Raw genomic sequence first — 72,089 nt, forward strand, 5'->3', positions numbered from 1 at the left:
TACCAACTGAGCCGTCTCGCCAGCCCATGGTCTTTCTTTTACACAGTTTGGGAACTGAATTTCAAATCTTCTTCGGATGCGCTCCTCAAGCAGTCAAGTCAGGTTTGCTTTGTCTCTTGCCGTGGCCTATACCCCCGTGACGCGTGTAGCGCTGATCTGCCTTAGACAGTTAAAGGAGTCACTTTAACTGTAGATGCCGAAGCAGAATTCCCTCGTGAGCTTGAAAACGACACTGGTGATGACTGAGAGGAGACGTCCTCTTCCCCGTGTGCAGCTCTGAAACATGCACTGAGGGAACCCTGCTGTGGCTAGCACTAGAGCAATAAAGACGCTAACCATGAGAATCACCACCCTTTACTCCATAGTTACCCATGTGCCATGGCCATCCAGCTGATGATCACAACAACATACATTTCAAACATGATTGGCTAACTATCTTCTTCATAACTTATAAAAAGGGAATCGATGTTTTCTCTCACCTTCAAAAAAAAGAAAAAGAACAAAATTCTGTTTGAAGATCCTCAGAGTCCCAGCGCTGAGTCTTTGAAGACAAAGAAATCCACTGTAGCTCATTCTGCAATGAAAGGACCATATTTAAAGAAGAGTTAACCACAACAGGGCTCGGAGGCAGGAGGAGATGAAGGTTGGAGGCAGCCAGGGAGGGACGACACCTGCCTGGCATGCTGCCCAGCTGACAGTGGAGAGATGCTAGCCTTTGGAGTGGGATGGGGGGGGTAGGGGAAGCCACCAAGGCTGAGCACCATGAGGGAAAATAGCCGAGGCCTAGACACACATCAAAATAAATTCCTTAACTTTAAGTGGTTTTCCAGGCAAAGCCTTTAACCCTTTTGCCAGTGGTGTGTGGATTTTTAGGGATAGATATGAGAAATCTGGTGGTCTGGTCAATGATTTTATATGCTCAAAAGTCCCGGGTGCAGAGCACAGCCTCACATAACCCTGCTAAAAAGGACGGGCCACGAGCTTGTCATTCAATCAACATGCAATGCTACTCTTTTTACCTCTGGCAAATTTCATCCCCCACCCCCGCCCCCAAACGGATTGGGGAAGCAAATCTGAGTTTGTAGCTCTTTGCCAAATAAAGCTTTTTCTTTTTGCAAAATCCCAGGCACAGAACACTGGTTTCTATGCACAGCAGGCAACCAGCCCTCCTCAGTGATGTCATCCCTGTTCCAACTAGCCGAGCATCTCAATTATTGTCCTGCTGGGACAGACCCTACACAAGGCTTGTCTCTCACCATAACTGGTAGAATGTGTTAGCTCTCCATTCCTGCAGAGAAAGTATCACACACACACACACACACACACACACACACTCCATTAAAAAGACAGAGGGGTTCTTCTGAATGATAAGTCAGACCTGTCAGTCAGTTGTTGCCAGGTAGCTTCCAGCCTTCAGAAAGGCTGAAGGAGCTTCAAGTTGGGTCTTGTCATAGAGCAAAGGCCGTCTCCTCTTAGCAGTAGGGATGGGAGAGAGTGATATAAAGGGACCTGTGTCACTATCTCCCGCAAAGACAAGGTCCTGATGACCCAACTTTCTTTCCACCAGGCCTCACCTCTACCATCTGTCTCCCAGTAGCAGATGAGGAACAAGCCTTTAACCCATGGTCTTTTTGAAGACGTTTAAGATCCAAACTACAAAAGAGAGGAGGGAAATATAATTCCCCTACATTTTCTTCTTCCTAGAAGGGATGGGAGAACAAAGCTCTGTAATATGAAGTTGCTTAGCAAGAAAAAAAAATTGAATGAAGCACACCTCGTTTATAGGTGGGAGATAGGAAATAAGGTTAAGATTCTGAGTAAATGTCAAAACAGTTGGGTCGGCTTTAGAATTAAATGTCACGTTCCTCAACACGAAGGTGGGCACCAGGCCCACTTAGGGGACTCTGGATAGGGAGACGTTTTGTGCAGATGGTTGTTTTGTTTTGCTTTTTGTTTTGAGTCTCTATCTTAGGGTCACTATTGCTGTGATGAAACTCCGTCGATCAAAAAGCAAGCTGGGGAGGAAAGGGTTCATTTGTCTTGCTCTTCCATAAGGTTGCCCATCGTTGAAGAAGTCAGGACAGGGACTCAAGCAGGGCAGAAACCTGGAAGCAGTGACTGATGCAGAGGCCATGGAGAGGTGTTGTTTACTGGTTTGCTTCCTATGCCTTGCTTAGCCTGAGCTCTTCTAGCTGTTAGGATCACCAGTCCAGAGATGGTGCCACCCACAATGGACTGGCTCCACCCCCATTGATAATTAATTAAGAAAATTCCCTACAGGCTCGCCTACAGCCTGATTTCATAGAGGCATTTTCTCAGCTGAGGCTCTCTCCTCTCTGACGACTCTGGTTTGTATCAACTTGACATAAAACTAACCAGGACAGCTGACAATACAAACACATCGCTTTTTTAGTAAGAACCTTCCCTTTCTCATTTATCCCCCAAATGGCGCTTTAATATTCATATCACCGTATAAAACATAAACAAAATTCAAAAGACCCACGGTCCTTACAAATTCAAACACATTAGAAGTTCGGTCTCTTTAAAACATCCGATCTCTTTAAAAATCCAAAAATCTTTTAAAGTCTTTCAACTTCTGAGGTCCCTTTTAAAAAAAAAAATCAAAATTAAGTTAAATACTTTCTTCAGGAGGGAAGATCCAGGGCGCGATCACAGCCTGAACCAGGCAAAATCCAAACTCCGACAGTGTGAATAACTCAATGTCCAATTATCTGAGATCCACTCACCATCCCTGGGCTCCTCCAAAGGACTTGGATCACCTCTCCAGCTCTGCCCTCTGCAGCACACACAGCTTGCCTTCTAGGCTCTGGCTGACTCCGTCCCACTGCTGCTGCTCATGATGGTCATCCCATGGCACTGGCATCTCCGAAACCGCCAGAGTCTCTTGCTGGAACTGGGCTGCACTGTCACCCTCTCCTGGCCTTCTGCAGGGACTCCAGCCCTGCCACACAGTGCCAAGCCTCAGCTTCTCCCCATGACTCCTTTATGCCTTCAAAACCAGTCCCATCTGGGAGACTCTTACCCTACCAAGTTCAGGGGGCAGAAGGAGGGCTCCTCTGGAAGACAGCTTCTGTGAGCTCTCAGGTAACACTTCCCAGAAGATTTCACCTCAGTGATGCTGGTCCCTTCTTCTCCAGCCGACCAGCATAGGGTACCACGGCAAAGCAAAGTTTCGCTTCATTAGTTCTAGTACCTTGTTGATCACAGATGATTCCTCAGCCCCAGCTAACCGGAACCTTAATTCAAAATAACATGTGACCCCAACAGAGTCTTTAAACCCCACAGGCAGTCATTCATCTTCTGCTTTTTCCTCAACATTCTCACCTTCTAAGCTCCTATAGCTCACCATGCAACGAACACTCAACCGCTTTCCTTGCACCAAGATCCAAAACCCTTCCACAGTCCTCCCCCAAAACAACCTGGTCAGTCTGTCACAGCGATACTCCACCATCCTGGTAGCAATTTCTGCCTTAGTCAGGGTTACTGTTGCTGCAATGAAACACCATGACCAAAAAGCAAACTGGAGAGGAAAGGGTTTATTTGACTTACACTTCCCCATCTCTGTTCATCATCAGAGTGTGGACAGGAACCCAAACAGGGCAGGAACCTGGAGGCAGGAGCTGATGCAGAGGCCGTGAGGCTCCCTGGCTTGCTTCCCATGGCTTGCTCAGCCCGTTTTCTTATTGAACCCAGGACCACCAGCCCAGGGATAGCACCACCCAAATGGGCAACCTCCCACATCAATCAGTAATTAAGAAAATGTTCTACAGGGGTGCAGCCTGATCTTATGGGGGGAATTTTCTCAACTGAGGCTCCTTCCTCTTGGGTGACTCTAGCTTGTGTTACTATCCAGTACAGTCTCACCCTGTATGTGGCCAGGCTGGCCCGGAACTGCTGGGTTTGCAAGCATGAACATTATGCCTGGTTCTGGTGCAGATTTAAGTGGTTGCCTCCTCCATTAATATGAGATTATAGAGAGGTAGAATCACCCTTCTGGGTATAGTGAGGAGACAGACATATTTGCAAGTACAAATGTGTGTGTGTGTGTGTGTGTGTGTGTGTGTGTGTGTGTGCCAGAGATCATTCTTCAATCACTCTCCACCTTGATTTTTGAGACAGTGTCTCTCTTACTTGGACCCGAGGCTCATGAATTAGGCTAGGCTGGGGTCTTGACATTTTTAGTCTGGCTAGACATTCTGCCTGCACATGTGATGTGAGCTGTGGTAACTCATTCATGCATAAGGTCTTCCAGTAAGCCACTAACATTTGCTTTCAGTGGGTGTGTTGAATCATTCTTAAGAGTCTGGTTTTTCTTTTTCTCTTTTTTAACATGGGATGTAGATTGGTTCCAACTTTATGCCCCAAGTCTGATCCTTACAGAAACTTGGTTTAAAATCTACACAAAACCACCATTCTACACAGCAATGGCGCCATTAAGCCCCAGTGAATCCACACACTTAAGGATAAGCCTGATCTCCACGGTAATCCTGGAAGACAACCGTGCTTTTACGGCGCAGTTACTGTCAGCCCTTGTTTTTAATCCAACCCCAATGGGAATGAAGAGGAGCGAGAATGGCAATTAGAAGATTTCTGGTCGCAGCACCCGGAATGTAGCTCGGCGTTCAGGTTCAACCCCCAAAACCAGGAAAAGGAAAAAATGGACTTCTGGTAGATGCTCAAGACCGGATGAAAACATTCTAAGATGGGAAGAAGTCAGCGTCAAGGTTGCTCCCTCCACCCCCAGCTGGTGATTTCACCAGATATGGAGTGGGGAGGAGGGGAGCCCGGAGTGATCTCCGGGTAGAGGCATCCTGTTGACACTATGTAGCAAGTAGTTTCAACAAAACACCCACGTGAGCATAGCTGGCTATGCAGCCTGCTCTAGGCAACGTTCTCAAAACCTGGTGAGGAAATCAATCCCTGACCGCTAGCAAGAGGCTCCTCCGACACAGGTGTAGAGTCAGTACATTTTAATCTCCCACCTAGAGTCTTTGGATGCTTCCCCATTCTTCTGAAGTAAGTTCTGGCGTAGCTTACAAGGCCGCGTGTAACGGGGATAACCGATGCCTTTTGGGTCTTGGCATCTTGGCCGTACTCTAACTTCATTGGAGCTGTACTCCACTCCTGTCCTCTAGGGGTCGCACACCCCCGCTCCACTGCCCCACCTCACCCACGAACGCCTTGTCCCATGATGATCATTCCTACAGGCCTCACGGTATGTTGAGCCCAAGTCTGTGCCCCCTCGCTTAGTATCAGTCAGTACAGATCAAGGACCTTCCATAACTGCCCGACTTCCTTCCATGCGGTCTCCAGGAAAGGCAGGGGCCTGGCCCACCCATTTCTGTGTCTGAAGTGTTTCAGCACACATCTGGAACAACATAAACGCACTACTCCAAAGCACGATTCTCATTAGAGAAGAAAAGGAAGATCACAGGCCTGTTCTGCCTACCCATTTCCTGGTAAAAATGAGGGGGGCGGGGCTAAGGACCTTGTTTCCTTAGAAATAAGACACATTTTAACAATAAATACGTGGACTCCAAAGGTCTAATTTCTGGTGTTTAAAGTCACACCCCGTAAGACCCATGATAAAGATGTCCTTTGATCTTGCAGCTTGCCTCCGAAAAGCTCTGATCTTAACCATTCTTTGACAAAGGGTCTGAATCTGTATTAAGCACTCACCGGACTGCTCGTCACTTTCTTTGCCTAGAATAACAAACCAGCAGCTGCTTGGAAAAAGGGCATTAGAGGAAATGAAAAATGATTTACAGGGACACAACAGAGCCAGTGCTTTAGTGACCTCCACAGCAATCATCTTTAAGTACTTAAAAAATCATTGCTTCCCACGACAAAAGAACTTTAAATGCCACCTTCTAAAAACCTGGAACTGTTAGACACAGGAAGAAACTGATCTTCGATCCCATTGATGTTTGTGGTGGGTGTGAGCAGTTTCCATTCAATCCTCTCCTCTACAACGCTGCAGACAATGGGGACTTGCAAAGGGCGTCTCGGATCATGTTCTCTTCAATAAGGAGTCCATACTTCAATAGATATGGACGTCAGACTCAGCTAAGCATTCTCCATATATTAGTGTGTTTTTAGTTGCTACAACAAAATACCAGAAGTTCCATGTTTGTTTGTCTGTTTTTTAGAGAAGGGAGGTTTGTTTGGCCCACAGAGTTAGTCCTAGATCAGCCTTGGTTCAGCTTCTGTTAGGAGTTCTCTTGGCTACTTCACAGGGTGACATCATGTTGGAAGATGGAGGGATAAGAGAATGAGACAAAAGTCAGGGACCAGGAGAAACATCAAGCTCACCCTTTTAGGACTTGTCAGCCTTGTAGGAAATAACTGAAGTTGCATGAGGACTACTGTAATTTCTTCCCAAAGTAGCGCCTCGATACTCTCCACACAGAAGCACTGAACGGTAGTCCTCTGGTGTGTGAACCCTTCCAGGACACCCCCAAACCACAGGACCACCACGGTCAGCTCTTTCTTCAATGCGATTTAATTTAGAAAGCTGTAGAAGTTCCTAGCAAGCGTGACCCGCAAAACAGTTATTCTCAATATTTAGCCCAATGTATTTAAAAACCAGTTTGAGTTATATTTGAGCTCTTGTGTCATCCATATATCCGATGGGACACTAAGGGATACAGACACAGACTTGACACCAGTGTGGTCTCTAGGACACGGGTGTGATAAGGGAAAAGGGATAATGACAGATTACTGAGGGAAACCTCCCACTCTGGGTTATTTAGGAGAATATAAGAGCAATCATTCACCACCTGTGGGTCCATAACTGTAGGTGACCTCATAGTAATTAGGAGCTGCAGTCATACTGTAGTCAGAAATGTGCCTAAAGAATGTTCCCAACTGTGCTATACTATTATGTGAAAATGTGCTTTAATCACAGAAAAATGAGAACCTCCCCCTCTCCCACCTCTGAGAGACCATTAAGGCCTCAGGCTAAGGTAGCTAAAAGTCTAGGATGTGAAGAGACATAGCATGGAGGAACAGGATGTTTCCGGAGCTCATAGTTAAGACTAGAGTTCAAACCTTAGGATACTCAGCCAAGGGCTTCTACCAGTGTACTCAGCTTCCTCTTTAAAACAAACCTAGGTCCCTACCATTAAAAATTAGAAGAATTCTTGTGCATGCACAGAAACACACATATATTCTCACACACTTTCACACACACACTCTCACAATACTCTCACACACACATATACACATATACACACTCATATATACAAACACTCACACTCACTTGCTCTCTCACACACACTTATACACAAATCCACACACTCTCACACTCACACACACACAAACACACTCACATGCTCTCTCACACACACTTATACACAAATCCTCACACACACTCTCACACTCACACAGACATACACACACACACACACACACACACACACTCATACAGGCACATGATCACTTCTTATCTCAACCCTGTCCCTCTTGGATTATGAACTATCTGAAACACTTTGGAGGGTCTCCTCCAAAAGCAATCAAATTAGTGAAGAATTGGACAAATTAGTAGAGAATTGGACATTTTGCACAGCTTGAGTGGGATTTCTAGTTGCTTGCTCTTACCGCTGGAACTGCATGAGACTCTTACATGGTTCGTAATAAGACTGCATTAACAGGAGATGAGGATAGTTTGGGGTTATGTGGGACAGGAATGAAGTGCTAAAGAAATCCACTGAGCTGGAGTGCTGACCCCCAGGAGAATGGTAACATTTTATGGCTCCCCATTGACTGCAGGTGCTGGCCGGCAGATGTGGATACAGGAATGAGTTCACCCAGGCAGCTCAGCAGAGGCGACTGGGAATCCAGGTGTAGAGGCTGTGGAACTCTGTGCTCTGATTCCGAGGATGACTTAACTCTCAGCAATTCTATAGCGTATCTTCAAGAAAAAGAACCGACATCCAACCCGAAGAAAGAACCCTGGGAAAATGTAGGCAGAAGTCAGGCACTTGCTAAGCTGTGTAGCATTTTTTTTTTTTAAAGTCCAGTTCTTGCAAAATTGTTAGAAGATAAAATGTAGTTGTAATTCAAGTCCAGCGTGGAGCGACCAGGAAGCGACAATGTGACCCTGTGTCAGTGGGCAGGCAAGCTGGACCAATGTGTTTTACCTCAGTGTGTACTGCATACGCTGCCTGCTCAACACTTTTATTTGAAAAATGGATAGTTTATATTTTAGGATTAAAACCCCATCAGTATTTATATGTCCAAAGCATAAACTGGGTTTATCCAGCTTCCTGGTTAAGATCTATTTCAGATGCCCATTTTCTGGGTTCCTTTCTATTCCCATTTATTATGGTTCTCCCTTCCCACCTCCCAGCTCCAAACTTTACCTTTCCATCTGCAACAGTAAATGCTTGACGCCTCTGACATTGTTACATTCTTGCTTCTAGCCGATGACACTCCGTTGCCCTTTGTTGTTCTGAAGACCTAGTGGACCATCCATCATCCTATAATACTTTCTCTCTGCCTCCAAGCAGAGAGACGCCTCCCTTCATCCACTTGTGCCTGGGATTCCTCTCCAGTCTTCAGCCATCTTGTGTCAGGGCTGCCTGTGCCAGCTCTAAGATTATTGAAATAACGGGTTAATAAAAAGCTACTTTCTCAAGACCTCACATGCTTTCTTCCTACCGTCCTAGACCTCTCCAGGGGGACAAGGACTTAGGCCAGTGCTTCTCAACCTTCCTAATGCTGTGGCCTTTCATACAGTTCCTCATGTTGTGGGGACTCTCAGCCATAAAATTATTGTTGTTGCTACTCCATAACTGTAATTTTGCTACTGTTATGAATCGTAATGCAATTATCTGTGTTTTCCAATTGTCTTAGGTGACCCCTGTGAAAGGGTTGTTCAACTACTCCCCAAGGGGCCTCTACCCCCTGTTTGAGAAATGTTGACTTAAAGGCTACCTTTGCTTAAAAGCATTGATGCTTCCCAGTCTGGCCTAAAAATGCCCAATGGGTAAGTAAAGATACAAAACCTTGACATCTGTGGATCCATTTTGCCTAGGCCACCTTTACTTTGAATCATTCTCTTCTGCGGTTACCTCAGATTTAAGTAGACCTTGTGACCCGAGTCTACCATCTACCAGTCAGGAAGCAATGCTTTTCATGTTGCAACAAGGCCCTGTCTAAACAATGCTGGTCAATGGAACCACCATTTTTCCTTAAAGATTTATTTATTTATTTTCTGTATATGAGTACAGTGTAGCTGTCTTCAGACACGCCAGAAGAGGGCGTCGGATCCATCATAGATAGTTGTGAGCCACCAAACGGTTGCTGGGAATTGAACTCAGGACCTCTGGAAGAGCAGCCAGCTTTCTTAACCATCTCTCCAGCCTGGAACCACCATTTGACTAAGACACATTATTTGTAATTGTTTGTGCCACCCTTTGTCCCTTTCCTCTATAACCTGGAAAGTGAAGTCGCATTCCTGGGGACAGAGATAAGGCTGCAGGACTCCTTTGTCTCGCTGTCATGGATGTACTGATTAAATTTCTTTGCTGTTTTTCACCACTTCCTTTTCCATTTCTCGGGAACTATTTGTTGGAATTCCCTCCCCCCTAGAGTCGGATCTCTATTGCAGGATTCCATCAATACTAGAGTCCAGCGGCTGAAGGGTTAATGCTGGGAGCAGCAGGACTCTCCATCCGGGCTGCCCCTGGCCTTACTCTCACCTGTTCTCAGGAACTCATGAGCTTTAGAATACCCACCTTCAAGTCTGTCCCATTCACACTTCCCCGTGAATTACTTGGTTCCTCCCAGTCCTTAGCTTTCTCATCTACAAGGCAGAGGTGAGAACTACCTCTCAGGGTTTGCAGCAGGAGTTTATGGTCATTTACAGTTGAGATGGTAATTACCGGTGTATGCCAGTTTTGAAGAAGATTAGTAACTATGCCGGGATTCTGAGAAAATTCCAGGGGAAGGCAGTGCTAATCTGGGCCCCTTGGGCTGACATTGTTGCTGACCAAGCCTGCCATACCTAACAGCCCAGAGTGGGGAGAACAGCCGAAGGCTTGGCTCCTTTCCCAAAGGCAGTAACTGTCCTAAGTGGCAGCAAGGTTTTTATTTAAACACTTAACTCATCTAAACCTCTCAGAGTGTGTGGAAGGCTCCGTTTTCTTTGCTTTTGTTTTTCCATACACTTCTTCTGATTGGACCAGCGAGCTTGGAGGTCGAAAGGGCTTCTGAGAATCCCATTTTCTTGGAAGCCTTTAAGAGGCCAGGCACTATTCCCTGGAAAATATGAGGTTCTTGGGGATTTTTAGAAGCTTAAACTCTTCCATCAAAGTTAAGATATCTCAAACCCAGTTCCTGGGAAGCGTCGTCAACACCTTAATTGGCCCAGTTGGCTTCCTCTGAAGGCAGTGCTTTCTAATTCAGATCCTGGCATAACTCCAAGGTCTCCTCCAACCAGTCTCCTTCTGGGATGGAAGATAAGCAGCAAGCTCTAGCCTGTGTTTCTTCAGAGTTGGAGAGAAATAAAAGAAGCCTGGCTGCGGGCGGTTGCATAAATCATGCTTATGTTGCTTTCCGGAAGTGTATTTTTCTCCAGGAAATCATCACCCTCAAGGGAAATCCCTCTTCTTCCTCCTCACCTCCATCCCCCCATACTGAGTGTGAGAGCAGATAGAAGACTCTTCTTTGGTCTGGGCTCAAAAGGTAAAGTCTGGAGGCCAGGAAGCTTCAGGGTTTGCGTCCTGATGGGCAAAAGCCTGGGCAGCAGAACTGAGGAGGAAGGAAAGATCTCTCTCTCTCTCTCTCTCTCTCTCTCTCTCTCTCTCTCTCTCTCTCTCTCTCACACACACACACACACACACACACACACACACACACACACACACACACACACTCCTCCACACACACGTGCTTACACATTCACACATATACACACAGTCACACACATGCACACACTCAAACACATACATATATACACTCACATATACACACATAAACACACACACATGTAGACACTCACACACATAAAGACACACACACGTATACTCACACAATGCACACACATATACACACTCATGAGTATACACACACTCACACATATACACACTCACACACATATACACTCACACAATGTACACACACACACATACACTCACATATACATACTCACACATATATACTCACATGTATGCACACACACATATACACACTCACATACACACACATATTCACTCACACAATGCACACACATATACACATTCACGAGTATACACATACACATATACACACACACATACTCAAACACACACTCACACACATATACACACACACACATACACACACTCACACACACACACACACACACACACACACACACACACACACACACGCCTCTTACAAAGCACAGCTGCTCCCCTCCTTGGGGCTACAAGCAGAGCAAGCATGATGAAAGAAGCCTGGCGCCCCTTTGGAGTTTTCCTTTGCTTCTCCCTCCTCTCAGCTTCTCATCTCCCATTCCTTTCACACCCCCTTCCTTTTTCAGGGCATTCAAAATTCTGAGGAAAAGTTTCTGAGGAAAAGATGGGTAAGATGTTAACAGTTAAGTTTTTCTTCAGATTCGTAGAAACATATTGTTTGGGTCTCTGTCTCAACTAACACAAAGCACAACAATTCAAAAGGAGAATTTGCAAGAGCTGGCCCCGGGGCCATGTACAAACTCAGTGCAATGTCTCAGAGAAGAGGACCCAGATCCTAACCCACACCTTCTCTCCTTACATAATGCTTCATGCTCCTGAGCCCCCATGTTGGAGTGTTAAGGCAGTAACCCCTTTGTATTCCCAACCCTGTGGGTCATGAGTAAACATGAACCTCATATCTAATTCTCGTCTCCCTATAGATGCACCCGCCAGACCTTTAACTCGGGAAAAGCTACACCTTTGAACCCCCACACATATGTCGATGTCACCACGCTCACAATGCACTAGTGACAATTCTAGAAGTACAGCCAGTACGAACTACAGGTTTAAAAGCACAGATGCTCCGAAACCATAGCTGGAATCCTTTTCCTTCACCTCATGGCCCTTCAACTGTTTGCTTGAGGTCATGGTAATGTTGTCTGAGCAGTAGGGTCGAACAGCTGAAAAGAGAAAAGAGTAATGTCAACTAACTTCTTTCGAAGGTTCTGCCCTTGAGACACACAAATGGACAGCATACATTAACAGCTTGAATGATAGATTTGGAAAACATCATCAGAAAGAGGAAAGCTCCTTTAATTTTTTTTTTCTGTGATGGGGGTATTATCCACCAGCTGAGGAGGATATGGTGGGAGATTCATCCACCAAATGAGGATTCTTCTGCTTTGCTCAGATAGAAAATGTACGGCAGTCAGGTCAAGGGACTTCTTCCGTGCTGGCAACTGTGACCCCTGGGTTCTGAGATGCTCCATGGTCAGCACTCTAGCTCTGGGCTTTAAGTGTCAGTGGCTCCGATACCCAGCACCCAGTCCTGAGGCAGGAGAATGGGGTGGCGAGTAAGACTGTACAAACGGTTGGCAGAGAAGAAGCCAGGCATGTATCGGCATGTTTATGTGCGGCTGGGCGGTAAACTCCAGAGTTCGTGCCAGGCCAGCTCTTTATCAAATGAGCCCCATCCTCGGCCTTCAAGGAAACTGTTTTAACAATGAGTAAGCCCTAGCTGAAGATCCTGGGGCATTCTGCACCGTATGATCTAGCTTACATTAAGGGGTAAAATAAGGAAGGGCCTCGTGAGAACCTGTGCATTTGTAGAATGCAAGGAAAGGGAGATGGCATTTCTTGTCCAGGATCTAAGGAGGCAGTAAGACCATTAGTAAGGTCCCAGAGAGGAGATATGTGCACAGAAAGGGCCCTAGAAAACTGAGGGGTTAACAGGAACCCTATTCCTATTGTTGTAATAAAGCATGGTCAGCAAGCAACTTATGGAAGGAAAGGTTTATTTGGCTTATGTTCCGGAGGGAAAAGGGTTCGTCATGGTGTTAAATCTCACATGGCTGTAAACGGCAAATACAGCAACTGTAACGAAGCTGAGGACTCACATCTTGTCTCACAGGCACCAGGCAGGGTGACCTGTGAATGACATGTGGCTTTGGAAACCTCATCACTGCCACCCCCCAATCCCCCCATGGCACACTTCCTCCAGCAAAGCCACGCCTCCTAAATTTATCCAGATCGTTCCACCAACTGGGAATCAGATATTTCAGACACCTGAACCTGTGAGGAACAGTCTCATTTAAGATACCACAAGGAGCAGTTGCCGGGCAGAGACAGAGTGGTAGCAGCCAGAAGGGGCGTGGCCAAGCTCTCTAAGATACTTGCAAAGACGGTCACGAACGTGGCTGAAAAGCATCCTTGGGAAAATGTTGTGTGCTTTTGGAAACTTAAGTACCTTTCACATATACATTCCCAACACATATATAATATATACATTTATATTTGACATTTTATTATACACATTCTATTATATACATATATATGTATATGGTAGCAACAATAATAGAAAACCTATAAACATCATAGAAATAATGCAACAGAATGGTAACTTAGTATAAATCCACAATATTCAATCACTAATCGCTCTTGGGCTGGTGAGATGGCTCAGTGGGTAAAGGCACTCAGCATGCAAACCGTATGACCTGAGTCTCCAGGACCCGCATGGTCGAAGGCGAGAGCCAACTCTCACAAACTATTCTTTGGCCTCGGAGTGTGCACCCTGCCATGCCCCCACCAATAAATAAGCACAATAAAAAAATGTAAGGAGTAAATTAATCACTTTTTCTTTCACTTATTCAGCGATAATGCAAATTATTTCAGAGCCTATGTATTCCTACTTGCATGCCTGTCAGACCAGTGAGAAAAAGTTCAACACTTCCTTTAGTGAGTGCCTACACATGAAGGTAATTTTGTTGCAGGGTATTTGCTCATGCTGTGAACCCTGAGATTGTGTTATTATTGAAAAAAAAATGAAAACAAAAACCCTGTTTTTAGCTGGGGCTCAGCCCTTAAAACACACTTTTAATCCCTCTGTCTGGAATACAGACACACCTTCGATCCCAAACAATGAGGGTAAAGTTAGCTTTTAGAAGGAAGCCTCATGAGTGGCAGACAAAGTGATGAATCAGAGAAAGATTTGATAGAATTGGATGGATATGCCCAATTCTCATGAGAAAAGAATGGAAAGGGAAGCTACTTAAGGGGCCATGTAGAGAGAAAAAAAGGGCAATTTACTGGGACAGTTGTACAGAGACAGGTTGTAGAAAGAGAACAAGTTAGATACAGGTGAAGACAGAATGATCTAGAGAACCAGAAGATTGGAACAGGTTGCCAAAGTTAGTAGGAGGCCAAGCAGAGCAATTCAGGAGAGGCTGAGAAAAAGAAGCCAGCTTGAATCAGTCAGTTTGGAGGGGAGTTAGAGCCAGAACAACTGAGTTGAACAAACCAGCCAGAGATCAGAAAGAACTAGGAAGGGGTGAACTTACTCAGCAGTAATTCTCAGAGGCAGAAAACATTCTAGACCTAGATGTATTGTATGAAAGCCAGAAGCTTCCAAGACTAGGCCGAGGTTAGTTGACAGTAAGCTTCCATGACCACAATAACTTCAGGAAAACAAAAGTTACATTTACATGAATTTGACTAAATTCCATTCAAAACTTAAACCTTTGACTGAAGTGAACAGTGCTTTTGTCCAAATCCTATTTCACAGGTTAATAACAAAGTATCAAAACCAGAGCTCTAACTCTGCAAGTGAGAAGGAAGAAGGTAGTGTCTCAGGTTTTGACTGTTCCCTGTGCTCACTCACCTTGGCTCTCCCTATAACTAGCTGAGTCCGGCTGAACAATTTACCACTCACAAGCTTGTCATTTCCAACTGGCAATAAGGGCACCTGTGTCATGGGGATGCACATATAGAAAAAGGAAAGAAGATGCAAAATTTAACAGCGCCACGGACACGCGAAGATGCGCCCTGCAAATGCTAACTGTGATTGTAGACTAGGTCACAGAATGCTCTAACAGTGAAATGTTTGAGAATCAGATTTTGCAACTTATCCTGGAACCTGGAACTTGCCCGTTAGATTAACTGCTCCCCACCAGTTTTCACGGTTTAGCAGAACATAAGAGCATGACCTGTTCTCAGAAGGAAGACAGGTAAAGAAAATGAAGGATGGTGTCAAAGCTGATGGCCGAGTGTGAATTAGGAAGGGCACTGTCCGTCAGGTCATTTGTGAATTGAAAATTCAAATATATTATCATCTTAAACAATAATAAAATAATTTTTAAAAAGACAAACAAAAAAACAGACAAGGCAGCTAATTTCCAGACAGGTGGATCATGGGCACAAAGTAGCTTATGTGTGGGACCATCAGCTCCATCAAGAGCTGCTCCAGTTGAATCCTCAGACACAAAGACAAGTCGTTCCCAATAAGAACAATGTGGAAAAGCTGGCCTAGGCTCACACATGTCTTAATCGCCCTCTTCAATGCCCTGACTTTCTGCAACGCACCACTCGGGGACATTTACCAAGGAGGAGAGTCTAGTCTACCTCCTTACTCAGACTAATCATTTTACTGGGACTTGAGCTTGCCCTGTGTTCTGAGGATTAGCTCACTATAGGGAAACTTCCCTGTCAGAGGCACATAAGGGTGCACAATCTTCCCTTCCTCCCAAAGGCCAGCCCTTCGGTGAAAAACCACAGGCATCGTTTCATTGTGACTTTCATACAGAAATTACAGGATACAAGCTCCTTGTTGTGTGTGTGTTGTTTGTTTGTTTTTCTTCTTTAAGTGTATATTTTGCTTGCTTTGTTTTTTGAGAGAGTCTCACTATGTAGTCAAGGCTGCCCTGGAACCTGTTACGTAACCTAGTCTGGCCTCAAGCCCTGGTTCTGCAGCCGCAGCCTCAGCCTCACGAGGGACAGGGCAATGGGCTTGTGGCAGCTCACTTCAACTCAATATCGATTTTCCTTTATAAGTTATGAAAAACTCCGTGGTAGGGTTTTAAATTATAAAGGCCCCTCACTGAAGCTAATGATAGATCGGGGGGGGGGGCTCAGAGGAGAGAGTGAATGAAAATCGCTTTAATAGGTCAGTGTGTAAAAAATAAATACAGTAAACCACAAAAGTCTGTATAGCATTTTTTTTAAACCAACGAGGAGTTTAGCCATCATGGAATTTAAAACTTTATAATTTAGAGAAATGGTTTCTGGAAAAGGGGGAACGGCTTAGACAAGTAAGCCTAGCTGGTGCCTTCTTTTGTTTTGTTTTGTTTTAATCCTTACAGGTTAATCTTAATTTCTTATTTTTCCATGTGTATGTATTAAGCGATAATTTTTAACTGTGGAAAACCTATTTCGATTGGAAAATTTTAATAGTGGCAAGAAAAGATAGTTGTGGGGCAGGGATCTGAGGGAGTGCCACATCGAGAGAGTACTTGCCTAGCCTGTCCAGGATTCTTTCTTTGATCTCCAGTATTGAAAAGAAGATAGTTTGTCTGTTTATGGTGGAGATGATTCAAAATTTCAAAGCTTTGCCAGATATGGGAAAACACCCGGAACAGAGGTAGACATTCTATAGCGTTCTAGAAACCAGCAGGCTTCCACATAGCATGGCTTCTCTGGCTGTGAAGGAGTTGAAGCTGGAGGGTTACTATACAAAGGCCACTGCCCGCTCCGAGAGCCGTTCTGGAAACTTTCCACCTATGGCTTCCTACGCCCGCCTCTTTGACTTTTCCCTGCCCTGTGTACAGAAGTTTGGCTGCGTCATCCTTGCTCCTTGCCCACGCATCACCCGCTGCTGCCCTGGAAAATAAAATGATTCGTTTTATCTTTACTCTCAAGGCATAAAGGAAGCCACACCTCCAGGTTATGAGAACATGAGTGGAGGTTCCTGCTGCAGCTTTATGGCATGTTTCCTGATAAGATAAGGAACGACCTTGACACCGAAGGTGTGCGGGTGGCAGTTTTCCCAGGACTGAATCAGAAACTTCGAGGTGGGTTTATTTTTTTTCTCTGCCACGTGAAGCTTATGGTGACTAAGCCAGGCCTGAAGACCGGCCAGGGTGGGCAGATCCTGTGGAAGAAGAAAAGAGAAAAACTCCTCAGCTACTTGGTTACCCATCCAATCAATGCTCTCAGAGGGAGGTAACAAAATGGCCCAAAGTGTGCCCCGCCCCTTATCCCCTCCCCACCCCCCCACCCCGGTCTTTATACTGCATCCTCGGATGGGGACCATTTCTTCTTTTCAGTGTTGCTCTGCCATGTTTGACCCTAGGTCTGAAAAATGAACGGAAGGGGTTCAGATCAGACGAATTCAAAGAACCAAGATGTGAGTAGAGAATGAGATCAGTTTGAATTTCATAACGGGATATACGGGGACCAGGGGACTAATTACCCTCAGTCTGAAGGAAGACTGCCCACACCCTCACTCAGCTCTCCTTGAGTCATTCCGTGAGATTCCCAGCAAGTATGTGTCATCGGTGTTTGTGGTAGAGAGTTTCATGTCAACTTGACACAAGCCGAAGTCATTGGAGAGGAAGGAATCTCAAGGAAGAAAATGCTGCCACATTAGGCTGTCAACAAGCCTGTAGGGCACTTTCTTGATTAGTGATTTAAGGGGGAGGGCCCTGCTCATTGTGCCCAGGGCCATGCCTGGGTTGGTGGCCCTAGGTTTTATAAAAGAGCAGGCTGAGCAAGCCACTAAGAAGCACTCCTCTGTGGACTGGTGTCTGCCTTGTGGCTCCCCTGTTTGAGTTCCTATCCTGACGTCCTTCACTTATGGACTATGGATGTGGAAGTGTAAGCCAAATAAATCCTTTCCTCTCCAACTTGCTTTGTTCATAGTGCTCCATCAAAGCAATAGAAACCCTAAGACATTGTTCATGCCCAGTTCCCTCACCTTCTACTCAAGTTCCTGTCCTCAGCTCAATTAAGTAAAACACCACTGAAACATACACAATGCAGTCTGCAAGCATGTCAGGGGGCTGAGGCTCTGTAACACCAGGTCCAGGTCACACTCACGATCACAGCAAAGCACCTTGAACAACATTATAAAGTGTTGCAGTCAACACAGCCATCTTAAAGTTATACCCAGCATATCATTTGGGGCATATCGCTGGGAGAAAATGGAAGGTTAGAGGAGGATTTAAGGTCTTCTCACCCTTTAAGGAATGCCAGGTGCCTTCCTGGGCCTTCAGTCCCCCTTGCTTGTGTAAGACCTGGTTGACATGGTGGTGAGCATTGTCCAGACACAGTTCCTGGCGACTTGAGGGAGAATGGAGTCAACAGGAGGTAGACTCCAGGTTTGAGAGAGAAGGGGAAAAGTCAATAAATGGAAAAGGCCTGGCTCCGAAGGCGATGGAATCTATTACTCAGAGATTAAAATGTCATAAAGAGTATACGTCAGCTCCAGACCTTGCAAAATGGTTTTTCCATCAATATCACTCCCGTCATCGAGAGAGGGAACTCTCCCCTCCCAGGGATGGGGCTGACCTACTTCCTGTCTTTTTCTTTGGACCTCAAAAGCTGCCTCTTATTCATGATACTAACGATGGCCAACACCAATGAACACTTGCCTTACATGAACTCTTTACAGCATGTCAGTCTTTCAGTGACTCTGTGAACGGGCACATTTTATCTCACCATCTTGCATAGGAGGAAACCAAGGCATTGAGATATTAGGTGCCAGGTCCTAGACTTCTGGGAAGAAGAGAATTGGGATTTGAACTCAGTTAATTTGAGGGCTGGGGCAGTAGCTCAGTGTAGAATGCTTTCCTTTCCTTGCATGCATAATGACATAAATTCAAGCTCCAGTAGAATCTCCTACCATTGAATAAATAGAAAGAAAGGGAGGGAGGGAGGGAAGGAGGGAGGGAGGGAGGGAGAGAGAAAGGAAGAAAAGAAAAGAAATGAAATGAATTTAGCTCATCAGTTCAAGAAGATGATATTTACTATTTCCCAAAACTTCCTCTGTTTAGCCCATGGGCAAGTGGAAACAGTAAAAGGTGTACTAGAAATTATATGTTTTTCCCAGTTTGATTTCATAATGAGGCTAATAAATGCCAAGATCTAAAGGCTAGAGGGTGGAATGTTAAACCAAACCATAGCTGGGGGTGGTTACATGAATTAATATGATTCACAACCAATGGCCACTTATTAACTAACCTTTGGAATACTGTGTCACAGGCTGTGGCACCACATCCTTTAGTAATCCCAACACGTGGGTGGCAGAGACAGGTGGATGTCTGTGAGTTCAAGGCCAGCTTGGTCTACATAGACCAGGTCTAAATAGTTCTAGGTCAGTTAGGACTACACAGTGAGACCCGTCTCTAAAGAGGGTACGGATAATGTTCAGAAGATATTAAGCAGATAAGGTTATAAAGTGTACATATGGTGTGATCTCCATTTCAGTATGTTTCCATACACAGAAGCATATCCCCGTACTTACGACATTTCCTATCAAGGATCATGGATCCTTCTATTCTGGTTGTCAGATTAAACACAAACATTTATGTGAAGCTCTGACTTCTTCCTCTTCCCTCTCCTCTTCTCCCCTCTGCCCCTACACTCAGATTGTACTAAGATTTGAACTCTTGGGAAGCTGTGTAAACTTTGGTCTAGCTAGCAGAGATGGGTCACTCAGGGTAGCCTTGAAAATGCTGTTCCTGATCCAAGCTCTCTGCTCCCTGGTTGACCAACAGGTAAAAAAGCTGTACCACCAAAACAGGCATAGCCGCCTCAGTTTCTATGTCCTCTCTGCCATAATGAACGGCACTTCCCAACTATGTACCAGAGTAAACCTCTCCCCATAAGTTACTGGCAAAAACCTTCAACCAACAATGTTTCCTGCCAACAAGAGGTGCAGGGGTAAAGAGGGAGCAGAAAAGGAAGGAATGACCAACCAGTAACTGGCGGAACTTGAGTCCCATGCCGTGTGTGACAGAGAGCCCACCCCTGACACTATTAATAACAGTCTGCTATCCTGGCCAACGGGAGGTTAGCATTACAGTCTTCTGAGTGGCTTCACCCAGCAGCTGGTTAGCTTTCTACTGCTGTAAGAAAATGCCTGAGTCTATCAATTTGCAAGGAAGAAAGGTTTAGTTTGGATCTTAGCTGCAGAGCTTCCCAGCAGGCTGGCCTCCTCCTATCACCGTTGGCCTGTGTAGGAGCAGATCATTACAGGACCACGTGCTGGAGGAGGCTCACCCCAGGGTGGCCAGGGAATGAGAGGAAGGGAAAGGCACGGTCTCAATATCCCCTAAAGGATACACTCCCAACCCAGTGGCTTATCTCTTCCCTTCCACCCAGCCCCTCTCTCAAAACTTTCTGTCCCCTCCCACTGGTACCACAGGCTGATAACCCAACTGTTTGCACATGAGCCTTGTTGGACATTTACAGTCCAAAAGGTGGCATCCCAAAGCAATTCACCAAAGCCTTAGCAAGACTGAACTTTGTGGAGAATAGAAATCTCTTAAAGGTTTGTTTGGTTTCTTTTTCCTTTAAAAATAACTTCAATTTCAACTTATTAACTCATCTCATAAACTACGCAGAACATGCGGCTTAGCATCTTAAACCACCTTTGAGTAGAGTTAAGTGTATTCATGTCGCCGAGTAAATATCTCAATTATCTTCAGAAACTTCTTCCGGGGGGGCAGGGGAGGGGCTGGAGAGAGGCTCAGCTGTTAAGTATACACCAACTGGCATCCCCCAACTGCCTCATTTTAGATTGTTTTAATTTTATGTATTTGAGTGTTTTACCCTATGTACATAAGCATACAACATGCATGCAGTGCTCAAGGAGGTAGAAGAGGACATTAGATTCCCTAAAATTGGAGTTACGGTTGGTCGTGAGCCACCGTGTGGGTGCTAGGAATCAAAGCCAGGTCTTCTTCGAGAGCAGCATGTGCTCCCCGCTGCTTCGCCATCTCTCTAACCTCCAGCTCCCTGATTTGAGTGATAAATAATTCAAACAGTTAGAGTTGAGGCAATACATGCCAGGCATTGACCTAGCCACTCCATAGATGTTCTCATTTAATCTTTAAATAGATACTGTTATTATCGTCACCTCTCAGATGAGAAAATGGAAGCCTATGAAATTTAGGAATCTTGCCAGATCACACAGATGCCAGGAGCTGGAGTCAGTATTCTAATCCAATGTGTCTACATGGGAGCCCAGGGCTGTCAGAAGAATCATTACGGAGGCTAGAGAGATGGCTGAGTAGTTAAGAGCATCGACTGCTCTTCCAGAGGACCTGGGTTCAATTCTCAGCACCCACATGGCAGTTCACAACTGTCTGTAACTCCAGATTCAGGGGACCTGACACACTCCCTCACAGAAGTACATGTAGGCAAAGCACCAATGCTCATAAAATAAAGATAAATCATTTTTTTTTAAATGCAATTTATGTCATATGGGAGCACTGTCAAAGAACAGGACATAGGTGACTTCTCTCTCATTTACAGATGTCAACTTCATTACTTTTAAATACGTGTAAGAAAAAGACTCATTGAGTGTTGGGGCATTTCTCCTTTAATGGTTGTGATGATTTGCATATGTTTGGCCCAGGGAGTGGCACTATTAGAAGGTGTGGCCAGTCTGTTCCTGGCTTCCTTCCGGTGAAGATGTAGAACTCAGCTGCTCCCGCACCATGCCTGCCTGGATGCTGCCATGCTCCCGCCTTGATGATAATGGACTGAACCTCTGAACCTGTAAGCCAGCCCCAATTAAATGCTGTCCTTTATAAAACTCATGTTGGTCATGGTGTCTGTTCACAGCAATCAAACCAATGACAATGGTTAAGACAATGGTTAAGTGAATAAATATTTATGTTCTCTCTTGGGTCGAGCTGCAGAGAGATATCCTATTTGTGCTCAGCAGAGACTTAAAAAGAGGAGTATCAGTGCGTCCCTTAGAGGATTTTCTAAGTATCAGCTTTAAAATACAAAAAACAAACCAACACACACACACACACACACACACACACACACACACACACACACACACACAAAGAAGATCCCACAACTGAGCTGCATCAACTTATCGCTGGAACATGTGTTGCAAGGTTCAGGCCCCTGCAATTCTACAACATCTGATGTCACATCACGGAGGGTTGGGCTGCCCTGCTTGTTTTCCTCAGCCATGGAACACTTCACTCTCAAGGCAGACAAGAAACCCCAACCTCCCACAAGCAGCCTTCGTCCACGCCAACTATACAGTTGTTCTTCTAAGAAACGAGTCAAGTCCCCATAAAAGACAGCAATAAAAAATAACATCAGTAATCCTGTGAGTCGGCTTCCCAGGGTTTGTTGAAAGTTTTTGGTCGTAAACAATCTCTGGCTTCTTTGCCTAAAAACCCTTGCAGATTGTTGATCCCATATAACAAATAAACTCACAGGGAATGTATAAGATTGGAGACCTTCCCAAGGCTTCCTCAGCCTGAAGTCTTCATGCTTAGTTTCATGGCTAGCTCCCTGAAAACCCCATGTCTCAGTGACTTCACCAGACCAACTATGAAACATTCTGCAGATGGTGGCCTTACCACTGCCTCAGGTGTTGCTGTTGGGCTGGCCAACCACCACCAGCTGTCCTGTATTGATTGCATCCAATATGGCGGGAGCCCAAGGTGATGGTCAGGTGACTGAATAGGGTTTCAGATCCCAATTAGATCTGAGTATGTAGTAGCTATGATGATTTTCTTACCTAGCTTATTGAATGTATGTTTTTCTGTTGAAAACCTGCCCCACCCCTACCCTAGCCTGTTGAGGTGTCCTGATCCTGTAACATTTTTACAAATTAGAGAGATCCTAACACCGTTGTCTACAGATGATTCCTAATCTCTCCCAAATCTATTCTTTCTCAAGTATGGAGTATTTGTGCCTTGGATCACACCATTGTGATTCTTTAATTCCTCCTAATCCTTTGCTAGACTCTTAATCCATTCTTTAGGTTCTATCAGCTCTCCACAACAAAAATTCTGTAACTCGGGGCTGGTAACACCCCTGTTACAAAACATTAGCTTTTCAAGCTTCATCTCGGACTCGAAACCAGATAGGGTCTGGGCTGAAGCCTTTCCCCACCCTATAGTCAGAGAATGACGTCCTGGCTCTGAACTCTCGCAGCACTCCCTCCAGGGTTATCCCCTTGCACTTGACACCTTTTCTCAGGTAGTTCCGGATCTGCACTAGCATATGCTGTAGACCTGGAATCTGTTTCCCTTTGGCTTTCTATCCCTGTTTGTTCTGATGGGTGAGACATGGTGGACCATTGTCATCTTGGTCCTCGCCCTGGCCCCAGGTCTGCTCAGTAAATATTGAATGGTGTGATTTTAGGTATCCAATGCCCAGCCTCTTCAGACTGGTGTAGGGGCAGTGTGCCAGAGGACTTGTGAAGTCAAAGGAGTTAGTTTCACAGTGAGTCATCCTGAGCAGACTTCTTATATCGGCATTTTTAAAGTGTAGTCAAACGTAAGATTTATGTGACTCTTTTAAGAAAATAAATTACTTCAGAAATATTCATGTGGTTACATAGCAAATGTCCTTTCTTCTTTTTCCTCCTCCTCCTCCTTCCTCCTCCTCCCTCCTCCTCCTGCTCCTCTTCCTCCTTCTTCCTTCTTCTTCTTCTTCTTTCTTCTTCTTCTTCTTCTTCTTCTTCTTCTTCTTCTTCTTCTTCTTCTTCTTCTTCTTCTCCTCCTCCTCCTCCTCCTCCTCCTTCTCCTCCTCCTCCTCCTCCTCCTCCTCCTCCTCCTCCTCCTCCTCCTCCTCTTCTTCTTCTTCCTCCTCCTCCTCTTCTCTTCTTCCTCTTCTTCTTCTTCTTCTTCCTCTTCTCCTCCTTCTCCTCCTCCTCCTCTTCCTCCTCTTCCTCCTCCCCCTCCTCATCCTTCTCCTCCTCGTCCTTCCTCCTCCTTGTCCTTCCTCCTCCTCCTCCTCCTCCTCCTCCCCTCCCCTCCCCCCCCCCTCCTCCTCCTCCCTCCTCCTCCTCCTCCTCCTATAAGGCTTGACTGAGCACACTCTACATGCCATGAAGGCACTAGGCCTGGAGAACATAAGCATAAAGCAGACAGACGAGATCCCTGCCTTTGTGGGGTTGTAGTCTAGTAGAGATGCTAGCAAACCTATTACGTACAGTCCCACACAGCGATTGTTGTGAGCCAAGCATTCCTCATTGCTCTGCTCAGCCCTACTGCTGTGGCACACAGCAGCCCCAGACAGACAATATGCAACAAGCAGACGATGATGTTTCAATAAAACTTTATTACAAAACGGGCAAGGGGAAAGACAAAGACAGTGAGGCAGTGGTTCCAGGGGAACAGGGGGATAAGGAGAGACTGGCCAAGCTGTATGATACTGCACTGTTGTGTGGTGAACGAGCCTGGTAACCTAATATAGAGACTGTGGTGGATGATATTGGAGTCTACCCTGGAAATCTGTTAAGAGAACAGTCTAATGGATTCTTGTCACCTACCCATACAATGAGAGGTTGGTTACATAGATGTGCTTTGACTGTAGTAAAGGCTGTACTGTATGTATGCTACAATACGTTTACTCCTGGCACACGGTTCCACTGTTATCTGCTGTCTTGCCACCGGCCCAAAGTAACGGTGCCAACCAGCAATGAGGAGGAAACTTCAAATCTGGGGGTTGAAATGAACTCTTCTCTCTTCATAAATTAATCACCACAGACACCCTTATAGTGATGGGAAGTTACTATCCACATGCAAGCTCAGCTTGTGGGTATACCAGTGGCCAGCAGGTGATAGTTGACTTAGTAACCACATGCAAGCTGGGAGCACCGGGGATCTGAGAGATTGACAAGGGGGCGTGGTCTGAGGTGATGTGTAGCAATGAGAGGAGCAGAGGCAGCAGCAACAGCTGTGGGAGAGAGGAGGGCATCCTCTGAGAGCAGCAGGAGGTATGTGGTGGACACAGCTTGTCTGAACGCTCCACGACTTTCCCAAGGGTATCTATACAAAGCTACTCTCCAGCCAACACTAGGATAGCGACAGCAGATGTCCAGGTAGAAAATTGCTCAGTAAATTATTATAAGAGTTCGCAGAGATACATTCCAGCAAAGGACATTAGGGGTGTCAGGGAATGTACCCGACACCCCAGGACTGGCTGAGCTGAGGCAGGAGGATCATGAGCTTACGGATAGTCTGAGCTACAATGTGACACTACCTCAGCTATTTTCAACTGTTGAGAACTTCCAGTTTTAAAAGCTGATGGCACAATACAAACCACATTTCTACCGGCTTAGAAATAGAATTCAAATGTGACGATGGTTCTGTTTGACAAAGCGAAACTAACTCCATACTGCATTTCAGAGGGACTGGCAGTTTTTAACTAAAATAGCTTTCAAATTAATTTCCCCTGTGCCTGGAGACACGGCCACTGAGACTACAAAAAGATACCCTATGTTATCTGAGAACATGAAGACCCCCAAGTCACACAAATCTCAGAATCTATCAGAAAACACACTAGTTCATTCTGAGATATTTGAGAAGAAATGAATCAGAAAAGAGTCACCCCTAAATTTACTGAAATCCGTATTTCAAATAATTTTCTAGAACTCGGTACCGATATCATTAGCCTAGGAAATCATGTCACCTGTTCCAGCAGCAACTGCATTGGATTTTATTATCGAAGTTAAATGTATCTCAAAGGACTTGGTTTTCCCTTTGCCAAAAGCAATTAGCATTGCTTTCAATGGCATCGTTTGAAGATTCATTTGCTAAAAGCACAAAGGAGCATTTGAATGAATAAGCAAGAAAACAAGCCCGAAATATTGTATGACCTATTGCATCAACACAATATTAAGTCATTTATTACACAAAATTATGACCTCAGAATACTTATTTTCCATTTAAAAATTTGTAGTGGTTTAATGTTATTACTCTTATTAGCTTTTAATGGTAAAAAGCATTACAATCTTTACGGTTTAGTAAATGCCCATTTCTCCTCTGAGTTTCAAACAAGGACAGCTCAAACGTGAAGCCCATGGCTTTGTATTAGGTCTTGCAAATTTCGTATCGAGTATGCATAGGAATTAGGCCGATTGCTCTAAGAGGGAAGGCCTAAGACGAAGAGGGAACTGGAGGAGGACCTGAGTAGCATGGCACTTGCTTAGCACCTGCAAGGCCCTAAGTTGAGATCCAGCATCTGAGGCAAGAAATTCTCACTGAAAAGATAGATCCTGTCTCCCAGACCGATGGGGTCCCTGAGTCAGTGTCCCCTGATGTCTCTCTCAGTCTGTAACAGAACTTCCTCACTGGGTGGGTTAAACACCAAACACTCACAGTTCTGAAGGCTGGAAAGGTCAAGGTCAAGGCAGATTCTGTGCCGAAAAACTACTCTCTTCCTAGCCATAGAGGGTTCTCCCTCTTTATCCTCATCTGGTAGAGGGGCCAATAGGCTCTCTGGGACCCTTCCTTCCTCCCTCCCTCCCTCTCTTCCTTCCTTCCTTCCTTCCTTCCTTCCTTCCTTCTTTCCTCCCCCCTGACTCCCTCCCTACCTTCCTTCCTTATTTTTTTAAGATTTATTTTTCTCTTTTTGAGTTACCCCAGGAGGTCAGAGGTATCTGGGGTATTAGATGTCTGATGTGGGTGCTGAACTCTGGTCCTCCCCAAGAACAGTAAGTATTCTCTCACTGAGCCACCTCTCCAACCTCTCTGGGATTTCTTCTATGGCACTGTTTCCACTCAGAAACAGTGAGCTATCATGTCCCAAAGGACTTACCTCATTCAGTGAATATTTACTGAAGACAAATTAATGAGGACTCAGTCAAATATATACTGCCAGACTAGGATAAGTGTCAGCACGTGACTTTGGTGGAGACATAAGTGTGTAGACATTGCCCCTAGATCCTACTAGAATTTCAGATTTCTGCCCTCACCCCCACCCCCCAGATAAGGATGGGACAATTATGGTAAGGGCAGAGCTTTTTACATGGGCCCCATCATCCTCCTGACTGCAGACCCCCATCACTTTGCTCTGAAGCCACTCTAGTGGCTCTAGTATGGGAGACACTCTGCTGCTTCAGGGCCTTTGCACTGGTCACAGAAGGTTTATACCAGCACTGCTGTGTTCTCTGTATTCTTTGGGGCTTTAATTCAACAATATTTTCCCAGAAAGGCCTGTCCTAGCCATCCTGTTTAAAACTGCTCCCCGACATAGACACACACACACACACACAGACTTACACTTGCTTACACAATTCACACACATTTACATGCTCAAATGCACTATCACACACATACACATGCATTTACATGCATAAACTCACACACAAATACTCATTTATGCAGTTATATATATTCACGCTTCCACACATACACTTAAATATTACACACAGACACACAAATACACTTGCACATATTCACATACTCTTATGAACATACATAGACTAATACAATAAACATGCATGCACACATTCATGCACACTTTTTTTTCTTTTTCTTTTTCTTTTTTTTTTCTTTATTAACTTGAGTATTTCTTATTTACATTTCGATTGTTTTTCCCTTTCCCGGTTTCCGGGCCAACATCCCCCTAACCCCTCCCCCTCCCCTTCTACATGGGTGTTCCCCTCCCCATCCTCCCCCCATTACCACCCCCCCCAACAATCACGTTCACTGGGGGTTCAGTCTTAGCAGGACCAAGGTCTTCCCCTTCCACTGGTGCTCTTACTAGGCTATTCATTGCTACCTATGTGGTTGGAGCCAGGGTCAGTCCATGTATAGTCTTTGGGTAGTGGCTTAGTCCCTGGAAGCTCTGGTTGGTTGGCATTGTTGTTCATATGCCCTTCAAGCTCTTCCAGTCCTTTCTCTGATTCCTTCAGCGGAGGTCCCGTTCTCAGTTCAGTGGTTTGCTGCTGGCATTCGCCTCTGTATTTGTTGTATTCTGGCTGTGTCTCTCAGGAGAGATCTACATCCGGTTCCTGTCGGCCTGCACTTCTTTGCTTCATCCATCTTGTCTAATTGGGTGGCTGTATATGTATGGGCCACATGAGGGGCAGGCTTTGAATGGGTGTTCCTTCTGCCTCTGTTTTAATCTTTGCCTCCCTATTCCCTGCCAAGGGTATTCTTGTTCCCCTTTTAAAGAAGGAGTGAAGCATTCACATTTTGATCATCCGTCTTGAGTTTCATGTGCTCTGTGCATCTTGGGTAATTCAAGCATTTGGGCTAATAGCCACTTATCAATGAGTGCATACCGTATGTGTTTTTCTGTGATTGGGTTACCTCACTCAGGAGGATATTTTCCAGTTCCCTCCATTTGCCTATGAATTTCATAAAGTCATTGTTTTTGATATCATGCACACTTTCTATGGCACTGTTTCCACTACAGCTTTACACTCATGAGTACACAGAGTAACACACACACGCACACACACACACACACACACACAGAGATACTTTTACACACTCTTATACAAATATTACATATACACACTTTTATATGTACATCCACACATACTTATACACACACAGTCTTACACACATGTGCACACATCACAGTAATACACACTTCCACAGGCTCACACACTCTTACACAAACACTACATACACATACCCCCTGACACACTTACACAATCATACACTCATTCTTTTATTTATATTCACAAACATTTGCACACACATTTACACACTCACTTACATACTCATTCACACAAATGCAAACCTTTTTTACATAGCAACGCACAAATGCAAACTTAACACATACAGTTACACACATATACTCTCACACACACGTTCTATTTCCCTGTTATATTTTCTACCATTTTACCCGTCAGCTCACAATCCATCTTGCTCTTGTTTCTTTCTATGTTATATGTCTTCCCTATTTGCTAACAGAATACCAGTCTACGTACAAAGTGGTGGTGTTTTCCTGTTTTCATCACTGGTACCCCAAGGGATTAAAACAATGCCTGGGGGAGCAGAAACATTAGGGAAATATATCCTGAATGAAGATAGGTTAACAATGCCTTAATCAAATAGATAAATAACCATAACTAACAAGAAAGGGGTTCTTTCGCTAGCATTTGCTCTTAACCTGGGGCTACAATTTGGGTTTGCTTATTGAGGTAGAGATTGTGAGGGATCTGGGAAGGGAGAAGCCATGTGTTCCCTCACCTTCTTACCTGCTCTGGTTGAGGTCCCATCACTCTGCTGGCCAGCGGATTGAGGAAACTGAAGGTGTGTATAATGTAGGCCAGGGAAGGTAGTAGGAGTGTCCTCTCCACTTTGCTGTCTGTAGCCATGGAAACATGATGAGGAGGCACAAGGTAGAAACAGCCTGGACCCCTGAGTACCTGGAAGGAAGCTTCCTCCTGTTTTTATGGGAAGAGATCTTCACTGTGGTAGAGCACTTGACTCTGGGGGGTGTATTCATTACTGCACCATGTTGATCTCAACTACGGACCCTGACTAGTATTCATTACCAATAAGCAGACATAGTGACTAAGCTTAGAGAAAGTCGGTCTCCTGAGTATTTCTTTCACAGAAAGTATTTGATACATTTAATGAGGTACTAGCACCTAGTTCATGAGTGGAAGTATATATATATGTATATATATATATGTATTTATATATAAGTATATATAAATACACAGGAACCACGGAGATTGTGAAATGAACACAGAGTACCCAGCTAGAAAGCAGAATATACAAATACATAGAGAGAATATCTTGTATACTGTATGGATGCATCACTTGTCAATTAAAAAGCCCATGGCCTATGACTTAAGCAGGAAATAAGGAGGTGGGATGTCTGGGAAGCAGAGAGAATTCTGGGATAGAGCACAGGCAACCAGCCATGTGCAGAATGTAGGTTAAAATAATTGGGTTATTTTAGTTATGATCTTAGTCAGAGTAGAATCTAGCTATATGGCCAAGATCTTTGTAAATATATTTTGAGTCTGAGTCTTAGTTCTGGGAGCTTGGGACTGCGAGGAAGAACCGGACCTAACTTCTACAGAAATACTCCATGTGACACGGTTGAGTCCTGAACTTCAGCAAAGCTACCTTTGGCCCTGAACGGGTAAATTTGCATTCCTGTGCCTGAGTTTGTTAGCTGTATATAAGAATGAGTACATTAGCTATCTCCTGATATCGCTTGATGATCAGATAAACCAAACTATGGAAAATACCAGGTCAGAGCTTGACCCAGGGTGCCTTCCTTAGGAGATGTTATTAACTGTTGTTGTTATTGGAAGTCACACTTCAGTGGACAGAACATGAATGGACACAAAGGAAGGACATAATCTCCCATGATCAGGGCTCCATATACAGCCCTTGACCCAGAGGTGACCGTCCCAGAGTGTTTCAGAGCCAAAAAACTACTTACTAGTGAATGGGAGGAATAAACAGGAAAAAGGAAGACCCTATATCCTCTGGATCCTCCAGAGAGACAGCACTGACAGCTGGTGTGCCCAGCCTACTCCTTTGACATAACTAAAATCAAAACAATGGTAATGACGATAACTCTCCCTAATATAAACTCAATGATTCTATACCAGTCTGCTTGAGACACTGTTCCTACCCGATGATGAAATGACGCAGGGGAGTGAAGTCACTCTCCCAGGACCCTGTATGTCGTGAGCAATGCGGCTGGGCTTTAGGACCTGCACTGTGACACAAAGGGCACAGAAGGGGTCTGGAGGCAAGGAAGGCCAGAAACGAATCTCAGCTGTCAAATTCGCTTATCCACTGACTTACAGGCAACAGCTTAATCTCTCAAGCCATGACTTCTGTGTCTCTGAAATTACGTGACAATTAGTATCTCTACTAATACTAATACTGCTATTAGTCTTACTAATGCTGACGAATAGCAATACTGTCCGGCGATAGACTGGGAAAATGTTCACACACGGGCTAAGCAGCTCCTCAGTAACTGTTGGCTGTTTCCTGGTAACGTTGTACGTAACCAGCCTGAACGCTCTCGGTGTCTGCAGTAGGGTGTTCGAATGATGAAATGTTTTGTGTGTCTCTTCTGGTCTCCCCTGGGATTTGTGATGGGGCTTACAACGTGATATAGTTCTGTCCCTATAACGAATGACTCATAAAGTGAAGAGGCTTCCTATAGCTCATAGCTTCAGCCCGTCATCAGAGAGACCCATTGCTGTTAGGCCCTGGATCTGGTTTCAGGTTTGCTATGGAGGTGTGTGGATAGCAGAGCAAACTATTCACCCCATGGCTGGGAAGCAAAGGAAGAAAAGGAAAAGTGGGATTAAAGAGCCGGCTCGGACTGACAAATCGCTTGCCTTGCAAACATGAAAGACCAGAATTTGATGTCAGAAACTACTTTTTAAAAAAAGTTGGACATGATGGTAAATACTTGAAATCCCAGGGCTGGGGAGCAGAAACGAGTGGTACCCTAGGGCTTGGTGGCCAACTAGCTTAGCCTACTTGTCCAGTTCTAGGCCAGGAAAGAGTCTGTCTCTAAACAAAACAAAACAAATCAAAAATAGTGGATGGCACAAGAGAAATAATACTTAATGCATATGCAGACTGACTCTCTCTCTCTCTCTCTCTCTCTCTCTCTCTCTCTCTCACTCACACACACACACACACACACACACACACACACGTGGAGGGGGAGGGAGATAAAGAGAGAGTACGAGAGAGACAGAGACTGAAGGTCCTTCAATGTCCTTTAAGGGTAAGTCCTCGAGGACCTGAAAGGGGGGACATTTACCATCCAAATGGCAGGTGTTAAGCAAAGGCAGCCTCTGCTCAGGACACACAGCAGCTGGCAGGCTCAGCCTGTGCAGGCGCTTTTTGTCAGAAGGCCCAGTTCTCCTCTCCACCCTCAGAAGCCTGCCAAGCCTTCCTCCCGGTTAGGCCACCCTGACCTCCATCTGTGGGTAAAAGAGAAGGGCGCTAGCAATTCAAGAAGCCTCTGCTGTCAGACGCCAGGGCTCCTGCTCCTCAGGACGACAGCCCTGAAGCCAAAGAAGCTAGTGAAGTGTTTCTGAATCATCTTCAACAATGAGAAACGTTCCACGGGATTGAGTGATTGGGGCAACGGAGTCCATTTTACTGTCCAGATTCCTTTGAAAACCCAAGAGCTACCAATGACCACACCATGTGGAGATGGGTCGGGGAGGTGTACCTTGTCCTGCCATTGGATTGGGTCTAAAATATTTGGCCTCACCCTGTCAAAGAGCATTATTTGGCAAAAGGAGTTTAAAGGTCACACTGGCTTTCATCTGGAAATCCTTTTCTTTTTTTAATTTTTTATTTTTTTACTTATTCATTTTACATCCTGCTCACTGCCCCTCCCCCAGCCGCCCCATCCCACAATCCTTTCATCCTCCCCCTTCCCCTTCTTCGCTGAGCAGACAAGTGCCCCCCTCCCCCCCGGCGGGGGGGGGTATCCCTTTACCCTGGTACTTCAAGTCTCTGAGAGGCTAGGCACTTCTTCTCTCACTGAGGCCAGACAAGGCAGCCCAGTCAGAAGAACATAGCCCATGTATGGGCAAAAGATTTTGGGATAGGCCCTGTTCCAGCTGTTCAGGACCCATATTAAGGTCAAGCTGCACTATTGCTACATAGGAGTGGGGGGCCTAGGTCCAGCCTGTGTATGTTCCTTGGTTGGTTGGTGGTTCAGACTCTGAGTGCCCCAAGGTTTAGTTGATTCTGTTGTTCTTCCTGTGGAGCTCCTATCCCTTAGGGCCCACAATCCTTCCTCCTACTCTTCCATAAGAGCCCCCAAGCTCCATCCGCTGTTTGGCTGTGGGTGTCTGTATAGAATAGAAGCAAGACGCAGATGGAGGGAAGGAACTAGGAGGGAGAGGGATGGAGAGGGGAATGGGGGATTCAGGATCGGGGTGGGGAAGGACAGAAGAGATGGCCAGAGGGCCATGAAATGAATGAAAATCTGTAACCGACACGGGTGAGGAGGTGGGGGGGAGATCTTCAGGATGAGCAGAGAGCTGGAATAAGGGAATCCCAGGAATCAACGGGGGTGACCTTAGCTGCGACTCACTACATTGGGGATATGGAACCTGAAAAGGCCACCTCCTGTAGCCAGGCAGGAACCCCAGTGGATCCATAGAGACACAACTCACCCACAAAACCTTCAACCCAAATTTTATCCTATCTACAAATAATGCAGGCACAGGGGAGAGAACAGAGACTGAGGGAATGACCAACGGATAAGCGGTCCAACTTGGGACCCATCCCATGGGCAAGCACCAAACCCTGAAACTACAAAGGATACCCTCTTATGCTTACAGACAGGAGCAAGATGTCCGCTGGGAGGCTCCACCCAGCAGTTGACTCAGACAGATATCTGGGAACTCTTAAACAGAGGCACCGTAGAAACGGCTCCAGAGATTTAAGTACAGGCAGGCTTTAGGAGAGAGACAGATCAGGGCTTAGAAGGGAACTGCCACTCAAAGTCACTTTCTTTACAGGTAAACCAGAGACCAATTCAGACATAGAGGGGCTCTGCTTATGAGTCTCCGTGTGGCGGGGAAACTGACTTCTTAGGGATACCATTCAGGCTTGGTCTGACGTGTAGACATCTACTTCAGGAGGTGAGTCTCTTGACTGACCCATCTGTGGCAATATAGTTGTAGATGGTTTCTCTAGCAGCCACTGCGAGTTTCACCAGACAAGAATATCAGAAGATGTAGGAGCAGTGGCACACCCCAGGGAGATAGCACCCCAGGGCAGACAGCATCATTTCCTAGATCTCTTGTGCCCTCTACAGAGACTCTCCATCTCTCTCCTCAGCGAGCTATTTCTCTTTCACTCTGCCTGTCCCTGTTTCTTCCTGGTCTCTTTCTTTCCCTCTCCCTCAATACCCTTCTTCTTCCTCCTTGCTTGTCTGGAATGTTTTTCTGATAGCTTTTTTTTTTTTTTTTTGATGTTTCCCGTCATAATTTAATAAGAAGCTCACTCTTCCTCCCTAAATGGATGGTGGGATTTAACAAAACAAACGATGCCCAGTTCATCTGAGTTTTGACTAAACGGCAAATATTTGGGACACGCACCAAAAAGCAGTTTCTCGTTTCTCCAAAACAAGTCATTGTTTTTGGTGCATCTGGCACCGTGATCCCTTCAAGCTCATGGTGGCTTTGTGTAGGCCTCAAATGTTTTCTTGTAGTTCTTCAAAATAAAATGTTCTATGGTAAACTTCATGATTCTCTCATAATTCAAAAAAAAAAAATAGGATTAAACAATATATCCCGAACATTCCAGAGAGTTTTGGGTCTCTTGTTCACTCATGACACCCATGCCTGGGTCTGTAAGGAGCTCTTTGATTCCAACTCCACCACATGTGCTCTTCCTGAACCAGAGGTCAAGGGAGGTTCCAGAGCCACCAAATGCCAACAGACACATCAGGCCTTCCAGAAAGAGAAGGTTGATTTGCATATGGTAGGAGTTAAGTCAATAAATTATAAGCTTAACTTTCACTTTTGCCTTATATTTGATATATTCTCAGAATGACTGGAAGATGGGGGGGTTTAAAGAAAGAACCCCCTTTCTGGGGCTCTTTTGGGTGCCCTTAGGGGTGAAATTTATAAGAGAAGGTGTGTAGGTGTGCACTGCCAGGTGATGTGGGATCTCACCGCTGACAAGAGCTGGTCATCTAACCTGTCACTCTCTTGCATGTTGATATTTTATGCCTGTGAAGGACACGGAGCTGTCTGAAGGAAGCTGTAGCAAGAGCCTCTGCAGGGCATCCCACATCGCTTTCCACCCTGAGTGACTCCAGCATTGATGGAAGTCCCACAAGCAACCCAAAAGAACAGACCCGCCATTCTGGAGGTCCTGAGGAAGGCTGCCTTCCGGCGCTGCCATTTCTCAGCGTGGTCCGGGCCAGGCTTTCTGCTCTGCCGGCTGGAGGACAGCCATCCTTATTGAGTGTATTTCCAAGAAAGCAGTTGACAGGCTTGCAGTGCTATTCCTGGAAATGTTCAATAGGCCATCCTCTGGCAAGGCCTGCTGCTGACGGATGGGTCTGAAGGGGTACCGCGTGCTCAGCGCTATCTAGGCCGGGCCTGTTCCCAGGTGCCTCTGAGAACCAGTTATCTCCAAGTACCACAGCCTCTGCGGAACTGCTTCCTCCCTGGCAGGGCCGCTGCCAGCCGGCTTGCTGCTAAATGAAGACAAGCGTCCTGTGACTATAAACAGTAAAACATCAGGTCCAGCTGATGTGCTTGCTGTGTGTCCCCACAGCAAGCTCCACGGGGACCCTTGACCACAGCCAGAGGGCACTCCATACAGCCGCTGATCTCTCACAGCAGCCACTGGAGAGGGGCCAAGCCTGCTGCCAGGCGGAGTGATTCTCAGCAACCTTCAAAGTTGAGAGTTTCCCCTTGATTTCCTAGCACAGTATGGACCCAGGCTTCTCGGGCTCGGCACTACATGCATTTTCCGGGTCCATCTGTGTGTTGGGAGCCTTATGTAAGCATCCCTAGCCTCCTTCTACTAACATGCCAGCAGCAGAAAACACAAAGAAAAAAAGAGAGCCTGGAAGGTGCAAGCTGAAGGGCCAGTCTCTGACGACAGGCCTGAGAGGGTCCTGGGGACCGTGCTTCAAGCCCTCTCCCTCACAGCATAGGCTGTGCTCTGATGATCCATGTTTGGTTTTGGACACAGATAGACAGACACAGACAGTCTCTCTCTCTCTCTCTCTCTCTCTCTCTCTCTCTCTCTCTCTCTCTCTCTCCAGATATTGCTAAATATCCCCCTTAGAAGGCAAAATTGCCCTTAATTGAAAATCACTATCTAGAGGCAAGGAGCTGGGCCCCTGGGGCGATGCCAGGGGAGGGGCAATGTATTTGCATTCAGAGGTGTTTAGTCTACAGACAAAAGAAAGCAGCTGGGGCTTCTACTGTGGAGCTTAAATCAAAGCAAGGCTCCCCTGAAAGGAAAGCCAGGCTGGCTATTTATAAAATTCCCTGACTCTTAACTGAAAACAACCACACGCTTTAGACAGCTTCCTCTCCCTCTTCTCTGCTTTTCTTGTAACTTTGAACAAGAATAATGGCCCTGTGTCCACCTGAAGGTAGAGAACAAAATCCCCCCCTTTCTTCAAAAAAAAAAGGCTTTGGGAGGGTGGTTGTTGTGGTTGTAGTCTTTTGGTCATGTTGTCATAAACACCATCACCCACCCGCCCTCCCCATCCCATTCCCCTACCTTCCCCATCTCCTTCCCAGCCCGGGTGCCCTGCCCTTCCCCTCCCTCCTCCCACCCTGGTCTCCTGCCTTCCCCATCCCCCCTCCCCACCCCCACCCTCCCTTTCTCCCCTCCCCCCAGCCCTCCCTATCCCCTGCCCCCCCCTCTCCTTCCTCCCCATCCCCGCCCCCTGCTCTCCTCAACCCCATCCCCCTCGCCCCCACCATCATCCTAGGGAATTGTCTTTCTCTGACCAAAGTAGTGAGAGGGGAAGTAGGGGTGGAACTGTGGGTGGAGTCGCCTTGATTTTTCTTCACAAAACTGGTGGACTTTTCTTTATCCTTAGAAACAGAAACCGGCCGGGAAATACCCCTTGCCCACATAGGAAGACACTATTGCTTTAAAACGGCTTTGCTGTTATATAATTCACGCCTGGCTTCTCCCGTCCAGCTTTCAAGGAAACTGTAAAGAAATCTTGAAAGATCTCTCTTGCTCCTACTGGCAGAAATCTCAAAGGAAAAGGGGAATAACCTGAACGCCGTGGTGGAAGGTACAGGCTGGAGAGGACAAGGCTGCGTGGGTCCTGGGGATGGCTTCAAGCCCTCTCCTTCACAGAACAGGCTGTGCCTTCGGAGGACGCAAGGCCATATTTGCTTTTGGAAACAGGGCACTGTGATTAATCAAAGAAAACAAAACTAGCTTCGTTCCCCATAACAGGTCCGCGGAGGGCTTTTCTAAGAAAAACCTTGATCCAAATGTTCCTTCTGGTTCCCTAATGGCCGATGAGGAGGGATCCATGGAAGCCAGTCCTGAAGAGTCCCCTTCAGAGAAAAGGGCTTCCTTATGCTAACTCACTCCTAGCAGCAGGGCAGCAGCCGGTCTGCGGCAGCATCATTGACCCCTCTGGCAGCAAGCAGAAAAGGGTGTCCTGTCCCTGTACTCACTTGGGTACTCACCTGTTCTCTCTGGGCCATTCTGATCATCCAGGCTTCCTGGAAGACCTGGGGGAACTGAACAATGATCAGGGGGGTCAGAGAAGGCAGGCAGCTGGGAGCACTGTGGGGAGCTGGCTCCCTTGCACAGGCTGACCTCTCAGGGGGTGAGACAAAGAGACAAAGGAGATACAGTCTGGGGTGCCAAATAAACTCAGAAATCGGAAAGTATTTTAATGGAAATCATTTAAGCAAAATATAATTTCTAAAACCCCTGGTGAACAAAATCTCTAGCATTCAAAATATGGATATCCACTTTCACAGTAGGGTACATTTCCAGCTGTGGGCTTGTGACACTGGAAAGTCACAAAGCAGCTCAGGGAAATGGGTACACCAAATCAGCCCTAGATTCAGAGACTGAAAAGTAGTCCACTCCATCAGCTGCCAACAAGCCTACCACCTCTGGCTTCTGCCCTGTGTTGGGATGAGTTGGTTAATTTTGATTGGGCATGTGAATAAGGGCAGCCCCCAAAAGGGGGATTTTGATAGCTAGACTTCAACACTTTGATAGCTGGACCTTGGTAGTCAGCCTCGGGAGGAGGGAGTGGCCAAATAAGGGAATAGACCTTGGTGGTTATCTTTAGGGATGTAATGTAACAGTTTAGCAAGGAATTACCTCTGGGAATGGGAAAGAAAGGTAAAAGGCAACCCCACCCCCACCCCAGTGAGTGTCCTGTTCGCCATGCTCAGACCTTCTAGAGCCCTTCTGGTGGAGAGGTGCAAAGGAAGAGTGGTGGAAGATTCTATGTTTGGGATTCTGACTGGCGCGCTGGAGCCTTAGGTCATCAGCCTGTGTCAATCTTCCAAGATGAATGGGCCTCAGCTTGTCTAGTCTCAAAATGGGATGGTAACAGGATTATGGAATGCCTTGGTCCACAGCATTTGCACACATGTGTACACACAGAGGGGTACATGTGATGGAACAGGAGGGGTGGGGAAGGATGCTGGTAGATCTTGGTGGAACTGAGAAGAGGACCAAGAAAAGGAAGAGAGAGTAACTCAGATCCCATTCTTAGACAGCAAGTTCGCTGAGTTTCCCCGGAAACATCCTTGAAAAGAACCAAGCCCAGCGATCTATTTGACACTCAGAGCTCTGATTCTCTTGTTTTTTCCAGAGTATTCTAGAACATTCTACTCTCCTCTTTCTCTGGAAGACCAACGTTTACTTATACTATTTGAGAAGACGTCTACCACATCAGTGAAATTTTATTATCTCGGGTGAAGAAACAGAGAAATAATAATTTTTCCCCTACTTTACTGGTTCTGCCAAACCTCCAGGCCTTGCCCTTCGATTTGATAGCAAGGGGATTCTGGGAGTGGGCAAAGAATATGGAGGTGGGCGGCAGGCAGGTGACTTGTGGCCAGTTTTGCCATACTCCGAAGCCCCAGAGCAGAGATACTTCAGGGAAAACAGTTTCTCCTCCAAGGCAGAGCGCCTTTGAATGGCCTGCCTGTACCTTTCATGGTAGAACAAAGAGGAAAGGCAGACTGTGGACTGGGAGGGCTGCTACTGACAGACATCCCCTGGAAGGCAGCCTGGGCATTTCCTTACCAAAGAGGAGGAGACAGAAGTGCCAAGAACTTAAAAGAATAAATATTCTAGAAATAATACTTGACCGTCTTTGGAATGTGTCCTTCCTCCCCTGGTAGACTGGTTTCTTAGAGACTGTTTCCTTTGGCTTCAGAAGTTGGTCTGCACTCTGCAAGCACCCACCTGCTCTGGGGGCAGTGGCTGCTGCCCCTCTGGCATCTGTGAAGCAGCAGGGAGGGAGGGAGGACCGGCCTCCTCAGTCTGCTGCACGGTGAACTCCTTAGGCCAGGACTTGAGGGCTGGGATCTAGGGTACGAACTTGACAGGATACCAAAAATTGGTAATCTTATAATCCAGTGCTTAAAAAAGTACTGCAAAGACCCGAGATGAGCAGAATACGAATTTTAAAATAAAGACAATATCTGTGCCAAGGACTCCTTTAGCTCAGCTGGAAAGGGAAGTTCTACAACAGAGGCCTTTGTTTTGTTTCAATATTCTCTACATTTATTTACTGTGTGTCTATACGCATATGGGTGTGTGTCATGGCACGTGTGCCAAGGACAGATGACAACCTGAGGTTATTGATTCTCTCCTTTGACGTGGGTTCTGATGGGACTTGGGTCATCGGCCTGCGTAGCAAGTACCTATATCAGTTAAGCCGTCTTGCCCAGGCCATCAAATCTGAGGCCTTTAGTGTGAGAAAACAGGCTACCATCTTAGCAGGTCAGGGACGAAACTGTCCCCATCGCTTCAGAAAACTATCTGCCCCACATTTGGAGGACAGGGTCTCTACAAATCACAACATCCTATAAAGGGTGGAACGGACCAAGCATAGCCTGAAATCTGCTCTTCTGAAGCTCCTGCTCTTCCTCATCTAGAACATTCCAGCCTCGTCCCTCGGTGGGATCACGGCAAGCTGACTGACAGCTGACTGGCGTGTGTGTGTGTGTGTGTGTGTGTGTGTGTGTGTGTGTGTGTGTGTGTGTGTGAATGTTGGTGTGTTGGTGTGTGTGTGTGTGTGTGTGTGTGTGTGTGTGTGTGTGTGTGTGTGTGTGTGTGTGTGTGTGTGTGTGTGTGTATGTGTGTGTGTGTGTGTGTGGTGTGGTGTGTGTGTGTGTGTGTGTGTGTGTGTGTGTGTGTATGTGTGTGTGTGTGTGTGTGTGTGTGTGTGTGTGTGGTGTGTGTGTGTGTGTGTGTGTGTGTGTGTGTGTGTGTGTGTGTGTGTGTGTGTGTGTGTGTGTGTGTGTGTGTGTGTGTGTGTGTGTGTGTGTGTGTGTGTGTGTGTGTGTGTGTGTGTGTGTGTGTGTGTGTGTGTGTGTGTGTGTGTGTGTGTATGTGTGTGTGATGTGTGTGTATGTGGTGTGTGTGAGTGTGTTTATGTGTGTGTATGTGTGTGTGAATGTGTGTATGTGTGTGTATGTTGGTGTGTATGAGTGTGTGTATGTGTGAGTGTGTGTGTCTGTGTGTGTGTCTGTCGTGGGGGCAGACAGACAGACAGACATTCAGACGGAAGATTTTAACTACATGTAAACATTTTAACATTGGGAGATTCTGATAAAAAAATAATCTACATTCTAACTAATCTTTAAAAACTTAAATACTAGACTTGCCTTGAAAAAATATGTTTAGTAATTGACTAGAAAGGTTAACTTTTTCTCTCTCTATGTGTTGTATTTGGCAACTAAAACCAACATTAATAACCATCCCTACTTACTGATAACACATTAAATCTTAGCAGAGTTCAAGGCTTCCAAGTGTTTGTGCCTTTAACTCCTCACAATTCTGCACTCATTCCTCTCATCTTCTGAAGCTCAGAAAACATAAATAATGTTTCCAAGTCTCTTGACTAATAAATAACCTGGCTGCCTTCCATCCTGGGAGGTGTGGACTAAATTACCGACTATCAAAGAGTTCCAGGAAGCTTCAATGGTCCTGGGTGTGCCCACAGGGGCGAGGGAGGGCCCCACCACCCAGAGAGGCTGGCTCAGTTCCCAGGCTTCTGTTTCTGTCGAACAGCCCTCCCCCCTTCTCTGTTGTTGTCTTGCTATCCTCATCGTTTCTCTTTCTGATTTCTCTTCCCTCTCTTCTGTTTGCTTCTGTGTTGGTTGCTTTGCTCATCTCTGTGAGGAAATGCCTTGCATCTTGACTTACATTTTGAGGGTACAGCCCACTGTGGTGGGGAAGATATGACAACCAAAGCACAGGGCAGATAGTGACACTACTCACACTACCGGCAGGCATGAAGCAGAGAGGTGAACGGTGGTGTTCCCTTCTCTTTCTCCTGTTTCCTCAGTCTAGGAACTCAGCCTACAATGGTGTTGCCTACACTCCCACCTCGACTAGACCTCTCCGGAAATGCCCTCATAGACATGCTCAGAAGTTTGTCTTCTACATGACTCTAAATCCCATTAAGTTTATTATCGAGGTGGCTCAGGTGAGCCAGCCCTGAGGGCGAGATCAAGGCAGAACTGGCCCTCCCTCATCTGGTGATGTGGGTGCCCCATCTCTTCCTAACTGCAGCACTCTGGACAGCAGGTTCCGCATGTCACCTGGGAGGCACAATAGAGCTGGTGGGGGGTGGGGGATGCAGGTGAGCCAGCCCTGAGGTGAAGAACACAGGATAGCGGGCTCTGCCATTTGTCTGCAGTGAAGTGACTTAGGTGCGGGGGTGGTGCTCTCCCTGACCCTTGCCCCTTACAGTAGCCAGGAGAGCGGCTCCAAGGACATAAGAGTGGGAGAGATGGTCCTGCCCTCTCCATGGCTGTAGCACTCGGGAGAGTGGGCCCTGCTCCACCTGGGCAACAGAGTGGAGCTGGCCCTGAGGTAAAGGCTAGGGTGATCCTCCTAAAGGCCTGAGACCCCCTCCTACCTTGACCCTGCCTCCTATGGATGGGTAACCTAGCCATGTGCTCGCCTTGGTGGTGCAGGTAAGGGAAAGCCTGCTTGCTGCCCAGCTTGGCTGCCACCCAGGCCCAGATCCAGGGCTCTAAGTTGGCCCAGCCCCAAATTGATATCATCTGCAAATGGTTGGGATTTGTGAAAAGACCAGTCCTGCTGTCCCTAAGCTGCAGGATCTTCATAATGCAGAGTACCAATGGGAGTCCTGGTGAGAATCCAGTATTGATGGTGTCACAGAAGCCAGAGACCTCAAACCAGACCAATGACTCATTGCAATGAGCATTTGCAAGTGAAGATGTGTGGACAGAGAGATACACTGTGGGACACACTGCGATATGTTACAGCCTCCAGGATGAGATGTTTTCTATGCTTGTGTGTGTGTGTGTGTGTGTGTGTGTGTGTGTGTGTGTGTGTGTTTAATTTCAGAGTGTCTTAGATAGAGTTGCCACTGCTGTGAACACACTCCATGACCAAGGTATTATGAAGGACAGCATTTAACTGGGGCTGGCTTCCAGGTTCAGAGGTTCAGTCCATTATCATTAAGGTGGGAGCATGGCAACATCTAGGCAGGCATGGCACTCGAGGAGCTGAGAGTTCTACATCTTGTTCCAAAGGCAAATGGGAGAAGATTATTCCCCATGTGGCTAGGGGAAGGGTCTCAGAGGTCACCCCCACAGTGACACACTTCCTCCAACAAGGCCACGCCTACTCCAACAAGGCCACATCGTGCCACTCCCTGAGCCAAGCATATTCAAACCACGACATTCCACTCCCTGGCCCCCATAGGCTTGTTCAAGCACATGATTATATGGGGGCCATACTTAAACACAGCATGATGCAAAATAGTTTTAGTCCAGTTTCAAAAGTCCCCATAGTCTATAGCAGCCTCAACAATGTTAAAAGTCCAAGGTTCAAAGTCTTCCGTGAGATTCATTCCATCCCTTAACTGCAATCCTCTATAAATTCAAAATCAAAACGCAGGTCACATACTTCAAACATCACAGGATACATATTCCAAAACATCGTAGTGAAGAAGTACTGGACCAAACAAGACCAGGAACCAGCAGGGCAAACTCCAAACTCCGTATCCCCATGCCTGATGTCAAGGTGGTCTTCAAATCCCCAACTCCTTTCATCTTTTTTGACTGCAACAAATGTCTTTCTCCCGGGCTGGTCCCACTCCCTGTTAGCAGCTTTCCTCGGCAGATAGCCCACGGCTCTGGCATCTCTAACACCTTGGATTCTCCAAGGTCACTTCAACGTCACACCTTCTTGTTCCAATGTTTGGGATCCACACGTGATCTTTTGGGCGCCTCCAAAGGGCTTAGATCATGTCTCTAGCTTTGCCCTCTGTAGCACTCTAGGCTCTGGCTGACTCCACTCCACTGCTGTTGTTCTTGGTGATCGTCCCATGGTACTGGCCTCTCCAATACACCGGCGTCTTCCACTGCAAATAGGCTTCACCGATAGACTCTCATAGTCTCCCTTTATGTCGCCAAGTCTCAGCTTCTTTGCATGACTTCTTCAGCCCTGGGCCATCGAGTGCAACAGAGGCTGCATCTTCACCAGTTGCTTTCCCTGGTCTTTCACGATGACGACCTTCAGCTGCTCTCCATGACCCCTTCATGCCTTCAAAACTAGTATCACCTGGGTGATTCTTACCAAGTCCGGCTGAAGCACAGGCACAACCTTGGCTATCTCAGAAAACACTTCCCCAAAAAATGTCACCTCCCAGATGCTGCAGTAAAAATAAAAAAGGCACATGACCGGTTCCCATGTGTACCTCTCCTCACTTTCTCTCCCAGGCCCCCTCTGACCCGGGCAGTCCATGAGCCATTTCAGCTCAGCACCCTGCCCTCACTCACAGCTTCATCCCATCTCACATTGCCGACAGCTACTCTGAGCTCTGTAGCCATCTCTCTACCCATCTGGTTCCCAGGGCGGGATGCTGCCATGTTGGTTTTATACAGAGACCGCCTATCTCGCAGCTCTCTTACTGTGGACTCAATTAAGCCACCACACGAAAGAACACACCACACAATAACCTCTGATCCAACTGATAAGATATAACTTGCCCATCTAGACAGCACAAAATCCTGCACACATCTCTTTAAAAAAATGGTCATAACAACCTGTATCTATGCATAGAAAAGAATCTTAACATCTGCCGCCATATTCTCCCGGTTCCTTCTTCCTCACTCAGGCCCCTTCTCTCCTTTCTAAAACGTTTCTCTCGCCCATCCTTCCTTCTCGTTCAGTGACAGGCCTTGGTCTATCCCGTACCTACCTTCCTGCATAATGATATCAACTACACCCAGATCAATGATGCTGGTCTTTCTTAATCTCTGCTAATGTCTTAACTCCAGCTAACCAGCATCAATTGTTGCAGTAGTCCCTTTATTCTTGACTCTACATGGCCGTAGCTGCTTGCTGGGGCTGGCACATGCTCCCCTTGTTCTATTACATTATGACCAGCTTTGGGTTTTCACTCCCTGAGCTTGGCTGTCTTGGAACTTGCTCTGTAAAGTGATCTCAAACTCAGAGATCTGCATAGCTCTGTCTCCTGAGTGCTGGGATTAAAGGCCTATATCACCATACCTAAGGTTCTCTCTACTTGAAACTTGCTCTGTACCTGGCTGGCCTTGAACTCAGAGATCTGCTTGCCTCTGTCTCCTGGGATTCAAGGCGTGTATGACCGTGCTGGACCTAAGCTTTTCATGGCCGACATTCCTTCGAGATGTGGATCAAAAGCCTGTCTCCTCCATTTCTGGATTGTAGTTTATTCCAGGTTAAAAATCCAAATGAAAACAATAACCAGGGAATAGTGCCTAACATAATATAACCATCCCTTGTGCAGATGCAGACACATAAACAATAAGTGTAGTTGGGTGGGACCTTGCCCTGAGGTCACCACTCCCTTAATCTGTTCATCTCCTTGAATACAGGATTCAGTTCTGTTCACTTCCTGGTGCCCCTTTGCTCTTCGAACCCTGTATTTTGTATTTTTCCTTTTTGAAGCTTGCTATGCTTGATCAAAAATGCTCTTCATGGGACTAAACCAGAGAATAAGAACAAAGTCTCTGCTGGGCTTTTTTGAGACTTCTTTTGTCAATGCAATTAATATAAATCTCTTTACCTTAGCCTCAGGGAGACCCCTCAGACAAGGGTAAAACAAAGCCACACCCTTCACCAAAATACCACAAGAACACTCTCTAGGCCACATAATGAAAATCTTCTTTCCTGAAACCTCTGGGTCCAGGTCTGCACAGTTCAAATCACCCTCAGCACCAATGTCTTCCATATTCCTCCTGGGATCGATTGTGGAGAACAGAGGCTCTCAGTCTTCCTAACGAGGCAACCTCTTAACACGGTTCCTCCTGTCACGGCGACCCTCAATCATAAAATTATTTTTGTTGCTGCTTCATAACTGTACTTTTGCTACTGTTATGAATTGTAATGTAGCGATCTGCATTTTCTGACAGTCTTAGGCACCCCCTGTGAAAGGGTCATGTGACTTTCCAAAGGGGGCGTGACTCACAGGTTGAGAACCACTGGTGTGGAGCCTCAAGCACATCCCTCAGATTGCCTGACTAGGAGTTGTGGGTCACGGCCTCTGCATAGCATCATCAGAGAATCATACCTCTCATCACTGGTCCAGGATAGGATATACATTGAACATCCATTTTCAAGGCTTTTTAAAACACTGCATATGTATTGCTTCTCCACAATCATAATAAAAGAGAAAAATGGAATGTCAAGCCACCATTTAGTTGGGGATTTCTTAAGTTGGCGTCTTATTCAAGATTTTTCTTGGGAGTTTCCCGACTGAGAAGCAGAAACAGATCAAGGTTCCGAGTCCCAGTGACCTCTGCTCTCCATAGGGCTGACTCCTTGTGTCAGCAGAAGACCTTCACCCTCCCATCTAGACACCTCTGGACACATCTAGACACCCTCCCCGTACTGCTACATTCTTTCTGGTAGTGCCTATGAGTATAATTGGATCGTGGTTTACAGCACACGAATGGCCAGAGCTTTGGACCCATGGCCAATACAATCTCATGAAAAAAACTCCATCTGGTCGCTCCACACTTTTCCAGCTTCATTTCCCAAATTGGATTTGTGATGGTTAAGCTTCAATGCCACCTTGGCTAGAATCACCATGGAAACGTATCTCTGTGCATGTGTGTCTGATAGTGTTTAGCTGAGCAAGAATGACACGCTTTGAATGTGACGGGCACTGGGCTGGATGAATGCAAAAGAGGACGCAAGTTGAGGGACGGAAACCAGCACTTGCTTCTTCACTGTGTGCACAGCGTGACCAGCTGCATCTTGCTCTAGCTGGCAATGCCTTCTCTGCCATTGTGGACGATAACCCATAGAACTTTTCTTTATGTTGCTTTTGTTGATTTTTTTTCCTGATAGTAACAAAAGAACAGAGAATATACAAGTCCCTAACACTTCTCAGTAACTAAGATGCTGATCTCATCTACATCCCAGAAACCTGGGTACCACACGCATCCTGGACCACTTCCCTACATAGTCCTCACACTGAATCCAACACAGAGTCTTGTTGATAAACATCTTTAGGGGGTTCTTGCACTGGTTTCTTCCTTCCCAGCTCTGGCAATATAACTTGGACTAGACCGTGACCATCTAGAGAATGAACCATTGAGAGTAAGCACCCCATGCTTTTGTCCTTGTCCCCACCCTGTATCTCATGCACCGAATCAGCAGGTTTCCTGGGATATACATGCCCAGAATCATGATCTTTCTAAACCATAAGTGACCATCGTATCCTCATTCTTAAATCTCTGATGATCTGTAAGTCTCTAATGCAGTGTGTGAGACAAGTCTCTGCCTGAGTATTCAGCCATCTCCACTTGCCACACAGAACCCTTTCAACTTCCCAGATATACACATTCTCTTCTGGCCCTTCCCATACATTCCCCTTTCTGCAGAAAAAACACCCAGCGATAGTTTGTGTATGCTCGACCCAGGGAGAGACACAATTAGAAGGTGTGGCCTTGTTGGAGTAGGTGTGTTACTGTGGGTGTGGGCTTTAAGACCCTTGTCCTAGCTGGCTGGAAGCCAGTATTCTGCTAACAGCCTTCAGATGAAGATGTAGAACTCTCAGTTCCTCCTGCACCATGCCTGCCTGGATGCTGCCACGTTCCTGCCTCGATGATAATGGACTGAACCTCTGACCTGTAAGGCAGCCCCAATTAAATGTTGTCCTTCTAAGAGTTGCCTTGGTCATGGTATCCGTTCACAGCAGTAAACCCTAAGACACACCCATTAGCTCCCCATCTTTGAGGTCTCACTTTAGATAACACTTGATCCAGGAACCTTGTGCTGACCTTCCAACACTGGGTTGGATACCCTTTGTTGAACTCTCTCGGGTACCCTGGCCTACTTGTATTGCAGCTCTTACCCTGACAGACAAGCCGTAACTCTTTGATGGCTTGCCTGCTTTTCCTGTCAGGCTAGAAGTTCCACGAGCACTGGTATGTGACGCCATGTGTAGCCTTGGTCACAGCTGACTTTGTAACTTGGTCACAGCTGACTATGCGTTCAATAAAATCTATTTTCCCAACTAAAGTGCTCAGAGCACCAACAACAGGAATCACCTTCTAGCAGAAACATTAAGAATCGCTACCAGGAAAGCCTGTGTTTGCTCAGGAATGGCAGGTGCACAAGTCAGGTCAGACGATGCTACAAGCTGGCTGTGAGCAGCAGGGCGTTCGCTAACCGCCCAGCTTCCTAGAAGTACACATGTTTTAGAATTTGTTTAGAGAGGTTGTGAAACCAATCCCTTTCTATGTATTTGAGAACATTCCATGTTTCCTTTAATTTCTTCTTGCCAGACCAATACGGTTTCATAACTTCATTTTAGGGCCACTGTATCTCAGTGCGACCCTTGCCCTTTAACCATTAATAGCCCTGCCTGGTTGGCACGGGCATCTCCTGAGGGCATGTTTGAAGAGGAAATGGTGTTTAAAAGCACGTCTGTACCTTGTATCAAGAAGGAAAAAAAAGTAAGAATTTCATTTTCCATTTAAAATAAACAGTTTGACCTCACTGTTGCCTAAAGGCCAAAACTACAGGCTTTTGTGATCTCAGCCTTTGGTTAAAAGAGTGTAATTATTCTGGTTCCCTGTGTATTTTCTCTCATTTACAGAATAGAAGTGACTATATTTGATACCCCTTGGCATGAAGTTATGGAAACCGCAAAGAATGCGGATTCGAATGTTAACTCGTCCATGCCTAAGCTTCTGTGGCCTTAAGCAATCCATTTGACCTACCAGAACTTTAGCCTTCTCTGCAAAGTCAGAGAAACAGCAGCCTCACACCTCACTCTCTGCCTCGAGTGGAACAAGCACTGGATAATGTTACTGTCCTTCCCAAACCTTCTGCAGTTTGCCACACCATAGCATTATGGTGGTCCCTGTGGAAACTCTCTGGACTGGGGTTGGTTTCTGTGAAAAATCTCCACTGTGAGCTGGAGTTGCCAGTCAGTCTCCGAGCCCACACTCAGCAGTTAAAGCTTTGGGGATTTCTAGTAAAATGACAGGGTTACGAGCTTTCTGCTTTCAAGAGGAAGCAAAGTCATGTAAATGAAGAGGACGGAATGAAATATCCAAGAGCAGTGAGCTGATACACTCTTGAGACCAAGGTAAGAGGCAAAGGGCCTGGCCCTCTTAGCTTAACGTTTAGATTGCTTATAGATTTACATGTCCAAAGACTACTTTTGTATCTTGCCCAATACCATGGACCCTACATACATGATTCACAGTTATCTCCTTTTTAGCTTTGGAATCATGTTGAAAAATCAGCAACTGCTATTATATACCCATTTTCCTGAAGAAGCAGCCGCAGAGTGTATGCCTGAATCACACTAACCTACCCGAGATGGTGCTGGATTGAGCTCGAGGCTTGCTCTGTGGTCATGGCCCTTCCTACCATGCTCTCTCCCCTCTCACACAGTTGAAGAACAATATTCCAATCAATCTCAAAGAGAGCATATGCTTGGAAGCCCTTGCCAATGTCACAGAGGGCAAAGTACCAAACTGGGTTTAAAAGGAAGGGAGGGAGGGAAGGAGGGAGGAAGGAAGGAAGGAAGGAAGGAAGGAAGGAAGGAAGGAAGGAAGGAGCACCTATGTTCTACTCCCAACCATTAACCCTAGGGCCGAGTGCTTTCTCACCTCTGCAAAGAGCAGGTAAGGAATACATGTGTTCAAGCTTTTCCTGGGCTTTCGTTTTTTGAATGTGGATGCATAGCTGTTTTACAACACAAATGCCCATGGCATAGAAGAAATGTCTAGAAGTTAAATCTGGAAATCACAAGTGCTGGTGTAATTACATCTCTAGCCTGTTCTGCCCACCGTGCCTGGTAGCAAAGCCTATGGTGCTACTTCATGGCTTTTTAGAAACAGGTCACACTCAACTTCAGTAACTGTTCCACAGCTTGGTTTCCATGTAGGAAGAGCAAGGACCAAAGAGTTTTGAACTCATTCTTGCCTCTTCACCGTTACAAGGAGACTAAGTTATTAATCTAGTTGGCCAGAGACAGAGCCTGGCAGTCAGCGGGCAGGGTTACCATACCTAGGAATGGTACTTTGTTCTGTGTAGTTGGCTGGCAAGAACAGCCATTTTTTCCGGCATTCACATCTGTCAGGCAAAAGCCTAGGGAGGTAACTCCCCTTACTTTATTTGTCCTTTTGTTCCCTTTCCTCCATGTATCTCTTCTAGATACAATGTCTGTCTTCTAGATATGGTGCCCTTCTAGACGCAATGGCTTTTCTAGATACAGTGTCTCTTCTAGATACATTGTTTCTCTTCTAGGGAGTACAGTGACCTAAGATCCAGATATAGGGATGTAGGAGTAAGAAATTCTGCTTCTATTTGTTGTTTTGGATTTTGAGACAGTCCCACCATCTCGCCTTGAACTTGTGGTCCTTCTATTCAGTCTCTAAGTTGTTGGGGGTCACAGGTATGTGGCATCATATATGGTCTTCTATTAGTTCATGATTAAGACTCGGATGGATGAATCTATTAATTAAAAGTAGTACTTTCTCTTTTGACTCACTTCTGCCTCCTACCAGAGACCTAAGCTAGCCAACCTCTCAAGCGAGTTCTGACATACCCCACTCCCAGTAGTCATGCTCTTTAGACCAAGGTGAAGCCACGTGGTCAATGGAATTTGGCACAGGAAATGAAAGGATGCCTTTAAGGCAAGCTATGCATGGTCCCAAAGCTCCTCTCATGGCTGATCTCTTCTTTGGATCACCATGATGGGGAAAGCCAGTTACAACAGCTGGACAAGCCTAATACAGAGAGACATAAGTGGCTGCCTTTCTGGGGCTTTCTCTTCCTTGTCCTTACATGAATACTTTGCTCTTCAAACCGGGACGAACTGTACCGTCTCTTCAAATCCTCAGTGTCTAGCATCATGCCTGGCACTTATTTACTTTTCAATTAAAAAGAAAAAGCATAATGTTGTGTATAAGCCTCTGTTCATACCTCCTATTTTCAATGTTTTAAAAGTTGCTTTAATTTTTTTTTCAGTAGAAAACTAAATGTAGCAATTTACATTGAATTTCATGGGCATTTTTCGATGGCCAAATAAGTGAGTGCACATAGAAATCAAAAACGAATGTGGTAAGTTTTACAGAGGCGTTTCCATATTTGTATCTGAATTTGACCTCACAGCTCAGTTCCCTGTGTACCATAAAGTGATCCTTTCTGCTTTTTCATAAGCTCAGTTAAGTCACACTCAAGACTAATAAAATTATACCCTATTAAGCTGACTGTTTTGCCCCCACAGATACAACCGTTCCAATTCTCTCACTATTGCCATTTGGGTCTGTTTTCACTCATTTCTGAAGCCTCCTGAGACTCAGAGATATTGATTCCGAGGACTGAGAAGACCTCTAAGAACCAGGAGAATGAAAAAAAAAAAAAAAAAAAAAACCACAGAGGACAGCCTGACATTGTTTGTCTCCTAAGTCTGGATTCTCAGAAGTGAGCTAACGCTGGGCCATGGGCCCAGGAAATCTGCTCTGTCGGCCTGGATCCGAGCATTCGCCTTTCTTCCCTCAAAGATAAAGCTCCGAAACATATCCACGAGTCCACTTACAGCCATTGAAAAGGTGGCTCGTGAAACTCAAAAGCAGCTTACAAGCCTGGGGAGCAACGTACACGACCTAGGACTGGTGAGATGGCTCAGCAGTGAACCGCACTTGCTGTTCTTCCAAAGAGCTCACACCGGCATGGTGGCTAATGACCATGGGACTCCAGTCCCAGGGGATGCAATGCCCTCTTCTGGACTCTGAGGGCACTGCATACACGTGGTGCACAGATATGCAGAAAAAACACCCATACATAAATCAAAACATTCTTTTTGTAAAAGAAAGAAAGAAAGAAAGAAAGAAAGAAAGAAAGAAAGAAAGAAAGAAAGAAAGGAAGGAAGGAAGGAAGGAAGGAAGGAAGGAAGGAAGGAAGGAAGAAAGAAAGAAAGAAAGAAAGAAAGAAAGAAAGAAAGAAAAAGAAAACAAAGGAGGGAAGGAGTCAAGGAAAGAAGGAAGGAAGGAAGGAAGGAAGGAAGGAAGGAAGGAAGGAAGGAAGGAAGGAAGAAACTTACAATTCCCATGAGGCTCTCCCTGAGGTTTTATAAGCAGTAAACACTTGCTGCCACGATAAAGCTTTCTTGAGTTGTTACCATGCTGGAGAGGGCTTATCCGTGACTCAGCTGCCTGTGTTGACCATGCCTCTGGAAATAATGCCTCATTGTTGTTTCTTGGAGTAATTCTGGCAAACACATTGATTCCCTATGCTTGACTGGGCTGGACTGGGCTAGAATTATTTCTTTGGTCAGTCTTTACCTGCTGTGGTGGTTGAATAAGAATGACCCTTATAGGCTCATATATTTGAATGCATAGTCACCAGAAAGTGGAACTCTTTGATAAGATGAAGGATTGGGGGTGTGGCCTTGTTGGAGGAAGTGTGTTACTGGGGGTTGGGCTTTGAGATTTTCTTCTCTGCCTGTTGCCTGCAGATCAGGGCATGGAATACTCATCTGTTCCACCACCATGTTGGCCTGCATGCCGCCTCGCTCCCTGCCATGATGATAATAGACTAAGCCTTTGAAAGTGTAATCACATCCATAATTAAGTGTTTTCTTTTGTAAGAGTGCCTCTTCACAGCAAATGACACCCTCTGCATCAGACAGGAATAGAAGAAATGGATTCCCCAGGAAAAGTCATGCCACCTCGGCCAGTGTAGAAACTCTACTCTCTGACCAGGCCACAGTGGATGTGTTTAAAGCAGCACTCACTGCCCATGGCAACAGAGGCAGGTTTTCTGCAGTATGATTTGGTATGGCTTGGTAGAAGAAGTGAGCCCTTGGTTTTGTCTACCTTAAATATAACTCCTGCCACACAGAATGAGAAGGCTAGGCTGACTCCATGACGGCTTTAAGCTGGCAGTTAAGGAGACTAGGCCTACATCTCTTGTTTCCAATAACTGGGCAATTCCAGGCAAGTCCTGCCCTCAGAAGCTACCCCACCACCTGGTCTGAGACAAGGACAATGGGGTCAGCAGCAGTTTCCAGGCTTCCTTAGCAACAGTTTCCAGACCGCCCAGCAAGTTTTCGGCCCCTACACCCAGGTAATGGAAATACCCATAGAGAGGGACCCAACAGATTAACACAGAGGTCACCTGCCCTGGAATTCCCTAATGTGCTTTAAATCAGGCCTGCAAGCTCACTTGGGTGTCTCTCTATTCTGGTAATGGGAGACCCCAGCATGCTGGACTTATACAGAATAAAACACTCTTTGTTTGAGTCCAGGGTCTCATTCTTTGGTGAATCGTCGACTCTTACAGGAGTAAAAGAGCATAAAGAGTGCCAGTGTTCTGTTCCTGAAAGGGTAAAATTGTAGCCCAAAACTGGGAGCACAAGAGAGAGAAAATACCTCCCCTCAAATTTATAATTTTTCATGTCCAGTGATAGAGCTGAGAGGGTAGGTCATGGTTCAGGTACTGCCAGCTCATGCAGTGTTTACCAAGATGTAAGTTTTTCTCAGATACATATTTCTCCATCGGTTGTCTACTGTATCCCTTTAGTATAATTTCAAAGGCTTGGAATAAGTGTTTTAAAATGCTTCTCTCGGCATGAGAGTATCTGATTATAATAATACTAGTATTTGAGATATTGAGGCAGGAGGATCGCAGGTTTTAGGTCTTCCTTGGCAACATAGCAAGCATCTTTTAAAGAAAGGGATACTTTCACTGGGAGATCAGACTGAGAAGTCTTTTTGTTTGACACAGTATCTCATGGAGTGCAGTCTGGTCTTAACCTTGGTATGGACCCAAAAGTGACCTTGAATGTTTGATTTTCTTGCTTCTACTTCTCAAACACTGAGATTACAGAGGAGTGCCAATACCCCCGAGCCCAATTCTTGCCTGTCTGTACCATTAGTTACTTCTGACGAACACTCTTCAGCCATCCTTCTCCTTTGTCTCCTGTATATTCATCTTTTTATCATTTGAGGAGGACGTTTCCACATGGGAGGAGTCGTCATGGTCGTCGTCGTCTTCTTCTTCCTCCTCCTCCTCCTCCTCCTCCTCCTCCTCCTCCTCCTCTTCCTCTTCCCTTTTCTCCTCCTCCTCCTCTTCCTTTTCTCCTCCTCCTCTTTCTCCTTCCTCTTCCTCCCTCTCCTCTTCCTCCATCTCCTCTTCCTCCTTCTCCTCTTCTTCCTCCTCTTCCTCTTCCTCCTGTTCCTCCTCCTCTTCCTCCTCATCCTCCTTTTTTTCTTAGATTTAAAACTCATATTATTGCCTGGTGGTGGTAGCACACACCTTGAGTCCCAGTATTCAGGAGGCAGAGGCAGGCAGATCTCTGTGAGTTTGAGGCCAGCCTGGTCTATGGAGAGTTCCAGGACAGCCAAAGGCTACACAAAGAAACCCTGTTTCAAAGATCAAATCCAAACCCCAAATCATATTATAATTCAAACTTAGATAATTATTAAGCCAAACTTCTGATCTTAATTCTCCCTTCTCTTCATGTTCATGGGTATTTTCTTTTAGGTATTGGTGTTCTGTTTATTTCTCTTCAAATGTTTTCTCCCCTCAGCTTGATGGATTGTGGTGGTGGTGGTGATATGTTGTTGACTATTTTGCAAATGTCCCAATATTTTTTTTGCTCTTTCCAAAATGATCATAGCCTTATCCAACATGCTTTAAATTATGTGTTTCTTTTTTCCTACTTCCGATATTTTAATTTTTTCAGTTGTGAGAATGTGTCAGTTCTAAAATTTCCATTTTTTTCCCTACAATCCCCACACTGTCACACAGTACATTAATCTGTTCCTGTAAAGGATGGTAGTCGTCTTAAGTTCCATATATACTGGTTCTTTGTGGAGATCCCTTTATTTTCTGGCATTAGTTACTGTCTTTGTTCTGGTGCACACTTTTCTACTTCTTTGCACATCTGCTGACTCTGCTTGTATGCGGGACATTGCAGAGAACAGAATTTATGCTATCTTCTAACAGGTATCTGGATTTATGCCACTGGAAGCTGAGCTTCTTGTGGATAACCCTAATGGCGTAAGCTGTTTCCAGAGCCTCGTTAAGGTCATCGTGTTGAATTTTGTCCTCAGTCCTACGCTAACAGCTCATACTCCAGGAATGTGCCCCATATAGCTGAGGCATGATGCTAGTGCCTCACAGACCGAATTCTGGAGATGCTGATCGAGTTTTCCTAAGTTGAGAGGATTTTAACTTCAAACCCTATCTCCCCAGTGCCAAGCAGCTGCTGCGATCTCTGCTTATCATCCGGCTGCTGTTTTCTGCTGCGATCTTTGGAATTTTGCCCAGTATGTTTCCACTTAAGGATTCTGCCAAGATTTTGTACATACATCTGGGCTCTCCCTCTCCGCTTGACCGAACCTTCTGTTACTCCTTCCTTCAAGTTCCCTCGTTGACTAAGCCTGTCCGTTTCCTGTGAATGTCTGCAGGGGAGAAGTCAGTTAGGTGTGATTCTATCCCACCAGTTCCTGCCTGCTTTTGGATCTGTTTTTAGAACTCTGCAGATATGTGCTTTCTCATTATTAATGGGAAGTTTAGTCTGATGTGAATTACTGTGTAATTACTGGAGGTCTTTGTGTATATTTAAACATAAGTGGTCACAATATATGTTCTATTTCATAATGATGGTTTTAATAAACAATGTATCTCATACATCATTTCACATTAATAGATATTAATTAAGCTTGTGTCTTTCCCCTGGTTGGTGGTGCTTGAAATATTTAACAATAAGGCTTCAAAACAGAAATGCTTCTTTAAGTAGAGGTAAGAGTTATGACCTCGAACTCTTTCAATGTTCTTTGAAAAGAACTAAATTAGTTTATTTTATAATAACCCACCCCTTCAGAAAGACTATACAACAGGAAACCAGTTATATTTGGATCTCCAGCACCATAGACTATCACACCATGTATTTTTCTTTTTCTGGTTTGCCTTAGAAGCGATGCTGTAATGGGTTTTGTAGATTAATTTTCAGTCTTCCCAAATCACTGTGAAATCGAAGCAAATCCGCATTCAAGATTTTAATTTTAATGAATACAGTCATCTGGTGTTGTGCACAGGGAATTGGTTCTGGTACTTTCCTTGTGGGTGCCCAGAACGTGTGAGTGCTCAAGCTCCTTATGAGACTTGGATAGTATTTGCAGATAACGTACACGCATGCTCCCCGGTATATTAAGTCACCTCAAGATCACCGTTAACAACCAAGGCAATGTGAACGTTGTATTGACAGCTATTTCACTACCGTGTGTTGGGAAAAATGATAGGGGATTACGTCTGTCCTGAACAATCCCCCGATGCTTTCCGTTCTTGGTTATTACAGTTCTTTAATATGGAAGCCGTAGTTACAGGCTGTCTCTAACCACCGTTGCTCTTCACTGAAGGCTATACAATGATATACCCCTCAACGGTATGTGAAATTGCCCATTTTTAAGGAAACGTTAACTGTACCTATCGTTCCTCTCTTAACTCTTTCCATAAGCATGAGATGCGTGAATGAAAATGTGGATGATCCCAACTTCCTCTGTTCTTCTCAATCTTAGTCACGAGCATCCCTCAACTGCGGCTGAACTGTGTTCAGGCATGGTGACCACTCCTTATGAACTTGGCATATAGGCACGTTGGTCACGTAAGGGGTGTCCCCCTCAAACTCCATGGTACCTACCTAACCTATTTTGTGTTGCGGTAAATATTAAAAATACCCACAAGCCCTCGCTAGCGGGCACCGTCCAGCATCGTCAAGCCATATGGCGTTAGTGGGTACATTCATCTCAGCGGCAGCGGGTTCTAGGGCACCACGCACAATACCCCCAGCCATTCTTTGTCCCCAGCGGTCTCTCTGCCCCTGTTGCTACCAGCATGCCAGTGGCCGCCCTCTCCCCACCGGTTCTCTGCTTTGAACTCTGCTCTCATTCCCTGCCCCCTGCGGTCACTGTCACAACCCACACCAGCCTGACCAAATCAAAATTCCAGATGCTTGTAATTTAGCAATCAGATTTATATGTTAAATTCAAACCCTCCAAAACATCTGCACAACAAACTCATAGCCAAATGATAATGATATAAACTGCCCACCTAAATAAGATAAAAGTCCATCATCCCTTAAGAAATATTCATAACTACCTAGGGCCATTTAAGGCCACACGGATCTGGGTCATCCTTCTCTGCCACCATCTTGGTTCTTCTCTTTTTCCTCTCTCTCTCCCCTTATGAAAACTCTGTCCCCATCCCCCTTTCCCACCGTCTAATTACAGGCCTCGCCTTAACTTGTCCCAGCCTTCACCTGCATGTGACACCAACCTAGAATTTTGTCCTGCTTCGAGGCTAAAACCATAAAGATGAGGGTGACAGAGGCATCTTCCTGTCAGCCTTTCCCACTGCTAGGCTCTGTGTCTCACAAAAATTGGTGGGAAGAGCTCAATCACTGTCCCAAGCTTACCTTGGGTTCTAGGAAGAGAAAGCTGAAGACAGATCAACCCGTGATGAGATTACCCGCAAGCTGGAGCAATCACTCTGAGGAAAACAAGTGATTTCTAATTAGGCAATAGGGACTTCTTCCAATCACCTTCGGAAACAAGCCTGAGAGAATGATAACCGTATCACAGCCTGGCCAACAGTGCTTGATTAGTCGCGTCCCTTTCCCACCACCCTAATTCTTCCTCTGTTTGAACCTAAAGCTTGTGTCAGTACTCTGATGATAAACCTGGGAGTGGCTGATTGAAGCTCCTCTCTGTGTCCTTCAGCTGCCATACCGGTGTGAGTAGATGGACCCAATCTACCGTGAGGACTCACGGAACTGGGGATTTTACCATAAAATGCCAGGAACACCAACAGTTAAATAAGCACTCAACTGAGCCATCAAGATGGAAGTCAGACCAAGATAAGAAATCTAGGTGACCCCCCTCACCAAGAAACTCTTCTTCATGTGTTCTCATAGCTTGTTTCCTTATAAAGATTCATTTATATTTATTTTACATGTATGGGCGTTTTGCCTGCATGTATGTATATGCACCACATGTATGCAGTACCCTAGAAACCAGAAGAAGACATTAGATCTCCTGGAACTGGAGCTACAGATGGTTTTCGATGCTGTGTGGGTGCCGGGAATTGAACCCAGGTCCTCTGGAAGAGCAGCCATCTCTCCTCTCCAGCCTACATAGTTTGCTTCTCATCATTTACTATAGCTATAATTTTAAAGTAGATTATAAACTCTATGAGGGTAGAGAGGGCCTGGTTTGTTTGTTCATTTGTTTGTTTGTTTTGCAGCTATGGTAGCCTCCGTCTAAGGGTACCTCTCATCATGTGCTGGAGACGCTAAGAAAACTTGTTTGCTTCGTAACTCAGTGAACCAGCAAGGAATTTTGTGGGAGCAAGTGAAGTACAGGCTTCAAAGCCAAGAGTTAAAAAGAAGAGGCACTGGGGGGTGGCTATGAGATATGCTGGAGATGCTGCTTCTACAAAGTGGGACTGCGGGAGCCTGGCATCTGTCCTCCCAAACGTGCCTCTTTGGCATAAAGAATATTTTGAACTGGTTACTGGTATAGGGGAAGCTGATAACAGAATGGACCGAAGCCTTTTATAGAAGGGATCTCCATCTCAGAAGGAAATCTTCATTTGCAAAGGTGTCTCCTCTCTGCGCCAAGAAGGAACTGCTGACTCTAAGAAACTGGAAAGGCAGCACAAGGGGGAAGGCGCGACATTAATCTTGTTTACCGAGCGTTTCCTGAGCATCTTGCCAGGATTCTGCAAAGCCTTGCACCCCCTGCTCTCTGTTCTAGGAACCGATGGAATTTCAGCCTGAACTTACTCTTACTTATTCTCCGTTTCCCTTTACCCAGGCTTACAGGCTGTTAAACTTCCATCTCCTGTTGGTCTCTTTGGTTATAAAGGATCAACCTGACTGAGAACAAAGAAAGGGCCGGGAGCAAACCAGGCCATTCATCTTCCCCCCTTGCTGTGCTGACAGTCTGGACAGGGGAGGGAAGGGGTTCTTCTGAGTCTCACCTGTGCCCGGAAACCCCACTCATTCCTGTTTGTGCCTGATGTGCTCACTGTGAGTTGTAAACACTGGGACTCTGGCTGTGAGAAGGCTCATTCCACCGACACCAGATGACAGCCTGAAGGGAGAAAATGGAGCCTTTTCTAGCAGCACACCAGCAAGCTGAAGACGGTAGATTCCTGTCCAGGACAAACTCTCCTTCCTAACAACTGTAAATGAAGAACTTACACAAGGAATTCGATACAACGTTCTTTAGCTACAGAAGGCCTAGGCGCCACAGCAATCTTGACTCCCGCGGCGGTCCATTTCTGTGATGCACATTCTTGTGTTATCTGAAAATCACTGATATTCTGGGTTCCGTACATCACAAGGAAGATTGCTGATTGAAAGGCTCGATGACCTGCTGGGTTTTTTTCTGTTCCTTGTTCCTGGTAGAGATGACTCTGGCATTTAATATCATAAGCATTTCTTGGGAATTTACAATGTCAGGAAAAAGAGAGGGGAGACAAAGAGGCTGATCTGCACGCAACAGTTTGCAAAGGGCAACTTGACCTGTCAAGTTGGGAAACATTAGTGACAGGGGAGGGCATCCCTGTTGGAAAGTTGTTCGTGGAGCTGGAAAGAGAATCCTCTGGCTTTTACTTGGGAACCCAAACTTGATATTGACCAATAGCGACCTCGCTGGGATTAACAATTTCAGATGGCAGGCCATGTCCCAATCCTGTCGGGGGCTTCGTAAGTGAGCTGTGGGGAAAGCAGAGTGCAGTGACAGTTGTCACTAGAGGGCAGGAGGAGTATTCCTCCAAGAGTAGAGGACACTAAGGACATTTCACCTTGGAAATAGCTTTGTCTTGGGCTCCATGGGCACAGAAGAGGGGGTCTGGGTGGAGATGGAGAGCACAAAGGGTTCCATACAGACTGCCACAGGAGCTCGTGTTGTATGTGGCTGGCAAAAGCCAGAACATTCTTCGGCTCACACACTGAGGCATTCGCAGGGAAAGGGAAAATTAAACGGTTTATAAAAACACTCAGTGTCGCCAGGAGTGGGATGTAGGACCCACCTGCAGCAGAACAGATAGAGCAGAGTCCTCTATCTCAGCCACACTTGCTTCTCCTATACCCTCTCCTTAAGTCACTATCTCTTCAAGGTCACCAGTGGGGTGCTTTTCCTGTAACTCTGTTCAAATCCCATAGTCAAAATATTCACGCACATTCACAGACAGGTTATCTCGGCTGTTTACTAAATCCTGAATCCCAGGGGACAGCCACCGCAGCCTGACCGAACTCCACCCTGTCACATGACTGGATGCCGAGGGAAGACTGTGTCTCGTACAGAACGTCGCCTATTTAACGAAATCACTCACCCATCCTCTGCACCAATGAAGGGAAGTAGTGAGGGTGTAAGAACGTGGCCGGCAGCCTGCACTCGTTTTGACGTGTAGCTGATGCGTTCTCTCCGAGGTGCCCTCCTGAAAGCGTGGCAGGGGTTAACTCCTCCTGGGCATCAGTTTCTCCAGCCTGGAAAATAATAAGGTAAACAAGGCTCAGCCCATGGTCCCTAAGAATATCAAATGATTAAACTACAGCTGGAGTCCTAGGCCGGAAGGGTTACAAGTCACATCCAGCTACTTGTCCCAAGAAAAAGCAAAGGTGATGACAGACGGTAGAGGGGGTGCCTGGGAAGATAGAGTAGTGGACACAGTGCTGGCCATACCACTATGAGGAAGGGAGTTCAAATCTCTAGTTAATGGATATGCCAGGCGGGGGTCGTAGCCTGTCTGTAACCCCAGCACTTAGAAGGAGGGCATGAGGGAGCCGCAGAGCAAGCTGCCCAGCTGGACTACTCAAATCAGTGAGCTCCAGGTTCAAGTGAGAGACCATGTCTCATATATAGGGGGGAGAATGGTCAAGGAAGATACCTGATGTCAGCCTCTGGCCTACACACACACACACACACACACACACACACACACACACAAGTGCATGCACTTGTGCACACATATCATATACACATCGTCATTATGGTCAAGGAAGACATCTGACATCAGTCTCTGGCCTACACACACACACACACACACACACACACACACACACACACACACTTGTTTGCACATCATATACAAATACACATACCCTACAAAGAAAGACAAAGAAAGGGACGGAGGGATTTTATCAGTAAAGCTATGTCAGGAAGATGGAGACCAAGTACTTCAGCCCATTTGGGGTGCAGATAGTCGTTTTTCTAAGCGGAGAAGAACAGGGGTGAGGTAAGGAGGAGGCGTAGTTAAGCAGGCTTGTTCAGACTGTGACACAACTCTTCATTATCTCAGTTCTGGTTCTGAAAAGTAGCTTCAGAGAAGTCCTTACCGAAGCTGAGGGACAATCCAGTTCCCAAGGGATGACTGCTCCCGCCTGGGTGAGGAGGCTCATCCAGCTCCCATCACTGGTGATTTCTTCCCCTTAGGAGGACCAGCCCGTGGGACGACCAGCCCGTGCTGCTCCACTGTGTCTAGAATTCAGGGCGAATGCACGACTGCAGATTTTGGGCCACTTTGGAGGGGGTGGAGTCTGAAATGTTGTCAAAATGGCAGTAAAATAACTTAGTGATTTTCATCTTCCTACGTTAAGCTTTGCAAGGGGGTAAGGTGGGTGAGGTCATTTAAAGCCAATCAGCCTCGTGTCACCAGGTTTTAAACAGACACCCCTTAGGAATTATCACGCCTATGGGGACCCTGACACAACGTCTAAGAGACGGGCACGGGATGAAGGCAGAGCTGCCATGTTTTATTCTGCATTTAGTTGCCCATCATTGAAGACTCGCTGCTTTTTTTATCAGCCACAGTTCCTAAGTCCTTGTTAGGAAAGGACTCTAGTGCTTGCTTAGAGTCGTTCCCAGAGGCCCCGTGTCTACCAGGAGTCCCATGATGCTCTTCTCTCCCCTGCATCCCGCCCCTCCATTACTCACTACACAGACATAGTCTGTCCCTGCAGGATGAGTCAGGAGCGACAGAGCATGCATTCAGCTAATTGGACATGTTCTAGTGCTGGCCTAGATCACTAATCCACAGGTCCCTGGGGTGGGGGAGGGGAGCGCTGCTCCGTGCTCTGAGAAAGCTTTTTCTATGTTAAGAACTGAACTGGAAGGACTACCTCGAGTGTGTTCATTCAGGGTCTCACGCCTTCACAGAGACTTTCAGAGTCATGATGGTGTGGTAGACTCTGAATGAGGTTAGATGGGAGCTTGGCACAATGCCTGGTAAGCCTCATTCTTTTAATGCTTGACTCTGAACCAGCAAAGAGATGGTTGGCCTGGGTCGTGGCTGTGGTTCTGAGGTAGGCATTTTTATATGAAGCAGAGTGTTTTATGGGTGCTCAAACACATTCCCTTTGCTTACATGATGCTCATGCTGCAGTCCCCACGGTGCCTGCTTAGACCTCTGTGGTTCAGAAGAGAAAGCTTGTGTAAGGTTAATGTCCCCCCATCAAAACCTAAAGGATATGCGATCATAAGATGTCCCCAGAAAAGTAGCAAGTGGATGGCAGCACGGGTGGTGCTTTAGATACTGAACATCATCAGCGTACTCTCCTGGAGCTGCAGTAGTGGTTATGGATTGACCGTGAAACGTTCTCCATGGATTCGTGTATTGTAGTACTCAGCTGGGACACTGTTGGGGAAGCCGTGGAACCTTTGTCACATGGTCCTCCTGCAGACAATAAGTCACTGAGGACAGCTCTGAGCGTAAGAATTCAGGTCTACTTTTGGTTCAATTTCTGCTCCTTGATCCACGATGTTATAAAGAGCTGTTGCTCCAGGCTTCACTGCCACAATGGCTACCAGCATGTATGTCCCTCCATAATGGGCTGTGTCCTCTGAAACTGTGGGCCAACATAAACTTTTCTTCTCTCAGGTTACTTTGTCAGGTTTTAGTGGTTAGAAAAGGCGACCGGTACAGTGGCTGACATTTATAGTGTCATTGTCGCTCTTTATCATGGTCAGTTACCTGTTGTATACCTGATAGCCCCAGATTCTGCCACCCCTATTCCCCAACATGCATGGTGACTACTCTCACTGCAAAAAGAAGAGAGCCTCTAAATGTTTCTAAATGCCATGTATTACAGCGTGTGTGTGTGTGCACGCGCACACTTGTCTGTGTGTATCTGTGTGTGTCTGTGTGTGTATCTCTGTGTGTGCATCTGTGTGTGTATGTGTCTGTGTGTGTATGCTGTGGTTTGCCCTGGAGTTATCTGTATTTTGATGCGAATTCCACTGCCCCAAGGAAGGCTGCCTAGTCACATACTCAGGACTCAGGTGACTTCACCAGAGTTTTCTCCCCATTGAATTTGTAAAATACAGGTGAGGGCTGGTACAGGATAGAAGGAGGCCTGTCATTGGACGAGAAGGAAGGATGGGCGGGAGAAATGTCTAAAGGAAGAGGAGGAGACGGGAGGGAAACCACGGCGGAGAGAACATGGAAGCTGGCGTTAAGATTCCACTCTGTGTATTTACAAGTCATTATGAATGTTCTTAAGGGATGGATGTGTATAGGTTTTTGTATGTTTAGGCGGGCAACTATATCTTATCAATTAGATCAAGGATTATTGTGTTGTGTGTTCTTTCATGTGCAGATTTGAGTGTAAGGGAGTGTGGGGTGGCTGGTCTGGGCCATCATGGAATTGGGATATGTGTTTCTGGCATGGAAACCTGCCTTGGGAACTAGATAGGTAGAGAGATTGCTGCCAGGCTCAGAGAGAGGCCTTTGGCAGTGTGATATGGGATGGAGCAGAGCAGGTGAGAGGCTTTGTATTGAGATTAAGATATCAATCAGATATCTTGGGGCACCACAGTGCCAAATCTAGAGGGAGTAAAAGACAGCAGATATTTTTTATAATTTTACAACAACACGTGTACCTGTGTGTGTGTGTGTGTGTGTGTGTGTGTGTATAACTGTATGTGTATGTGTCTCTGTGTGTATCTCTCTGTGTGTATATCTGTGTGTGTGCACTGTGTGTGTGTATTTGTGTGTGTGTATGTGTATAGCTGTGTGTGTATTTGTGTGTGTGTATAGCTGTGTGTGTGTATAGCTGTGTGTGTGTATAGCTGTGTGTGTGTGTGTATAGCTGTGTGTGTATAACTGTGTGCACGCGTGTCTCTGCGTGTGGTATGGAGGTTTTAATAGACACTGCCCTAGAAAGACAATGGAGGATGAAAGTCTATTATACCAGGGCTCAGTGGAGGAGGCTCCAGGTGAGCACATGAGAACCCAAATAAGAAGACAGAAGCAAGAACAGGAGCAGACAGGAAATGCCTGGGGAAGCAGACAGGTTTCCTGAGACAGATCCGTTTCTGGGGACAACCCAGTCCCTGTCTGCTTGAGGTATGGGTGCCACCTGGCAACTGATGATAACAGGAGAGAGTGCCCCCTGGCCACCGAAGGGCAAGCAGCACATGCTATGGCTTGGGTTAAATGAGGGATGGCAAAAAGCCAAGGAGAAAACTTGCAAGGATATTGGAGTCATAGGAGTAAAAAAGGTGACAGATGTATCCATCACTGAAGGACGAAAGGAAGATTCAGAAAACCATATGTCTCTCGGCAAGCGTTCTGTAGTGTGATGTGTTGCGTTGCTGAAGATGGATTTGGAGGAAAGGAGAATGAATTGCCGCTGTTTAAATATCGCTTGAGGTACTATCCGTGACCTTTAGAGAGTCTTGGCTATTTTGGGAACCTGTAAGCTACTAGTTTTCCCATTGCATACCAAGGTTGAACAGTCTCGACCTCAGTATGTCTGTGAAATAAATCTTTCCAAAGATACTCTTAGGTGGTGTCATAGAAGCCCCAATGTCAAGTAAACCTGGGAAGTAGGGAAGCAAGGGCACACTGGCACCTGAAGGTCTTGAGACTTCTTCTCTTGCATTTTAATCTAAAAAGTGTGATCCAAGCTCTGTCTGGTTTTAACACACACACACACACACACACACACACACACACACACACACACACACACACACACACACACGGGGAGGGGAAGTCGGCTCCACAAGTGTTCCTAGCATCTTCTCAAGAGCATCTTCTTGAAACAGCTCCACCACCCTTGTCTTCTTTCCTCTGCTAACACATGCGTGGTTTTGAGACAGGATCTTACTATGTAGTTTACATGGGCCTTGAACTTGCTGTGTAGCCCAGGCTGGATTTTTGACTTGTGACCCACCTATTTCAGACTCTTGACTGTTGGAGCTGCAGGCAACATGCCTCAGGCTTAGCTTCTAACCAACATGGCCCCAGTATTTCCGTTTGTTCCATACTTCTGTCAAGCCCTGGGTCAAGATCTTTCTCAACCTCCGTTCTCCACAGTGAACGTGCTCTTTGCTGGGAGCTTTTATAAATCTAAGGTGCCATTGTGTTACTTCAGGTTGCCGTTGGCAACAAGATCTGGGTATGTAGGATTCTCTGGGTATGGGGATTCTCTGGGTGTGGGAGATCTTCTGGGTGGGGTGATCCTCTGGGTGTTGGGGTTTCTTTGGGTATGGGGGATCCCTTGGGTATGGGGGACACGTGGTCTATAAACAGCTCCACTACTTTTTATCTCCATGTGGGAACTACACTGTTCTAGTCTATGTATTCTAAAGGTTTTGTAGAAAAATATTGCTTGATGAGTTTCCCAGTAAATGCGCCAAAGGCTAGCTAGCCTCAGTCCCCAGAGTGCCAGGATCACAGGCTAGTCTCAGCCTCGAGAGTGCCAGGATCACAGGCTAGCCAGAGTGCCAGGATCACAGGCTAGCCTCAGCCCCCAGAGTGCCAGGATCACAGGCTAGCCTCAGCCCCCAGAGTGCCAGGATCACAGGCTAGCCTCAGCCCCCAGAGTGCCAGGATCACAGGCTAGCCTCAGCCCCCAGAGTGCCAGGATCACAGGCTGGCCTCAGCCCCCAGAGTGCCAGGATCACAGGCTGGCCTCAGCCCCCAGAGTGCCAGGATCACAGGCTGGCCTCAGCCCCCAGAGTGCCAGGATCACAGGCTAGCCTCAGCCCCCAGAGTGCCAGGATCACAGGCTAGCCTCAGCCCCAGAGTGCCTGTGTAAGTCACTACACCCAGCCGTCATGCTGCTTTCTCAGGAGGCTTTCTCTGGCACGTTGAAGTAGTTCTTCTCCTTCCTCTGCCTCTAGCACTTTCTTGGTTATGCTCTTTTTCTCGGTAACGGGGAGCTCCTCTAGGGAAGAAACTTGGCACTGTTACACAAGTGCCTATGCTCAAAGTTCCATGGAGCAAAGGTGATGTGGATTATGTGTGGAGATTGGAAATCATTCCACAGTTTTCTAGAACAGTAGGAAGAATTGTTTCCTTTCATTTGGTTTAGCACTAGCGATCAAGGCCATTGGTTTCTCCTTTCCCAGGTTAAGCACAGAGACAAGTGTCTGCTATGGAATGGTGGGGAGGGTTCATAAGATGCCGCGATTCTGTTTTGTCTCGTATGCAAATCTTACAAAGCTGATGGTATTTTTTTTCTTTCAAATTTGTTTCAGGCTCTCATTCTGAATGAATGCAGTGAAGCATCTAAAGATGGCTAACTTTATATAGAAAGGGGTTTGTTTACAGCTCTGGAGACGGAAAGGCCACGATTGGACGGCTCCATCGATTTGTCCCTGTCAGAGCTGGGTTTGCTAGTGGGAAAGATCTATTCTCGAACAGGAAACCAGAACCGGATACAAAGGTAAATTCAGGGGTCACTCAATCCTGCAACAACTCCCCCTCTGAAAAACCCAGGGTCCCACTAGAAGGTTCTTAATTCTTTTTTTGAGAAGAGCTCTCAAAGACCTAAGACTTCCAGCAGACCTGCCTCTTAAAAATGTCATCTCCCACATCGCCATGCTGAGGACCAGGCTACTAACAAATGAATTTTTACCACACCACATCGGGCGTAGAAGTTTAAAAACAGACAACTGTGGGAGGTGTGGAGGTCAACCTTGTGAAGGAAAAAGTGGGATGGGGAACAAGGTGCCACAGTTCCTGTGACTCCTTGAAGAGTCTTGACCTGCTGTACAGGGCCTTAGATCTAAGATGGCTTCCGAACAATGAGACAGCAAAAGGGAACCAACGCCAGGGTGGTGGCTGCTTCCTGCATCTTCACAGAAGTTCTAACAGGTGACAGCCGGTTGTCCCACCCCTCCCCCCTTTCTGAGTTACCTCATCAGGCAGGGCTTTCATCAGGGCATGGTGATGGCATGGAGAGATATGATTGGCTCAGACATCTGCACCCCGATGCTGCTCTCTGGAGTCCGAGTTCCCGGATCTGTCATGTGACTCTTTCACCTCTCAACCCCTATCCTCAGTCCTGTTCCCACAAACAAACAAACAAACAATAGCAAAACAACACAACAATGGCTTTTTACCACTGTCAACTTTATCCAAGCCCTGTGCTCTCCAAGAGCAGTAACACCTATAAAGAGAAAGGTGATGGGTTAAGATTATCTAATTTCACGAGCTAATCACCGATCCAGATCTATCGTATACTTGGTGATTAGTGAGCACGACATAGTAACTCACAGATCAGCACAAAGATGTGCCAAACCAAAGGAGCGAAATCCTTTATTGTGTAATAATAGAAAGAAAATCATCCACCATGAATGACAACTCACCCCTTGACTGTTCTAAGACCATCCTTTCTCATAAGACGTCTTGATAATTCCTTTGTATAATCGGTTTGTCCGCAAAGCTCTAAGAGGCTCTCCTCTGAGCTTTTCCTTGTTAACAAATTTCCTCCCTATGGCAGTAGCCTGAACAAAAGATTACATCCTTCTATAGTGTACTTCGCCTTTCACAGTTTGAGGTCGATAGTGGCGAGGATCCATCTCTCTTTTAATTCCACACGTGTAGGCAGTCTTCAAGAGGTTCATGATCCAGTGCCTTTCACTAGCAGCTGGGACACTTACATTGAACAGCATAGGCCTGACAGTGTTGAACTTACGTCCCCCTACCCTGGAAAGCAGGGTTGCCTAAGGAATGCTTCATCCTTTTCCGTTGCAGTTGACCGACTGCAAAAGACCATCGGTCTCTGTGTACTCTAAAACTAGCCTCCCCTTCTTCCTGACTCCCATGAACCCACGGGTGGATGGATGTCTTTACTTATCTTCTTCCAAAATTATCAAAGACTCCATTCCTCTTCAGTGAATGCCCTTACGAGGAAGATCTTATCCCGACTGACCGGTACGGTACTGTTTGTCATTCACACTTTCAGAAAGGGAGTGTTGGGGTTTATTTATAACCGTTAATGCAAGATGTCCCCTGGCAAGCAGGAGATGACAATATTGAGTGACAGAAGATGTCTTGACGACAGAAAACAGACAACCAAAGGGTCCACTCCCTCAGCCGAAGCCAGCAGGGAGCTTAGCTTTGGAGCAGGAAAACAACTGCTCCCAGAAGCTGAAAGAAACGAGATTCAAGCAGTTGGTGGAACAAAAGATATTGTTAGGAACAATTTCCCAGTATATGAAGTGAATGGGGCTCTGTTTTCTCCGATTTCCCCATGAAACCAACCATTCTCCGTGTGCTAAGCATAAAGCACCCATTTCTTCCTTGCCGAGGAGTTCTGGTTCTAAAGAGATGGGTGACAGCAGGAAGTCCCTTAGAGGCAGAGACTTATACATGGCACGGCTATAAATGCTCCTTTGCCAAGAGGAGGGTCCAGGAGGACTGTCAGCCTAGACTCCCGTAAGAGAAAAGACCTGTTGTCAGTTATATACAGATCTGGATTTAGATAAATGACTCTGCCTCTACTTCAACACCTTCACAGCGATTTATACCCTTGTATACGAACAGCTCCATGCTACTGAACTCAAGGCCTCCCGATATCATTTGAAACAAAGAATACTCTTGGTAGAATAGTTCAGTGCAGAAGAACCAGGGTTCACATGAGGAGTTCTTGGGAAGAATGACTTGGATTCAGAAGTACCAAGAATTCCTTCAAAATTATATGTCAACATGTCTGTGTACAACATTATATGCACGTGTCTGCATCTGGGCACATCAGAGTGTGCCAGCGCTCATGTGTATTTTCCTGAAGAAAGTCTCTGCCGTCTTCTAATATCTGTAAAGGAAGAAATCTGTGCCCTTCAATGGAGAAGAACCACTTTCTACTGCACATATTCTGGGTCTTCAAAGACGTAGCCCCTATGCCTCATTCTTGGTCAAGGCCTGTTCCGAGGGGCAAGTTCATTACCATCTATTTCCAGCCTAGCCATGTGGAGAAATCCAGCCTCATCTGGGGTCAGCACTGAGCTAAGTCACCTCCAAGTCATTGGTATTGGCAAGGTGTTCACAACACCAATGTGTCTCCTAGACGCAGGGACGGTTAAGGGTCACCAGGAGCAATAGGAATAATTCTTTCATGACATCCGGCCCGTTTCATATTTTCCGCAAATACTCTCCACCAAGAATGTAAAGTGACACCCCCCAAAACATCGTGGCTCGAGATGAGATACGAAAATGAGATGGAATTGCCTGCCGAGACGTTGTATCTGCTTTTTCTTTCTGAGCATTCAGACCTGGACTTCAGAGCTGGTGTCTTGAATGAACAATAGCTCTCCGAATCACTGCCGTATGTTTCTCTCGAGCTTAACAAAGCAGAGACAAGGTTTAATTGGCTCACTGAACCGTGTCTTTGAGAGACTTTAATTTTCTTATAAGAACAGTAAATGCCAACAAGACAGACATCCCTGTTCCTCTCAGCTGTTTATAGTTCAGGGAAGTAAACAAGACATTATATTAAAAACATTCCCTGAATGCTGCAACATCTATTTTGAATTTGTACAAGTCTTGGGGGGGAGTGAGAGGGGGGCTATAAAAAGCTCCCTCAAATATGCCTGATACCTAGACCCTTGAAGCCTGATCCTGATTCTACTGTGGCTGAGCACGCCACTGCTATCTAGGGGTATGGGGCAGGCTGGCATTTGTCAATGTGTTTAGTTTCTAATGGCTTTGAGATAGCATTTCGGAGGCATATGCATCTTGCAGACATATGGAAGGAGTGCCATTTGTCAAGCTGGATGAAGACGGCATTAAATGGAATTCTGGTGTCTCCTAATATCCCCTGAGGGGGGACCATCACGCTAACTCGGGCAGGGCTTACAAGTGTCGCTTCCTCTGTGGCCAACTTAATTGATCCCTTCTCTGTGCAGTGTCGTAGTTGCTGGCCGTTCCATCTGCCTTCTCGGCGGGCTAAGGTCCTGCTGCCAGAGACTATGTCTTATTTATCTTTGGCAGAATTTGTGCCCCGACTGTAGGGATTCATTTAATGAGAGCCAAGGGTTAGATCAGACTCCCACCCAGATTCTCGACATGCTCTGCAGTGTACTGCGGGTTCATGTTTCCTTATGCTTAGAGTCCCTAGGAATGCACAAAAGGGTTGCACACTCCCTGCGGTTGCATACACCCCAGAAGGAGGAGGGGCCTTAGCCTAAGATTTTTGGGGCCCTGGCTTGGTAAAGAATATTAGGTAAAACAAAACAAAACAAAACAAACAAACAAACAAAATCTAGTAGCCAAAATAATTCAGCTCAGACATTTCCTTTGCCAAAATCCATTGTAGGCGCAGTATATCTTTCTTACCTCTGGAAGGCTCTCTGAAGCCCTAGACCAGTTACTGTGCACACGTGAATAAACCTGCCCTAGGATGATAGAGTGACTTACCCAAGTGGTGGCGCTTTCTTGCTCTTCAGGCCTCCCATCCCCTGAGGAGCAGGCCAGAGGGAGTCATTTTGCTCTGTTCTCAACGCCTCGGTACTTGAGTGTGGACTTGATCCTGTCGTGTTGTGATTAGAGATCTGTGGCTGTCTCATTTGGCGTTGAGCTCCAGAGAGTAGGGCTTGTGTCTTGGTTGGTGAGCTTTCAATGTCCTCAATTAACAGAGATGAGATTAGCCTCTCCCTATAGCTTTTCTGGAAAGACGTGAGGAGTGAATGTCTGTATGTCTCAGATAGGACATCTAAAGATGACAGACCGAAGAAACCATTCCATCCAAATCTGGGCTGGTACAAGAATGAGTTTTACTGGGATGACTTACAAGAACAATGGTAAAGAATTGCTTACAGGGCCACTTACAGGTGACAATTATACTACCACTTTCTCCCCTCCAGCAACTGTCAATTGCGTACACATCCTCGGGGAGCAGAGGGGCCATGTGTAGCTTCTGTGTTTGCTGTCCTCCCCTAACATTCTCTAGAAGAAAAGAAACTCAGCTGTAGTTAGATGTAGTTCAGTGGAGAGGACATCTTGGGGCAAGGGGAAAAGCTCGGAATGCAGACATGCTAAGGTTTGCTTCTTGCGGATGTAAGGTGCACAGGGCCAGCAGAGAGCAACAATTTGCTCAGATTTGTTCTGGGTGGGATTTGGGATCGGGGGACGTCAAGCAAGAACTCCAGTGCCTGTGAACTTCCTGAAGGGGAGAGCTGTTGGTATACTTAGTGGCTAAGTGCTTTTAATCTCTTCAAAGATGCTGCCCAAACTACAGCACCTACAAGTGTTCTCTAAGAGCAAAGGGTGTTGTAAAGTCCTTTGGCATTTGCTGTGTGTTCAGTCAAGGAAGCCAAGTGTCAAAGAGCCGTACAGGACAATCCTACTCTGCTGAGAAGGGACACGTGGGCTTAACTAAGAAACTGACCGCAGAGCAGAACAAAGCTGACTGGCTGCGGTGAGCACAAGGGGACTCTTACTTTCCCTCGTTTTACTCATTGTTAGGTTTTCGAAATGACACAGTGAATGCGTACTTTATTTGTGCTGAGAAAATTTAATAGAAGTTACACATTTTAAAATGTTGAAAGACGCAGTCATGTATATAAATGCTCTGACACACACACACACACACACACAGAGAGAGAGAGAGAGAGAGAGAGAGAGAGAGAGAGAGAGAGAGAGAGAGAGGCAGAGAAAGAAAGGACATTATTTTGCTGCTTTTAGTGCCTCAAAGCCCTGCTGTCCCACCGAACACACATAGAATTTTCTTTGGGGTAGGTCTCTGAAGTTGCAGGATCTTCTGTGCAAGAACACATGGAATCCTGGTGGGCTCCCTCCCAGCCTCCTGGGAAACAGAGAGATGAGATGTAGCACAGAGGTGCAGCCGCAGCCTGGCTTCACTCCTAAGCGCTTCTGCAGGAAGTGGGCAGGGGCAAGGCGTGGCCCTTGTCATTCAGTAGTGGCACCCCCTTGCTTACTAAGGACAGTAAAGCAGAGCTCTACTAACCCACCCAGCATCAGCCCCCTACAGCCTTGCTCTTCACCACCAGCCCACTACTGACAGCACAGGAGTGTCCCCGAGCAGGACAGATTCATTACAAACAGCAGGAGGAGGAAGCAGCTAGGCGTCAGACCCACACCAGCTAGCTGCAGGAGAGCCCAGCCCTGCTCTCTCAGCCACAAGAGGGGCTGAACTGGGAAAAAATAAAAGTCAAGACAGCTCACTATTAGGAACCCCAGGTTGGGGGATATGGCAAAGCAGTAAGTTCAAAGTTCAAAATGACAAATGGTTTTTGAAGACTCCGCCGAGGAGCCATCTATCACTGGGTACGGAGATGTGGCAAGAAGCATGGGCTTTATAAAATAATGAAGTACTGACTGGACCACAAGAAGGAACATTAAGAGAGGGTATGGCTAGTATACAATGCTTTGGGGATGGCATCCATGGAATGACAGGGGAACAGTTGGTCTTTTCGGTAAAGGTACCAGATGCCTGAGAGGACATCAACACACGCTGCTTCATGCTAACTTCTACCTCTTCACAGGCTTTTCCTTGGATGGAGAGAGATAAGCGGTATACTTTTATTTCCTCAGAAATTCTATAGAATTAAAAACTGGGTTCTCCGGGCATCCCAAAGGATAAAGGACATGTCTACTCATCACCTTTAATGTGTGCTTGCTCTCTGTTTATGACTGGGTTTCATGTAGCTTAAGCCGGGCT

Source organism: Rattus rattus, chromosome 1 (genome assembly GCF_011064425.1).
Source record: "Rattus rattus isolate New Zealand chromosome 1, Rrattus_CSIRO_v1, whole genome shotgun sequence".
Taxonomy (NCBI): Eukaryota; Metazoa; Chordata; class Mammalia; order Rodentia; family Muridae; genus Rattus; species Rattus rattus.